Here is a 72,089-nt window from a genome sequence, read left to right as displayed (position 1 = left end):
CATTTTGTCAGCTAGCCACTGTAGATGATAATCTCTTGAGCAGTTATTATGTGTGGGGAGTTATGCCATGCTTAGTATGGTAACTTAATTGTATCCTCACAACAACCACATACCATGGGTACTATTAACTCCCTCATTTGACAGGTGAGAAATCTGAAGCACTATGGGATCCCAGGTTTCTTAGCCATTTTTTAACCCAGGTAGGCTGCCTCTAGAGCTGATTCTCTTCCTGAAACTCCACAGCAAACACGTGCTTATACAGTTCCATGTGCTGCGTATTCACATATATGGCAAAAGGAGTAGCTTGAAATAGCTGTGACGCTCCCTTTCAGGGGCTGCAGACTGCAAGTGCTTGCCAAGTTTCCAGTTGTCAGCCAAACCTGGGTTATGTTCCATGACTGAGAGGCCTCCTTTCCAGCTCATGCTGCTGCATTTTGTGTCATAAACCCTAAAAATAGCTGAGCATATATATAGTTTCACAAAGTGAACAGTTTTGACGTCTTCTCCCCCCCTTATTCCTTACTCATAGGAGATCAAACGCAGTCCCAGAGGCCATAGGAAGATCAGATACTCCATTCTCCTCCTCTTTCTTCTCTCTTTGTAGCTTCTCTTCCACAAAACCTTTCTCCCTCTCCTTCTCAGACAAAAACTTTTGTACGTATCAGTGTGTGCGTGTGTGTGTCTCCATACACTCAGCTTCTGTAGCCAAATTAGTAATTACCAATGAGCAACTATAATGAAATTCTGTCTATAACAATTTGTATATTTATTATTGTCAAAGGAAGTTATGTTCCTTGAAGAAGCTGCAGATATGCATGAAGATAGAAAAATCACTAATAATACCACTGCCAATTTAGAAATGATTATTGTTAACTCATTGACACACACCGGTCTAGAGTCACACTGTGGCTCATGATTAACGTGCATTTTTCTTTTTCTGTTTTTCCTTTTTGCGTTTCAGTTTGAGAACTTTCTATTGACCTGTCTTTAAGTTCCTTGATCCTTTCCTCAGCCATGTCGAGTCTCCTGATGAGCCCATTGAGAGCGTTCTTCATTCCTGTTACTGAGTTTTGATTCCTATCATCTCCTTTTGACTTAGAGTTTGTACCTCTTTACTTATATTATTCATCAGGTTTTTTCATATTATCTACTTTTTCCATTAGAATATCACTTTAAATTCTCTGATTATTCCACCATCTGTGTCATATCTGAGTTTAGTTCTGATGATTGCATTTTCTCCTCCAAGTGTTTTTTCTTGCCTTTTGGCATGTCTTGGCTGGACCTGTTGTTTCAGGTAGTAGGAACTGGGGTAATAGGCATTGTGTGAGGATTGATGTTAATCTGGCTAGGAGTTGGGCTGTGTTTAATGTTTAATGTAGCTACAGGTATCATTGGCTTATATTCCTCAATTGTCTTTGTTTTTGGCTCCCCTCTTGACTTTTGGCTTCCCTAAGTACTCCTACTCGGAAAGTCTATGTTTTGTAACTTCTTTGGCTGTAAAACACTGTTATTATCTTGGAATCCTGTTGGTATGGTGGTAGGGTATATGGAAGAGGTAGTGTTCTATAATCTTCCGATTAAATTTCAGGCTTTTAGGGGGCCCATCTGTTGGGACCTTCGTAAGTCTAGTAATGTAGATTTTATCTCCCCTTCCTTCCTATTCCCTTCCCTAGTTGCAATGTTCTCAATCTATTTCCTTGAAGCCCTGATCCCTGTTGACTATTCTTTTGCTCCTCTCTTAGGTGAGGGGTTGGAATGGAGAGGGATTCCCTCTTCCTGATGGGATAGTTTCAGAATTGAGCTTTGACAAAGTCCTTTACTGTGGAGAGTGAGCCTTCATTATGGAAAAGACTCTTGGCTTATTTCACAATGGTTATTTTCCACTCTTCCTATGTCAGAGCCAAGAGAAGATCTTATCATATTCTCACTGTGAGGTCCTGGTGGAGTTCTTTAAGGAAAATTCACAAAAGTGCGGTGGGGTCCCCTAAGACAGTGGCCCTAGGAGTTTCTCACTCTCAAAGCTAATCAACATTCAACATCCAAAAATTAATAAAAATTATCATGTAATTCTAAACAGTTTGTGGTCCCAGAAGCTTCTTTTCCAGATCTCCATCGCTGTATCTCTCTATATGCACCCAAATCTCCAAATTTAAGTTACCAGTGTGTCCTATGACCACAGTTCCCTGATGGGTCCAAGCAAAAATCATTGATTTTCAGTTCAGCATTTTCTTGTTGTAAGGACAGGAGTAATAACTTTTAAGCTCTTTTCATTTGGAGCTCTATAATGTGTATTTTTCACTTAAAAATATATCCTGAAGATTTCCATGTCACCACATAATCTCCTACAACAACATATTTAATGACTATGCATCATTATATTGTGTAAATTTATATTGTTCATTAACCCTTTCAACTCTCTTTGGGCATTTTTCACTATTCTAATGAAAACCATCATGAACATCTTTGAAGCTAACTAAATATGTTCACATTGATTATTTCCTCAAGATAATTTACTATAAATAAGATTTATAAGCCAAAAATCTACATTTTCAGTCTATTTTTTAAAATTTCCAAATTGCTCTTAAGTTTGTTTATAACTGCTTGTACTCCTAGTCATCAAGAGACTCTGGTTTCTTGCATCCTTACCAGCATTGGATAAAGTGTTTTCTACATTTCCACTTTTGTGTTTTATGTTCTTATATCAATTTACATTTCTCTGATTATTTAGGAATTTGGGTAATTTAATTATATGTTAATATACTTTCTACTATTTTTTGTTTGAAATTGCCTGATTTAATTGTCCATTTATATAAGTTGCTCAAATTTTTTGACTATTCAGAATGTAAAATTTTTTATTAAAACTGTTCAATTCTTTTCTTTTAAATTTTCTTTGCATTTTTTTTTGTCTTTAATATCTGAACATACCCTTTGAATTTGAAGTTAAATCAGAACACAGTTAATAAACAGTGAATAGACTTTAAGAATATTTTGCCATGGGTTATGAAGTGTGCCTGTCTTAGGTTGGCAAAGATGACACTATAGACTCAGCTAAGCCTGGGAAAAGAGTAGCTCTCCTTACCCTAAATCTGAAATTATCCCTGTTTTCTCATTATATCCACATCATGCATAAATCATTGTACAGTAGGTAGCATGCCTTTTATTACAGGGCCTCTACTTTTCAATTTTAAAAGATTTGCTATCTAATAAATATCTGCAGTGTTCACTGTGTTGAGCCACTGAAAGCATTGGGCCTTATACTAGTGTAGTAATAATACAGAATTAAACAACAAAAAGATAAGGTGAAATGTGGTGGAAAGCAAATCAGTTTGGTGGTGGAGATTAAACATATATGCCATGCTTTTACTATTTGGTGAACAATTTAATCTGAAATGAAGTTTAAAGTCTCCCAATAGCTTAAATATGGGTCAGCTACAATAGTAGATATTGATAACTGAAACTGGGGGAGGGCAATGTGTTTTGTATTATCTCTGGCAATAACTGATAAAGAATTAATAAATAAAATTTTATTTTGTTTTCATTTCATTACTCAAATCAGGCCTGTTATTCTGTATATTAGATCTTGCTTATCAAGTGAGAAAGTGAATGAAAGAAAAATGTTCAGATGATGAACCTCCAAACACAGGCAGAGGTTAGCAGCTTTGGTATGTATGAAATGGGCTTTTGTGCGCTTTGGGGTAGATTGTATTACTTGGTTAGGAGCCTATAAATTAAAGCCACTGAATGTAATCAAAATGCTTAATGCCTTTTAGAATGAAGTAAAAAACATTAAATCCAAGAGATATCTTTTTTTTTTAATAAATTTATTTATTTATTTATTTTTGGCTCTGTTGGGTCTTTGTTTCTGTGTGAGGGCTTTCTCTAGTTGCGGCGAGCGGGGGCCACTCTTCATCGCGGTGCGCGGGCCTCTCACTATCGCGGCCTCTCTTGTTGCGCAGCACAGGCTCCAGACACGCAGGTTCAGTAGTTGTGGCTCATGGGCCCAGTTGCTCCGCGGCATGTGGGATCTTCCCAGACCAGGGCTCGAACCCGTGTCCCCTGTATTGGCAGGCAGATTCTCAACCACTGCGCCACCAGGGAAGCCCTAAGAGACATCTTTTATTCTACAATTTATGTCTTAGTTAATACTTAGTGATTACTCTGAATAGTCAAACTATTCTGATTAACATTCAAGTGAAGTTTAAATAGATATGTGTGCAGTATGAAATAAAAGCATTTGCATGCATCTGAGATTATTTCCTCTAGGTAAGTTCCAATAAATTGAATTTATGGATCAAAAAGTATGCAAATTCTCACCTCTTACCCCATTTCCTCACTAGATGATGAACATTTTGAAGTCAGAATTCTGTCTCAATTGTGTGTAAACCCCATTACCTAACAATCTTACAGATGAGGAAACTGAGAGAGTTTAACTAATTTCTCATTTAATGTTTATTGAATAAGTAAATTTGGTAATTAAAAAAAAAAACCTTTGAAACATTGAATAGAAGAAAAAAAAAGAGCTTTCAAAACAGGCCATACAACTTAAGCTATAAATAGTTGTTCAATTTTCTTTAGTTCTTACCCTTACAGTAAAAATATCGATCAATTATTTTTTGTTTTCTTGCATCAATTGTAATTCTGATGTAAAAATGTTTTGAATATTGCTGAAATTAATAATAATATACTACTAAATAAGTATGCCTAAGCACAAATCTTCTTAGAGAAACACACACATCTAAATGCCCAACTAATGGCCACTTTCAAGTGCCATCTCAAATGGCATTTTGAAAAAAATGGAACATTTACTAATTCATCATTGGACGTTTTAACACATCATTCATTTAGTCAACATTTATTGAGAATATTTTACATGCTTTGTATCTATTATGAGAACCACAAAATAATAGAAAACCTGGTCTCTTTCCTCAAATAAATTACTATGCAGTTAGATCTGAAATACAAAAAGTTGAAACGACTGAAGACTGTTATTATAGGTCTAAATATTAATAAATGCAAATAGAAATGTTTCTAATTGAACTCAAATATGCTGACAAGGTGTTGGCTGGAGGAACATATACAGTCAGAAAGTGTTAAGAATGGAAGACTGATTGGAAATTGGAAATTGGCACCTGAGTTTGAGAAGAAATGAGAGCTAACGAACTGGCAAAGCTGTGGGGAGCAGATGTTTTAATTGCAGCATTGTTGTATTTAAAAACAGAAAGATTGTTGAAAGGAGAACAGTTTTATAGGAAGCAGAAGCGTTATTCACCTGATCAAGTGAGAATGAGGTTGATAAAAAGAATGAGAGGACAACTGATTGAACAACTCCAATGGTGACCCAATGAGACTTGAGCCTGGGCGATGGGCATCAACAGAGAAAACAAGGATGCTGTCGTGGTGGTGGGAAGGGCAGCACACTTCTACCTTATGTGAATTGGGGGAGAGAGAAAGAAAGAAGTGGAAATAGATGACCTGACAATAACTCTGTGGGAAAAGAATCAGATAGCCTTATATGGAGATAAGAAAGATATTTTGAGACTGCTGATTCTGGATGATTCAATGTGTGTGTGTATGTGTGTGTGCACAACATTTGTATATTTACTTCCTGGAAGAAATAAAAATAATAGCATTCAGTTAATGACTTGAGCACTGAATGGTCTTTTGAGCTAAAATCTTGAGTCATAAAAAATATCATCCTGCTAAATTTACCCTTTATTTTGACACATGATATGGCTTGGATAATTAACCCTAGCTATTAAATATGTAAAAATGTTTTTCATATAACCAGCATAACTGTGCTTGATGCAATGGAAAATATTATTTAATTCAGAACCACCTAATTTGCATCAAGGACTTATCATTCATTTTTCCCTGCATCTGCACAGAGTTAATCTGAGTTCTGAAGTTATTTGGAACTCTGTGTCCTTGAAAGATAACTGAAAAAAAAGTATGAGAAAGTACCGTATGGAGACAATGAGGCAAAACTCCAAAATTCCGGCTTCCAACCAATGGGGGAGCCTGATTTTAGGAGAACATGCTAGGTAAATCACCTGTATATTCACAATGTTCTCAATAGCCCTAATGGAAAATTCATATAAAAATGCAGCGTCTTCCAGAAATGTCATAGCAAAATTAAGAGATATAAAATGACCAAGTGAACACTTTTAAATTTTTTAAAAATTTAATCAAGACATCTAAATCCTCCTATTTTATTTTTTCCCACATCACTTACTTCTAGCCATCAAGATATCAAACCTCAAACATACTAATTTACTAAAAAGAATTGTTTCTCAATTCTCTTAAACTTACCTTACGAAGTGCAATATTTTCCATTCAAAATACCCAATTTAAAAAAAGCAGCAGAATGGAGCACTGGGGCCCAGATCACACCACCCCAAAATATGCTTCAATTGCACATGAATTATTTTGAATTAAATTTACTTAAGGAAGAGTCAAAGTGAGAGGGATACTCTCACCCTCCTCTCTGTCTCCCTGAAAGCAGAAAATAAATCTCCCATATGAAAGGTGCCCTCCCTGCATCTGGAAGTTTAAGGACACCCTTATCACCAGAGATAGGAAATTTAGGATGAGAAACCTGAATAAATAAATCTTGGTACTTATTTAATTTAGTACACCAAACCCAAACTCTGTTTAGAATCTTCACTAATTAAGCACCCAAAACCCAAGTTCTTTGTTCTGTTAATTCCTCACAAATTTCTTGTTTCTTTGTCTAAAAAGTAAAAAGCTGCCTGCTTTGGCCATTTAGGCCCCATTTTTATGAGACCTCCATGTGCACAAATTCAATTAGTTTCTTTTTCTCCTGTTAGTATGTCTTGTGAATTTTATTATTAGATCAGCCACAAGAACTCAAGAGGGGTAAGGGGGTAACTTCTCCCTCCCTGATGGGAGTTATTTCTAACTGTTTATTGAAAGTAAGAGAAAAGGCTATGGAGTTCTGTAATTGGTTGTGAGTGAGGCCTTGGCCATGAGCATGAAGGTAATAGACAAAGATAATTGTGGGAGGGGATGAAAAAATGATGAGAATGCAAATGGCAGACATGTGAGGAAAAGGAATCTGCATCCGACAGACTGACTCGAAGTTTCAATAACACCTGCCACAGCCAATGAACACCATCCTGTTAACATGATGGCAACCTTGGCACTGCCATCTCAGATCCAGTCAGCCATCTCCAGTACAGTTGTACAGGTAACTTCCTCACAAGTAGATTTTACTTTACGTTATCAGTGCTGACAACAGTAATGGAATATACACACTTTTTCCTTTTAATTTGTGATATTCTCTGGGATTTCTGCTTGCGTGTGTGGATGCTCAAAATGGATGTCTTGTCAAGTCATGCACAAAACTGAACTAATCTTACAAAAATGCTAGCTGTTCCTCTCCTCCAGAGAACACGACACTGGGTAAAAGGACGAGCAAACCGTACTGTCATATTGGGATTGTATTTTCAGGGAATAAATCAATAACAGAGAAACGCAGACTCTTATTGAGGTTGTCTAAAAAAGATAATAGAGTTAAAAAAATATAGTTGACAAGAGTGAAATAATAGTGATGAAATTTATTTCCTTAAGTAGGGAATGAAACTTCATTTCAAATGTCAATGGGAAGAATGAGAAAAAATTATCATTATTTCTACTATACTTGATAATATACATAGAAAATCAGATTATCAGTTGGAAAATGTTGGTGATTAATTAATATGAGTATTCAATAAAATGACTGGGTAAAAAGTGAACAATTGATCTTCATGATTCATGGTTTCAGCATTTGTGAATTCACCTACTCAATAAGATTTTTTTTGTAATCACAAATCAATAAATGCCAAGTTTTTGTGGTCATTCGTGGATATGCACAGAGTGGCAAAAAATTTGAGTCATCCAACATGCACATTCCCAGCTGAGGTTCAACCAGCTGATACTCTGCCTTTTTGTTTCAGTTCTCAAACTGTAAATGTGTCCTTTTTGTCATCTATTTAGTGCCATTTTTGGGGCATTTTTGTACTTTTCTTTGATTAACTGTCTTTTCACTGTTTAAAATGGTTCTGAAGCATAATGCAAAGCTGTTGTCTACTGTTCTTAAGTACAAGAAGACTGTGAAGTGTCTTATGGAGGAAATACATATGCTAGATAAGCTTTATTCAGGCATGAGTTATAGTACTATTAGCTGTGAATTCAATATTAGTGAATCAATAATATATGTTAAATAAAGTGTCTTTAAACAGAGACATATAAAACAAGGCTAAGTGTTGATTGGTTGACAAAGATGTCGTGACCAGAGACTTTCAGGAACCTTACCCTGTATTTCCCCTGGGAGCAATTTTTCAGTATTTGCTAATTCAGTGTTTGTGGTGAATTTATACAATATAACTACTGAATGAATAATGGGAATCATTTGTATACAAAAATAGATCTTATTAAATAACATGTTTGAAAGTGTAATATAAAAATATTCAACTAATATTCAACTAAGATTCAACAAAACTATACTAAATTTAGTAATGAACTTAACTCACTTTGGTAGTATGATGTTCTTTGTTCTTTTGTCCTTTAGAATTTAAGTTGCCTGGGGACAGATAATATCAGATTCTGTTCTACAACCCCAGCTCTAGAATAATGTTTGGCACCTATAAGGAACCTAAGAAGTTGTTGTTATTGTTGCTTTTCCATGGAGATTTTGCCTGCATTTATTTTATTTCTGTTTTATACTGACTGCAGAATTACTGAAAAACTGAATGATAAGATTTAAAAATTGCACAAGAAAAGAGTAGTTATAAGAGCAATGGAAAAATTTTAATAAGAAATATAGATCAATTTAATACACACACATTCTATAAATTAAAATACAACAAAAATTAATACACAAAGAACAGTTTGCAAAACAATAAATAGAAATGCATGTGACTGAAAATGGGTTAAGTTTATTCATATACATAAAGCTCATATGAATAAATGAGAAAACTGCAATCTCAATTAAACAAATGAGAAAAAGTAGACTATTTACACAAAGGGAAATTCAAATAGATAAGAGTAGAAAATTTCAACTTCATTTATATGCTGAAAATTAGAATGGAAACATATCTCAACCTTATAAAGACCATAATGTGATAAACCCACATCCAGAATTATACTCAGTGACTCTAAATCAGGAACAAGACAAGGATGACCACTCTTGCCACTTTTATTCAATATACTACTGGAAGTCCTAGCTAGAGTAATTAGGCAAGAAAAGGAAATAAAAGGCATCAAAACCAGAAAGGAAGAAGAAAAGTTGCCTCTGTTTGTGGATGACTTAATAAATATAGAAAATTCTAAAGATTCCACTAAAAAACTGTTAGAGCTAATAAATGTATTAAGTAAAGTGGCAGGATAAAAAATCAACATACAAAACTAACTTTATTTCTATACACTAACATGAACTATCAGAAAGAGAAATTAAGAAAACAATTCCATTTACAAGAGCATCAAAAACAGTAAAATACTTAAGAATACATTTAACCAAGGAGGAGAAAATCTGATATACTGAAAACTATAAGACATTAATAAAGGAAATTGAAGATGACAGAAATAACTGAAGAGATATTCTATGTTCATGAATTGGAATAATTGTTAAAGTGCCCATACTACCCAAAGTAAACTATGAATTCAATGCAAATCCTGTAAAAATTCCAATGGTATTTTACACAGCAATAGAAAAAACAATCCTAAAATTTGTATGGAACCACAAAAGACCCTGGATAGACAAAGTGTTCTTGAGAAAAAAGAATAAAGCTGGAGGCATCATACTTTCTTATTTCAAACTATAATATATTGTACATATTACAAAGCTATTGTAATAAAAAAGAGTATAATACTGGCATAAAAGCAGACACATAGGAGCTTCCCTGGTGGCGCAGTGGTTGAGAATCTGCCTGCCAATGCAGGGGACACGGGTTCGAGCCCTGTTCTGGGAAGATCCCACATGCCGCGGAGCAACTAGGCCCGTGAGCCACAATTACTGAGCCTGCGCGTCTGGAGCTGTGCTCCGCAACAAGAGAGGCTGCGACAGTGAGAGGCCTGCGCACCGCGATGAAGAGTGGCCCCCACTTGCCGCAACTAGAGAGAAAGCCCTCGCACAGAAATGAAGACCCAACACAGCCAAAAATAAATAAATAAATAAATAAATAAATAAAATTTTACAAAAAAAAAAAAAAAAGCAGACACATAGACCAGTGGAACAGAATTAAGAGATCAGAAATAAACCCATGCTTATATGGTCAACTAATTTTTGACAAAGGAGTTGTGAATATACAATGGGAAATGAATAGTCTCATAAATAAATGGTGTCGGAAAAACTGGATAACCATAGGCAAAAGAGTAAAATTGGACCCATACTTACACTGTACACAAAAATCAACTCAAAATGGATTAAAGACTTGGACATAAGATCTTAAACCATTAAACTCCTAGAAGGAAAAAAAAAAAGGAATAAGCTCATCAGCATTGGTCTTTGCAATGATTTCTTGGGATTTGACACCAAAAGCAAGTATAACAAAAGTAGAAATAAACAAGTGAGACTACCTCAAACTTAAAAGCTTCTGCACAGCAAAGAAAACTATCAATGAAATGGAAAGCCACCTACCACATAGGAGAAAATATTTGCAAATCAAAATATATTAGAACTCATACAACTCAATAGCAAGCAAACCTCAAACAATTGATTAAAAACTGGGCAGAGGTTCTGAAATTTCCCAAAAAGACGTACAAATGAACAACAGGTACATGAAAAAATGCACAACATCACTCATTATCAGGGAAATGTGAATCGAAACCATAATGAGATGTCATCTCAAATCTGTTAGAATGCTTATTACTAAAAAGTCAAGAGATAAATGCTGGTGAGAATGTGAAGGAAAAGGAACCTTTGTGCACTGTTGGTGGGAATGTAAATTAGTACAGCCACTATGGAAAACAGTATGGAGTTTCCTGAAGAAATTTAAAAAATGAACCACCGTATGATCTGACAATCCCACTTTTGGGTATATATGCAAATGGAATGAAAGCATTATCTTGAGGAGATATCTGTACTCTCATGTTCATTGAAGTATTATTCACAATAGCCATAGTATGGAAACAATTTTAAGTGCCCATCGATGGATGAATGAATAAAGAAAATGTGGTTATATATAGACTGGAATGTTATTTAGCCTTAAAAAAAGAAAAAAATCCTGCCACTTGTGACAATATTTGCCTTCCACAAACTTGGAGGGCTTTATGCTAAGTGAAATAAGCCAGATAGAAAAAGACAAATACTGCATGATATCATTTATATGTAGAATAAAAAAAGTCAAACTTACAGTAACAGTAGAGAAGCTGAAACTTGGGAACAAATTCTATTCCAGTAAAGTGTAATGACTATGCAAATCATGTTATAGCCATTTGATGGAAAAGTATGCATCCATTAAAAACAATGTTTATAAATTTTTAAACACATGAGGAAGTGCTTAGGTCAGCATATGTGTTACCAAATCAAACTCAAGTCTGTTCAATTTCTCTCAGCAAAGCTAATCTACTGACAACAGGTTTTGGTGGAGAGAAGTGCAGTGTTTGTTACAAGGCCAACCAAGGAGTACGGGTGGTTAATGCTCAAAAAAGACCGAAACTCCCCAGTGCCTTTCAGGGAAGGGTTTTTAAAGATGGGTGAGGGAGAGGGTTGCAGGGTGCCTGATCAGCTGGATATTCTTCTGATTGGTAGGTGATGAGGTAGCAGGGTAGTATTTAGGGAGTTAATATCATCAACCTTCTGGTTCCAACAGGTCTGGGGTCTACATGCTGGTGGTCAGCATGCAATTAACTTCCTCCACCTGGTGAGGGTTTCAGTATCTGCAAAACAACTCAAGGATATGGCTCAGAATATTATCTATAGACCTTGAAAAGGAACTAAAAGTCCTTAACTTTGTTTAAAGGCCAAACTATCATTATTTCGTCTTGCTTAACTGTTTTCCTTTGTTTCCGCATTTCCTCATTTCTCTGATTAAATTTGCTCTTTGGAACTTGGGGGAGGCTTAGAAGACTAAAGTTTTTCAACAAACAAGAGGCAGGGACTTCCTTGGTGGAGTAGTGGTTAAGAATCCGCATGCCAATGCAGGGGACACGGGTTCGAGCCCTGGTCCAGGAAGATCTCACATACCGTGGAGCAACTAAGCCCCTGTGCCACAACTACTGAGCCTGCGCTCTAGAGCTCACATGCCACAACTACTGAAGCCCATGTGCTTAAAGCCCATGCCCCACAACAAGAGAAGCCACCGCAACGTGAAGCCCATGCACTGCCACGAAGAGTAGCCCCCGCTTGCCGCAACTAGAGAAAGCCCGTGCGCAGCAACAAAGACCCAATGCAGCCAAAAAATAAATTAATTAATTAAAAAAAAAAAAAGAGGCAAATGGAAGACATGCTGGGGGGGGGGGGGGTGGGGGGGTGGGTGTCCCAGTAAGGTCCCGTAAGGTCTTGCCTGGTTACCTATGTATTCTGCAGTACACTAATGATTTGATATAGAAATCAATGTTATGGAGAAAGGTTTCCATTATGAAATAATTTTGAGAAACTCAGGATCAATTGCACACATACAGAAAAGTTTCCTTTTCTGAAGTTTTTCTCAAAGTCTTTTATATGCCATGCATGTTTTTTCATTAACAAAATCACTGACATAAATATCAATAAAGTTATATTCTGAAAGAAAATGAGAGCACACACACACAAACCCCTAAAACTTAAAGTTATAGTAATTATCATTTATATATAATACATATATATAGTAATATATATGGTATATATTTATATATAGTAACTATCATTAGGCAAATTTTTATAGTTTACAAGTACTTTCTTACAAATGGCTTTACTTTTATAATAAACTTTAAAAATAAGAGTTTTTGAGTAGACTATCTGGACTGAAATCTATGCCCAGAGATCTGTGTCCTTTTTGTTGACCTGAAACAAACAGACTGCCAGATATTTCTCCAAAAAAGATGGGTTTATTCAGGATCAGCAGAGAATTGCAATTTGGGTTCTGCAGCCATGGTGAGATTCTTGCAAGTCCTTACAGGACAAGGGAAAGGGAACATTTTTATAGAGAGGAAAAGGAAGTTGGGAGGGCTGTAGTAAACTAAGAGTCCATGGCTTTTCATTGGCTGAGTCCTTGCCAGTAAAGAAGAGGAGTTTTTCTCCTTCCTGTTGGGCTCTGCTATACTTGTAGGGCACAAGAGCTCCCACTTCTGGGCTCCCAACTCTATTTAATTGAGCTTTTCTGTTTAATTTTTTTATACTTTAGCATATTGCTTTGTCTTTTTAAAACTAAATTTCCTTATCTGTAAATTAGGAATCATAATAGTAGTCCATGTCTTATTTTTGGGTAGTTTTACTGATCAAATGAAGACTAAAGCTTTTAGCAGGGAGTAAATAATCTATAAATAGTAGCAATTATTATTATTGCCTCCACATTACCGATAAGATTTATAGAATTGAAGATTCTAACGCCCTTGACCAATAAATAGAACCAAGATTCAAACTTTTACCTTCTGATTTCAAACTCATTGTATTTGCATTGTGCACAGTGCCTTAGAGAATTTGAGGCAAAATGAATTAGAGACAGAAAACTTGAATATAAACAGAGCATTTTGAAATGGCACTGATTATTTTCCACAATTTTGTTCCTTTGAAGTGTTCCCTTCCCTCTACCTGTGGCTAAAGACACCCTTTCTTAAGTAAATTCTTTGAGTGCTACTCTCTCCACTCAGCGTTGTCTTCAGGGCTTGTTTTATCAACAGTAATTACCAGAGGATGGGTTTTCAGGCCACTGAATTAGCCAAGCTATAGAACTTTGTTCTCTCAGGAAGTGTGTTTTTTTCACAAGATGTAAAGGTTTCTTAAAATCTCTGGTTTAAGAGAAGACAGCTAGGTTCTCATCTATGCTTCTGCCTTCAATCTATTGCTTTAACACATTACCCCATTTCCTTCAGTCTCTGGAAAACTCCACTGTGTACTTGTAAGAGAACGAGAATAAAAAAGTAAAATGCCTTGGCATTATCATGAAAATAGTTTCTGTCTTAAGAATCCCTAGTCCAAAGTTTGATAAACACTGATTTAAAATATTTCTAGATATGGTATAGGAAACAGAAAATATATAAACAAGTAAAATAAGTTTGCTTTGTCCAGTTACAGTGAAGTTCACTTCACCAAAAAATTCAGTTTTAACCTCCAAGTATGTACCAGCCACTATTTTAGAAACCATTTGTAAAAAATTAGTTACTTAGATTATCAACTTTTAAGGGTCTAATCATTTCAATAGAAGGAAATCAGATATATTTACAAGTATCTCAAAAGTGTGAGAGAACATATTAAAGGGCAAAAGATGGTCAACAAAATACCAGAAAAGGTCCAAAGGAAAGAAAAATCAAATCAACTTTGGGAGTCTCAAGAGGTTTCCTATTTCTGAGAAATTAGTCGTATTTTGGTACTAGGTATTGATTTTTGAGAATACAGTTTGTGCCAATCACTGTTCTAGGACCTTTTCATATACATATTCATTTAATCCTAATAACAATTCTATGAAGCAGGTGTTATTATCCCTTGCAATAGAAGAGGAAACTTTGGCCCAGAGAGGTTAGCTAACTTGCCGAAGGCCACACAGGTAATATTAAGTGGAGCTAGGCTATAAACTCAACAATGTGGCACAGGTGTCTATTTCTTTAACGAACACAGTCACTGTTTCTTCAGTAGGGATTTTTAAAAACATGTATATATTTGTATGAATGTGTGTTAGCAGAATTCAGTTACAAGAGGTTTGAGGAATGTAGTTAGTTCTACTTGGCTGGATAATCAAAAATTCCAAGTAAAATGGAGGGACATAAGTTATAAAAAGTCATTTCAGATTATACTGTAGGGACTGTGGCCCAACAGAGTAAGGTGTACACATAATTTGATGAGCGATGGAATGATACTGAAGACATTTGGGAAAACTACTGAAGTAATTAACAGTAGGACTCAGAAGCAAATCTGGCAAAACAGATGGATTGGGAGGGGAAAGAACTGGGCAGATGGACATTATTGCTATTGAGATTGTGAGAATGGGTGGTGGCGGTGAGGATGGAGAAAGAAAGCCACAGGGGAAGCTGAACATACACGACCCTGTACTTGATTAGATGTGTAACGTTTCTGTGTGTGTAGGAAAGAGGTGAATTCAGGATGGACCGGTAACAAGAAAAGTCAAAGATAGTGTCCTATATGTTTCTCTGAACCATGGGCTTCTAAGCCCAATTTGATGGTGTCTGATCTCCTTCTGCAGGATTAGTGTTGTCCTAGGTTTGGTTTTGTTATAGTTTGCCATTTTACTTCAAAAGCAGTTCTTGATCACCCCTTATGTGCAAGACATCATACCAGATGCTTTGAGGGAAAGAAAGGTGGATGAAACATACTCTCTTTAAGTAAGTTTACGTTTAGGAATTTACTTGAGTGCAACTTCACGAAGACAGGGTTTTTGGTCTGGTTTCCCAACCTCTATAGTTCTTGCTAGCAAGTGCTCATCAAATATATGAATAAATGGATTAATGAAGAGGCTACATTCAAAGTAAACCAATGAGAGAAGGCGAAAATCGGGAACAGGATGACCAGGAAATGAATGGGGAAATAGCCAGCTCTTGATCTGACATTGGATCGTTGGATGTTATAAGTTAGAGAGACAGTTTTAAAATCCTTTCCCTACAGTGTGGCTTATTATAAAGTATCTAATCTGGTTCCAAGAGTAGCAGACAAGCATGATAGAAGGAACACTTTTAGCGATATTTCTCAAAAGCTTGACCAATTTAATTAACTTAAAAGAATTCAGTGATTCCTTCAATCACTTATTCAAACAAAAAATATATTGATATTCTATGTACTAAAAACTGTGCCCTCTGGTGAAAATATAAAAGATAGGGGCTTCCCTGGTGGCGCAGTGGTTGAGAATCTGCCTGCCGATGCAGGGGACACGGGTTCGAGCCCTGGTCTGGGAAGATCCCACATGCCGCGGAGCAACTACGCCCGTGAGCCACAACTACCGAGCCTGTGCTCTAGAGCCTGTGCTCCGCAACAAGAGAGGCCGCGATAGTGAGAGGCCCGCGCACCGCGATGAAGAGTGGCCCCCGCTTGCCGCAACTGGAGAAAGCCCTCGCACAGAAACGAAGACCCAACACAGCCATAAATAAATAAATAGATAAAATTTAAAACAAAAAACAAAACTTCGTTAAAAAAAAAAAAAAGATAAAGTAGGATAGAAAATTTCTTGTCCTCATGGAATTGATAATCCAGTGAGAGAAAATTAAATAAGGAGGGATACAAGCATATTGTGATATGTAGAAGAAAATAATAGAGTATTATCATGGAGAGTAGGATAATCCTTAATTAAAGTCTATTGGGAAAGTCTCCCTGAGGAGGGGACTTTTGGATGAGAACTGATGGATATCTAGGAGCTAGAAAATGAGAGCAGAGAAAGAGTGTTCTATAGAAGAACATGGGCAAGGGCCTTAGGTAGGGAACAGCTTGATCTCTTTGGCGGTTGGTGGCCCACCTGTTTGACTAGAGCATCATGAACCAGGTGGGGAGCGTCACATGCAGTCATGAGACAGGCTGAGCCACATGATACAGTGTCTTATGGGCCAGGGTAAGGATTTTTAAAGCTGAAAAGAACCCCAGAAGTCATGTAGTTCAACTTACAGTCAAACAAAGAGGACGAGATTCAATACCACCACTGATGAATGACAAATGTGGGCCTTGACAATATAAAGATAAAAGTCATGGTCATATTGTGATGTATTTGAAAAAGAAAAAGAAATTGGGCTTTTTAATTGGTAGAAAATCCATTATGCTATTGATACATTTTTTAAAAAATACAGTTTTACCAAGTCAGTTGATTGGTGCACTTATAGGAGCAAATGATGAAAAGTATTAATAAAAGCCAGGGTCTTAGTTGTGCATTGCCTCATAAACCACGAATTACCATCTCCCCAGAATGTAATGAAGTTTATTTGACAGAGGTTATCATTGCCATTGTATGCAGTAGCTGAGACTGAGTGCAGATTTCCACTTCAGTGGAAATAATGGTCTTTTTCATTTTTATGGAATTTTATTTGTTTAGCTTTTTCCTCAAATATATTACTTAAATTTCAAAGAACAATTTACTGAGATGCTTAAAAACCATGATCTAGATATGCCTGTGCATAATGAATTAGAGAAAGTTATAAATGTTAAAACAATTTTATTTTCAGAGTTATAGTAAGGTAGACTTTAAATGATCAATTTATAGATATAAATAAATACATTAATTAGTAATTAAATTTCTAGTGCTGCAGTGGCATTTTTTTCACACTGTAAAACTTTCCTCCTGTGTTTGGGCCAAAACCAGAGGTAACAATTGTCGAGATAAATTGATCTAAAGGAACAATTAAGAAAAGAACCAGAAAAGCAACTTAGAGGGTGATTTTGGCCCCCCAAAATTATCTGGATTCTTAAAGTTAAAGGTGAATCATCTATAATTCCAAATGCAATCATGTATTAAAGGAAGAACTTTGAAAGATGTGGTGGGGAAGACAGGAAAGACATCTGAACAGTAGCTTACAAATATTTTTAATGTTAACCCACAGAAATTTGTTTTACATTATGGTCCATATATATACAAAGTTTATTATCAGAGTATTTCATATATATATATGTATATATATATATACACACACACACATATATTAGAGTATTACATATATATAACATATAATGTAATGTATATATATGTACAATGATATAGCTAACTGTGTGTACTCTAGTAAGTGTGATGAACTCTAATATTTTCTTCTTATCTGCCTTATTTGGATCTATTCCATTCCATTCCATTAAGAAAAGCTTATTTTGATCAATTAAATGGATGTTATGCCCTAACTAGTGGGATATTAATGCAGAACTTGAAAAATACTGCATGAAAGAAACACCTGGGGCTTGACTATGCCACAGTGTTCCAGAGAAGATAAAAGATTGAAAAAGGAATAGAAAAGACAAGATGGCAACTATACATAATAAAAGAGATTTTGTGCAGGTTTGACAAAGACATTAGGATAAATCTGTGGAATTCTCCTTGTCCTGGGGTTTGATAGCCCACAGGTAAGGAACATTGAGTCCCAGTTCAGTTGCTTTCCAGGGAAATCTTAGCTAAGACAGAAATGGATGGAGAAAAATAAATAGTATTGTTAAAGAGCAGAGGAGTAATGCATGTTTGATTAAGGAAGAACTGAAAGAATTCTTGGTTTCTTCTAAGTTCTTGTGTCTGAGGTAGTCCTAGGAAACAGAGGGTATAACCAGGGGCAAGTGAATTTATACTGAGGAAAGGGTATAGAGCATCAGTTAGTAGCCTGGATGATATAAAGGGGTCCCCTAACCTTGGTTCCTTAGGAATTCTTAAATGTCTAAATTTAGTCTACTTACCTAAAGTTTGTTATATTGTTATACGGTAACTTCTACTAATTAAGCCACTCGACACAAGACCACCGGTTGCATGAAATGCTGGAAAAGTACATTACTTTCAATCTAACAATATTCTATCAAAATAGTTAAAATGAGTTATCTGATATAGTTACGAAAGTATGCATGATTTTTTGGTGCTATCCCGGGGCTCACTGGGGATATTTTTGTGATTACTTGCTTTCTATAAATCTCATTCTTGCATCCCTAGCCAGCACTGAGGTGATCTTGATGTGAGTAGCATGTAGCATACAGCAAGAAGAAGGGTAATCAACTGATGTGCTTGTTAAAGGTCTGATGTAGTGGAAAGAACATAAGTTCCCTTGAGGCATATTTGATCGTGAGGATACCCTTGGACGATGAGGAAATAAACATTGAGAGGATGTCGCTGACCACATTGGAACTTCTATGGTTTAGGAGGTCAGGTTTTGCAGTTGTCCTCTGAGCTACAGTTACCTTTAAGACTCTCTAAAGCAGGGGTCAGCAAACCTATTCTGAAAAGGGCCAGGCAGTTAAGTACTTCTACTCTGTGGCCCATATTGTTTCTGTCTCAACTTCTATTTGGTTATCAATTGTTTCTTTGTCAGAAGAAACAATTGATAACCAAATAGGTGTAGCTGTGTCAAAATTTTTTATTTGCCAAAATAGGCAGGGGGTTGGTTTGGTCTATGGGCTGTAGTTTGCTGACTTCTGCCCTGGAGAGATATTTAAGTGTAGGTAGACCAAAAATATTTTTACATAAAACTGTTTTCATTTTAGTGGTGGGGAGGACTCTTATTTGGTATTAAGATACTCCTTTTAGCCACCCAAAGGGTAAAAACTATAGAAGAGAGAAGCAGAAGCATATGTACAGGCATGTCTTGTTTTATTGCACTTCATTTTATGTTGCATATGTGCATATATTACACTTTTTACAGATTGAAGTTTTGTGGTAACCCTGCATTGAGCAAATCTGTTGGTGCCATTTTCCAACAGAATTTGCTCACTTTGTGTCTCTGTGTTACATTTTGTTAATTCTTGCAATATTTTAAACTTCTTAATTATTATTATATTTGTTATGATAATCAGTAATCTATAATGTAACTATTGTAATTGTTTGGGGGCACCAGGAGACACACCCATATAAGACCACAAACTTAATCAATAAATGTTGTGTGTGATCTGACTGCCCCATCGACCAGCTGTTACCCCATCTCTCTCTCTCTCCTCAGGCCTCCCTATCCCCTGAGACACAACACTATTGAAATTAGGCCAATTAATTAATAACCCTACAGTGGGCTCTGAGTGTTCAAGTGAAAAGAAGAGTTTCATGCCTCCCACTTTAAATACAAAACTAGAAATGATTAAACTTAGTGAGGAAGGCAAGTCAAAAGCTGAGATCGGCCAAAAGATAGGCCTCTTGTGCCAAACAGTCAAGTTGTCAATGCAAAGGAAAAGTATTGAAGGAAATTGAAAGTGCTACTCCAGTGAACACATAAAAGATAATAAAATGAAACGGCCTTATTGCCAATACAGGGAAAGTTTTAGTGGTCTGGATAGAAGATCAAACCAGACACAACATGCCCTTAGGCCAAAGCCTAATCCAGAGCAAGGCTCTAACTCTTTTCAATTCTCTGAAGGCTGAGAGAGGCGAAGAAGCTTCAGGAGAAAAGGTTGAAGCTAACAGAGGTTGGTTCATGAGGTTTAAGGAGAGAAGTCATCTCCTTAACATAAAAGTGCAAGGTGAAGCAGCAAGTGCTGATGTAGAAGCTGCAGCATGTTATCCAAAAGATTTAGCTAAGATAATTCATGAAGGTGGCCACACTAAACAATAGATTTTCAATGTAGATGAAACAGCCTTCTGTTGGAAGAAGATGCCATCTAGGACTTTCATCGCTAGAGAGGAGAAGTCAATGCCGGGCTGTAAAGCTTAAAAGGACAGGCTGACTCTTTTGTTAGGGGTTAATGCAGCTGGTGACTTTACGTTGAAGCCAATGCTCATTTACCATTCCCCAAATCCTAGGCCCTTGAGGATTATGCTGAATCTACTTTGCCTGTGTTCTATAAATGGAACAACAAAGCCTGAATTGCAGCACATTTTTTTGCAGCATGGTTTACTGAATATTTTCAGCCCAGTGTTGAGAAAAAAAGATTCTTTTCAAAATATTACTGCTTATTGACAATGCACCTGGTCACCCAAGAGCACTGATGGAAATGTACAATGAAATTAATATTGTTTTAATGCATATTTATATTAACAATATTAACATTAATATTAACAATATTAATATTGTTTTCATGCATATTTCATGCATATTGTTTTCATGCATTGTTTCATTCATAACATCCATTCTTTAGCCCATGGGTCAAGGAGTAATTTCAACTTTAAAGTCTTATTATTTAAGAAATACATTTCTTAAGGCCATAGCTGCCAAAGATAGTGATTTCTCTGATGGATCTGGGCAAAGTAAATTGAAAACCTCTGGAATTCACTATTCTAGATGCCATGAAGGACATCTGTGATTTGTGGGAAGAAGTCAAAATACCAACATTGACAGGAGTTTGGAAAAAGTTAATTTTAAACCTCATGGATGACTTTAAGGGGTTCTTCCGTGGAAGAAGTAACTGCAGATGTGGTGGAAATAGCAAGAAAATTAGAATTAGAGGTGGAGGCTGAAGATGTGACTGAATTGCTGTAATCATATGATAAAACTTGAACGGATGAGGAGTTGCTTCTCATGGATGAGTACGGAAAGTGGTTCCTCAAGATGGAATCTTTTGCTGTGAAGATTGTTGAAATGACAAGAAAAGATTTAGAATATTACATAAACTTATTTGATAAAGCAGAAGCAGGGTTTGAGAGGTTTGACTCCAATTTTGAAAGAAGTTCTACTTCTTCATTTAAATAACTCACAGCTATCACTTATCTCCTCCCTGCCTTGATTTTCCTCTTCCACCAGCACAGGAAGAGCGGTCTTTGATTTTAATGAGCCTCATCATTTGTGGAAGGCAATGGCTGGTCTACTGACTTGGAAACTTCAACATTTGAATTGTGACTGTGAATTGCTTCTTATATGATGAAGCAGAGCCAATTGGTCTGAGCCAATTCCCTCTCTGAGTATCAGTTTTCTCAAGTGCAAATTGAGATTTATAATATATACCCTGAAGAATTACTGTGTATGTACACTGCCAAACACAGTAGGAAGTTCTAGCAGTTGCACAGTACATTAGGGGTATTATGATTATTTTATTATATTATTATCCTCTGGTACTCTCTGCTTTTCATGTGAAGTTTGAAAAAAGGAATTGTGGATTAGAAGATTGTGGTCAACAACGTGAATTTTGGACCCAGCTCTACAAAATCTGTGAGACTCCAGGCAATTCATCTCTCTTTTTCATACATTTCTTTTCTCTTTAAGAAGATAAGGAGGTTGTTTTAATCATATTACCTGAGTGAGGTTATTGTGAGACCAGAAGCAGCTCAAGACAGAGGAACTGGATTTTTATGGTTCTGGTATTCACAGTTCCCTGGGTAGACACAGCACACCACTCAGAGCCACGCAGGGGAAGCATGGAGTGGGGGTGGGTGTCGGTCACAAGCCACAGGGAGAGGGGGAGATGTGCGAAAGTACCTTTATTGTGTTTTCTGTGGGAAGGAAAAGCGGAGGAAGGGTGAGCAGGTTTCAGATTGGCTAATAAAAATCTCAGCAGGCTCTGAGTCATAGGAACTATTTCTGTTCCTGCCTGGTCCTGGCGCCATTAGGATGGGTGTATAGTGGCCTAGAGTGTGAAAGCCCCGTAAGGGATATGGGTGGCGGTGTGGGCTTAAGCAGCTGCTTAAGAAGGGGGAACTGACTGGCCTCTAGCCCAGGGCCTCAAAACTGGATCAAGATAGCACAAAACACCTGTTATTACAGAGGTTAAAATAGGTGAGCTTAATATTCTTTGCAAGCTTAATTTCTTATTGGGGGCACAATGATTTCCTTGCTTGGTAATTCTTGGGCCAGAATATACATGCCACATTCATATAAGCAGGGATGCTATGGTCTTCCCTTGAATGCATAAGCCTGTGCTCCCACTCCCAGACTTGTCAACAGAAGGCACTAGAGATTCTTTCCTCTGGCAAGACATCCAGTCAGGAGACAATGTTATTTTCCAGTTTACAATAAGGTCAAGTTTCTCATTTTCTTCTATGCCCTATGGACCTGTTTTCCAGGTGGACTTTCTATTGATTTGCTCAGTAAGAACAGAAACTGGACTCAAATACTCAAAGGACTTTATACACTGATTACAAAATAATTGATATGTCAACTCATTCCTGACACTGCAGTTGCCTTTAGGGTGGAAGGTAGCAAACAGTAAGCAGTGCACAGCATCACAAAATATCATTCTGGATCACAAAATCAAGACTACCCTGATCCAGTTCAAAGGTTGACAGAATGCAATTAATGGCAAATTGAATTCAGCCTGGGGTGAAAGAGCAAAGTTCAAAAAAGAGCAGTAGCTAAGATATTTGGCCAATTTACATTAGGTGTTGGTATTTTGCGAGCAATGTGCTAATTTAAAGACTGAAATATGTAAGATAGTTTACTTTTTTAAGTTGACAAAGTAATCTTATCATGAAATAGGAAAGGCATATTAAAACAGAACAGAGGCAGAGCTCTTTTAAAGTTTCTAATCGCTATAATTATAGGCTCCAAACTATAGATTATCTTTGTAATTTTGACCAAAAAAACTCAGAAGGCTGAAAGGTCAAAAATTTCAGAAGGCTGAAAATAAGAAAGTAGTTTATTTGGGATTTTAAGAATTGCAATTTGGAAGGCACTGATTTGAGCGGAAACTCAGATGTGCTCCAAGGGAAGTAGAAAATCGTGAGGGTGTATAAAGAAAACAGACAAAGACATTCCAGAAAAGTACGTGGGTTGTTTTACAGAACTGTGATTGGTACCAGCAGGCATTCAGTTACTCACCAGCAGCAGATTGGTTGATAAGCTGCAGTTTCTATGGAGTAAAGAAAATTGAGCTCCAGGTGGTCTGTGGATGGCCAGGTCAAAAGTTTAAATAGCATCCGTGTGTGGACTTCTGCAAGTTCTACTTGGCTAATGGCCTCACGGCTCCATTTTAAGTCTCTTTGACATCAGTGACTCCATTTTGTTGTTTGTAGTCCACAATATTTAGGACCATGCCACTCACTAACCCTCTTGTTTATTTTTTCCATAGTACCTTTTTTTTTGTTTTACCAATAAAACTTTATTAGAATTTTGGGTTAAAACAACAGCTTTATTGAGGTATCTTTGACATGTAAAAATTGTGTATGTTTAAGGAATATAACTTGATGCTTTGAAACATATATATTATGAAAAGATCACTATAATCATAACATACTAAGTAAATAACATATCCATTACCTCTACACAGTTACCAGTGTGTGTATGTGTGTGTGTTGAGATTTAATATAAGATCTATCCTCTTCCCAAATTTCAAGTATGGAATGATATGTTGCTAACCATTTCGCCATGTTGTACATTAGATTTCTATAATTTATTAATCTTGCATAACTGCAACTTTGTAACATTTGACCACTATCATCCATTTCCTCTTAATTCTAGCCCCCAGCAACCACCATTTTACTCTTTGCTTCTATGAGTTTGGCTACTTTAGATTCCACATATAAGTTAGATAATGCAGTATTTCTCTTTCTGTGTCTGGCTTATTTTGCTTAGGGTACTGTCCTGCAGCTCCACCATGTTGTGGTAGATGGCAGGATTTTCTTCATTCATAAGGGCTCAATAGTATTCCATTGTGGATACATAGATAGGTAGGTAGACAGATATATTTTCTTTATCCATTCCTCCATAGATAGATGCCTAGACTGTTTCCACATATTGACTGTTGTGAATAATGCGGCAGTGAACATAGGAGTGCAGATATCTTTTCGAGATGGTGATTTCATTCTCTTTATATATATACCCTGAAATGTGTTTGATGTGTTATTTTTTTGAGGAATTTCCATACGGTTTTCCATAATGACTGTACTAAACTACATTCCTACAAACAGTGTACAAGGGTTTCCTTTTCTCCACATTCTCTCCAGCATTTATTGTTTGTAGCTTTTTTCATGATGGCCATTCTGACTGGTGTGAGGTGATACCTCATTGTAGTTTTGATTTGCATTTCTCTAATGATTAGTGATGTTGAGCATCCTTTCATGTGTTTGTTGGCAATCTGTATATCTTCTTTGGAGAAATGTCTATTTAGGTCTTCTGCCCATTTTTGGATTGGGTTGGTTTTTTTTTTTTTTTTGATATTGAGCAGCCTGAGCTGCTTGTAAATTTTGGAGATTAGTCCTTTGTCAGTTGCTTCATTTGCAAATATTTTCTCCCATTCTGAGGGTTGTCTTTTCATCTTGTTTATGGTTTCCTTTGCTGTGCAAAAGCTTTTAAGTTTCATTAGGTCCATTTGTTTATTTTTGTTTTTATTTCCATTTCTCTAGGAGGTGAGTCAAAAAGGATCTTGCTGTGATTTATGTCATACCATATTCTGCCTATGTTTTCCTCTAAGAGTTTTATAGTGTCTGGCCTTACATTTAGGTCTTTAATCCATTTTGAGTTTAATTTTGTGTGTGGTGTTAGGGAGTGTTCTAATTTCATTCTTTTACATGTAGCTGTCCGGTTTTCCCAGCACCATTTATCAAAGAGGCTGTCTTTTGTCCATTGTATATTCTTGCCTCCTTTATCAAAAATAAGGTGACCATATGTGCGTGGGTTTACCTCTGGGCTTTCTATCCTGTTCCATTGATCTATATTTCTGTTTCTGTGCCAGTACCATACTCTCTTGATTACTGTAGTTTTGTAGTATAGTGTGAAGTCCAGGAGCCTGATTCCTCCAGCTCCGTTTTTCTTTCTCAAGATTGCTTTGGCTATTCGGGGTCTTTTGTGTTTCCATACAAATTGTGAAATTTTTGTTCTAGTTCTGTGAAAAATGCCATTGGTAGTTTGATAGGGATTGCGTTGAATCTGTAGATTGCCCTGCATAGTGTAGTCATTTTCACAATGTTGTTTCTTCCAATCCAAGAACATGGTATATCACTCCATCTGTTTGTATCATCTTTAATTTCTTTCATCAGTGTCTTATAGTTTTCTGCATACAGGTCTTTTGTCTCCTTAGGTAGGTTTATTCCTAGGTATTTTATTCTTTTTGTTGCAGTGGTAAATGGGAGTGTTTTCTTAATTTCTCTTTCAGATTTTTCATCATTAGTGTATAGGAATGCAAGATTATTGGACCAATGGCACTATAAAACTCTTAGAGGAAAACATAGGCAGAACACTCTATGCCATAAATCACAGCAAGATCCTTTTTGACCCATCTCTTAGAGAAATGGAAATGAAAACAAAAATAAACAAATGGACCTAATGAAACTTAAAAGCTTTTGCACAGCAAAGGAAACCATAATCAAGATGAAAAGACAACTGTCAGAATGGGAGAAAATATTTGCAAATTAAGCAACTGACAAAGGATTAATCTCCAAAATATACAAGCAGCTCATGCAGCTCAATATCAAAAAAACAGACAACCCAGTCCAAAAGTGGGCAGAAGACCTAAATAGACATTTTTCCAGAGAAGATATACAGATTGCCAACAAACACATGAAAGGATGCTCAACATCACTAATCATTAGAGAAATGTAAATCCAAACCTATCTCCTCACACCAGTCAGAATGACCATCATCAAAAATCTAGAAACAATAAATGCTGGAGAGGGTGTGGAGAAAAGGGAACCCTCTTGCACTGTTGGAATGTAATAATTCAGCCACTATGGAGAACAGTATGGAGGTTCCTTAAAAAACTAAAAATAGAACTACTATATGACCCATCAATCCCACTAGTGTGCATATACCCTGAGAAAACCATAATTCAAAATGAGACATGTAACACAATGTTCATTGCAGCACTTTTTACAATAGCCAGGACATGGAAGCAACCTAAGTGTCCATCAACAGATGAATGGATAAAGAAGATGTGGAACATATATACAATGGAATATTACCCAGCCATAAAAAGAAACGAAATTGAGTTATTTGTAGTGAGGTGGATGTAGAGTCTGTCATACAGAGTGAAGTAAGCCAAAAAGGTAAAAGCAAATACCGTATGCTAATACATATATATGGAATATTAAAAAAAAATGTTTTTCATGAACCTAGGGGCAAGACAGGAATGAAGACACAGGCGTAGAGAATGGACTTGAGGACAAGAGGAGGGGGAGGGGAAGCTGGGAGAAGTGAGAGAGTAGCACTGACATATACACGCTACGAAATGTAAAATAGATAGCTAGTGGGAAGCAGCCGCATAGCACAGGGAGATCAGCTCAGTGTTGGGTAACCACCTAGAGATGTGGGATAGGGAGAGTGGGAGGGAGACACAAGAGAGAGGGGATATGGGGATATATGTATACGTATAGCTGATTTACTTTGTTATACAGCTGAAACTAACACAACATTTTAAAGCAATTATACTCCAATAAATTAAAAAAGGAAAAAAAGAAACTATGTGTTTATTTTAATAGTGACTGATGTGCCACCTGTAAAAAAAATCATGTATTTAACAGCATCTGGATCGCACTATAGCTCTTTCAATTACATTACCATAGAAACCATCTTAACGAAATGGTGTTCAAAAGATGCTTATGACCGCCGAGGAGATTCATGCCTATGTATCAGAATCCCAGTGGGATATTTGCAATACCCTGGTGTTTGGAGATAGCTAAGACTTTTCTGGGACATCCCATAATCTTATCACTGTATATTTCATTACCTTTGTAAAGATAAATTTTCAATGGGCCAAGGAAAGTTAACATATATTTTAACATGCTCCGTGCTTTTATCATATCTGTATATGTGGTTAAACCACATACTGAAATTCAGAAAATATCTCTTAAAGAGATAGCAAAGATGTTTCTCAGGGACAAAATACAATTTGAACATTAAAAGCTGTGAAATAAAAAAAAAACATATTAAAGTTGAGTTACTTGTTTTGCTGAAAAATAAGTTCGTAGGCCATAAAGATGTTACATGGGATATTATGATGTTTGATATGGAGCTAAGTAAAACCCACAGATGGTGTTACTGTCAGAAGATTGGCAAGCTAAGAAAAAAAAATCCAAATCCATATGAAGTGTCTATTCCAGTGAGGACAAGTTACTACCTCATTCATGAAACAAGAAGTGTCTAGCATAATTAATCTTCCATGAGTTGGCTGAAGGATCCCCTTAGGTTTTGTTACTTATAAGAGGACCAGGGTCAGACACAGCCACTGGCCAATTGAATATTCAACCTTAATAGTAGCCAGGTGAGTATTAGAAAGGGAAAATCAATGTCACTGAGCCCAAGCATGACATCTGTTCCTACCAACATGCACTCCTTGCTAATAAGCTTAATGAATAATTATTGGGTTGGCTGCACAATGAGGCAGATTGACATCCACAGGGCAGATCATTATATACACTTGATTATGAGAGTTTTATTTGCAGTGGAGACATTTCTGGCAAACACTCACATTAGATAAAAATATTCTTACATTTAAGACTCATTCTATCTACATAACCTGTCCTCAAACATCCTTGTCGTCCATCCTCTAATCTTGTTCTTTCTAAGTTATTGATTGTTCATGGAAATTGTAACCATTATCCAGGAATCAATGAACCACAAGAATAACTGTTGGAATTTCTGCTTATCATTAATATTTCCTGTCTCCAATGCCCTTCAGGGTCACATGAGTGGGACTGTTTCTCCAAAAACCTACTTCCATCAAGTGTCAGTGTGTACTACTGAGTAATATGGGAAACAGGCTCAAATGTTCTCTTCTGAATCATCTGGTTGTGGAGAACTTCACGAGATTGAGCTGCAGGTTGAGGCAAGCATGGCAAGGGAAGGGCAGAGCCGACATTTACAGGAGAAACTTGCTTATGGAACTCACTTGTGTACCTACCTACACAGTCTCATATACACAAAATCCATCTGCTGTGCTGCTGTTGACCCCAAATTTTATGGCTTGATCAGATGATCATGTCATGAAAGGCAGTTCAGGCTCATGGTTACCTTTACTCTTAGAGTTAGGCATTCCATTTTTATTGGAGCTCAGAAGCAAGGCAAAAATTGCCTCTCAGGAGGAGACTATTCACCTTCAAACTTTGGAGACATCTGCTATAAATTTCCTACTGAGGTTTGTAAGAGTCATTACTCAGCATCACAACATGCCATAGATATTTCAGGAACATTGCGTCTGTGGTTTAGTCATACCAGTCAAATCAGAGAGCCTTCTTTTGTTTAGGGCCCAGTCAAAACTGGCAGCCTTTGGGTCATTCAGAAAATGGGTTGCAATAGCACATCCAAATGGATTTTTTGTTACCGTGAAAGTCCAAAGAGTTTCACCAAATATTATGTCTCCTACTATTCCTTGCAGTGTGCAAGACAAATGCTTTCTGGAGCATTTATCTAAAGCTTTAATTACATCACTTCATATTCTCTCAGGCCACCTTTTGCTCCTGGTATTGCTCTGGCAACCAGTTGCAGCAAACCCCCCCTTGCCTCAGCTGCATTGCACAAACGGACCTTGCTTCTTGTCTCTGGGCCCTTCTGATGCATTGGCATGGGAAACCCGCAAAACCTCGTTCGGTATTTATGCATGGACAATCTGGAAGTGTAGAGGAAATAATGTCCCATGGGCAGCCTATAGCTAATTAGGACTGGGCAATGCTAGATATATGCTCAAGCAGACAAGTTTGAGGCATATTTTACCGCTCCACAGAGAGTCCAAAGTTACTATACATTTCTTACTTCCTATCCTGGGCCAACTCTGACGATGTGGTATGGGGCCCTGTGGAAACCCATTCAGGTATCATGCATTCACAATTTAGAATTACAAACTTTGACCAATGGCAGATGGAGCTGATGAATAAATCATCCTCTTGCCTTCTCTTAGGTGGACAGTTCTGAGGTGCATTCTCTACAATTTGGAAGGTCCATGTGGAATTGACAAAACAATAAACTGGCTCTCCCTCTTTTCCTGTTTTACTCTCCTCATTTCCTCACTTCTGTTTCTTGGGATCACTTTCCAAATAAACTACTTGCATGTATCCAGCTCTGCTTTTTGGAGAGCACAGGCAAAGAAAAAGGGGATCTCCAAACGTGTCTCGGGTCTCTGAGCCATTAGCTTTACTTGAGTGGCAAATGCCATTTATCTCCTGCTTTTGGACATCTGTCTTACAAAGACGTCTAGAGCTCCATTTTCCATTTCACCATTTTATCTGAGCACAGAGTAATCACTTAAGTAGATTCAGGATTATGCCTTGGAGACAGTGAGGTAATAAAGGTTCCCATAGACTGAACGGTGGCTCAGTTATGATGAGCTGGCAGAGCCCTGCTGTGGGATGCGGGATGTGTGCAGCTGTCCATGTGAAAGCAAGTCACTTCTGGAGTTGCCTGATAATTGTGATAGAAATTTTAAAAAAGCCAGATCAATAAATACACTAAGGTATTTGGAGTTGTGGTGATTTGCTCCAGGAAAGAGTCTCCATCTGGAACAGCAGCTGCAATTACATTCACCACCTGATTAAACTTATGCTAATCATATGTCATTTCCAAGACTCTCCTGTCTACAGAGAACAGTCAAGTTAAATGGTGATATGTTAGGAATCATCACTCTTGCTTTTTCCAGTCTTTGGTGGTGATTCCCCCAGAGAGGTGGTACTGATTTTGGTTTATTATTTTGGTAGGGAGGGGGAGCTGAAGAGGCCTTTCCTTTTGTTTATTGAAGTATAGTTGATTTACAATGATGTGTTAGTTTCAGGTGTACAGCAAAGTGATTTACATATATATTCATATATACTCATTAATATCCATGTATATTCATATATCATATTTATGTATTATATATAATTCATATATATAATAATTCATATATAATATAAAATTCACATAATTATAAATATATATTATATTACATATAATTGATATTATATATTAATTATATATCATATATTAAAAATATAAGTGATTCATATATATCTATGTATATTCATATATTCATATATGAATATATATTATATATTATATATCATATTATGATAATATGATATATAATATATTATATATTATATGTAATTCATATATATGATAATTCATATATAATTCTTATATACTATATAATAATTCACATAATCTGTATTATATAATATATATGTATTACATATATTATATTCATGTATAATATAGGAATTATAATATATTACATGAATATATGCTATATATTCATATATATTCATATATGAATATATGAATATTATATGAATATGGATTATAATTCATATATATTCATATAATACATTATAATTCATATAATTATAAATACATATAATAAATTTAGTATATAATATATATTTAGTATATATTTAATATATAATTATATAACTTATAATTATATATTAAATATATATCATATATTATATAAATATTACATAAGATATATTATTATATATTAAAAATATGAGTGATTCATATATATTCATACATATGTCATATATTTTATATAATTCATATATAATAATTCATATACAGTTCATATATAATATATGAATTCACCTCATTATAAATATATATATTTACATATTATATAAATATTGCATAAGACATATAATTTAATATATTATCTATTATATATGAATCATGATATATATGAATTACGATATTTCACAATTATTATAATTATATTATAATTATGACATGTCATAATTCATATATATAATTCATATATAATAATTTATAGTATATGAACTATAATTAATTATATATGAATTATTATGTATTATATGAATTATATATTAATATATTCATATATATTTCATATAATACATAATAATATAATTCATATAAGAATATAATTCACATTATAATAATTCATATAATTATAACTATATGATATATATTTAATACATATATTAAATATATATTATATATTATATAAATTATATATTATATAAATTACATGTTTTTATATATGAAGTATATAATTATATATATTTAATATACACATTTAATGTATAATTCATATAATTCATATATATTCATATATATTCATATACAATATATATTCTTTATATAATATATTCTTATATATTCATATATATAGTGTATATATATTCTTTTTCAGGTTCTTTTCCCATATAGGTTATTACAGAAATTTGAGTAGATTTCCCTGTGCTGTACAGTAGGTCCTTGTTGTTTATCTATTTTATATATAGTAGTATGTTTATGTTAATCCCAAACTCCTAATGTATCTCTCCCCTCCTTTCCCCTCAAGAGGACTTTCTTAGCTACCACTAGCATGATAGCCTTTATTCCATTAGTGACTGGTATTTCTTAAATTTATCTGTTTATACTACATTCTTAGAAACTATGGTTATCGCAAGACAGGCATGGGATCCCACGGGACCCCAAATAAGATGGAATTTGATCAATCTCCATTTTACACTTGAGGTAAGGAGATTTTCTACCTGAATACCCATTCAAACCTGCTTCAACCATGCTGTTTTCTGCTAGAAGCTGACCATATCGTGCTCAAATTCCTAGCCTTTCTGCAGTTATGACTATGTGACATATTTCTGGCTAATGGGAATCAGAAGTACTGGAGAGCACTTTAGTTCCTGAGAAAAACCTGGCAAAGTCTCGTGAAGAAAATACTTGACATTTTCTTTGCCACCTTATTTTTCTTGCCAAAATGTAGTGCCCAGAAGTACAGCACTCTGATCTGCCACCTTCTAATCTTCTTTGTACATTAAAAAATGAGTTTGGTAGGCGTTTCTCATACTCGTGATTCACATAGCTGAACAGATAGACCACACAACTCATAGGAGCCTCTACTCTGAACAGTAACCATGGAGACCAAGCACCTCGGGATAATATAGGTATTTCCTTTTCCCCTTTTCACAGTTACCCCACTATCAGGACAGAAGTTTCATTGAAAAAGATGAGGAGAAAAATTTACCATATAGACTACGATATTATTGCAAGTCTTTTTTCTCTTGGTATAGTCAAGGGACTCTCAGTCTTGAACTGACTCAGATCTGGGATTAGGCAAGGTGCTATGACTCTAATGTTATGATATTAATGTTACTTCTCTGTCATCAGATTTAGAATGTATTTGCTTATGCAAAGCACATAGACCTTAGTTCACTTTGCATCTACCTGAACCTATACATTTATCCTCAATAATGATTTCAGTAATCTCTATAGATGTTACCATTTTAATGACCGCTCTACCCTGCTGTGTATTATAGTAAGTATGCCCAATTCTGTTAAGTAACACAACTTGGCCTCTGCCAGTCCAGATTCCTTCAGTATCTTTGAAATTAAGGAGCCCATTTTAATGTCCAGCAATTCTATCAATATTCTTGTCATACAAGAGTTAGCCACTGCAACACTTATCAAAGGTTTAGAACACTTCCAGATCCAATGTGTCTTTCAGTATTATGGCAAAAGATTATCTTCTGGTTACAAGTGATACCAATTTGGTTATAAATCAGTATTCTAGTTTTCAAAATCACAGTAAATTTCACGTAACATATTTACATGCCTTTTTGTTTCTCCATAAGCTTTTGGATTCCTTTATCTATGATATAAAAAGGAATTTCTTGTATGTCAAAATTGTTTGGTCTAGTACACTATGAAGTACATATTTCAGTAAAACCATAGAGGAGGTTAAAACTACTTCCATCTATCTCAGCTAGCATATTGAATCCAAAATGTCTGGTAAATACATCTATCTCACTAAATTCAGTCAGATATAACACTGTTTCTCTCTGTTTAGCACCCTTGGAACCCATTCTCATACATTTTCTCCAAGTCTTCAGTGACGTGGATTAGCAACGTATTGAATTTTGCTTGCTTTACATCCCAGAGCCTATAAACAAGGATAACTTGGGAAGGGGCATGGAGATATTGGACTGCTTTTGTGTGGCACAACATTGATATTCATTCTCCCCTTCCACATTAATCTCAGAACCCACTTTTAATAGGAACAATCACATGCCCTAACTAAAATAGTACCTTTCCCTTTGCACCTGGGTTTGTCACATGATCAAGTCCTGCCAATGAGAAGCATAAAGAAGTTGCATGGCCTTCCTGAGAAGTTCCTTAAAAACTGGCGTTCACTCTTCTTCATCCTCTTCTTCTCTTGTTGACTAGGAATTAGAACTAGGACAATGTAACAGTTCACTAAAGGTGGGGAATAGAAAAGTAATTGGACCCTGGGGTGTTGGTGACCATGGAGGACCCTTTCCAAGTTTGGATTACCTGTTTTTGGACTACTTTTAAGTGAGATGGAAAATAGTTCTATTAGGTTTTAAATACTGTTAGTATCTTTTCCTGATAATGCAGCTAGACTTAATCCTGTTTCATGTTGCCAGGTAAATGTTTTGGTAGGGTTGTTAATGGGTCTTCAAGCAAGACTGAAACAACCATTAACTGCCAGGAGACCAGGAGATGGTTCTGTAGGCAAAGGAGGCTCAGCCAGACTGGAGAGTATTTATCACTCAAAGCTAGTGCTTTTCAATAGGGGTGCTAAGTATAATTTAGGTGAGAAAATTTTTCTTTGTGCAGGGTTTTCCCATATATTTTTTTTTTTTTTTGGCTGGAACACTATTTTTATTACAACACATTTATACATCTGCAGGAAGAAGAAAAAAGTTTTTACCCTCTGTTAAACAGAATGGCTTACCCCCCCCCCACCCCGCCCACATCACTTGATTATGATTATGGTTCAACAGATGCATTTTTCAAAGGATCATTTACTCATTAAGCCTCAAAGGAATTCTGTAGCCATTCCTGGTTACTTAATAAATTCAAAATATGTAAATGCATGTTTCGTCTCTCTTTTGTGATGCTTTTACTACTCCATACTTCAAACTTACCCTTTCCCGTACTGTCTGAATTAGTGACGTCCTGCTAAACACCTAGTAAATGGCCATACATAATACAGACACGCAGAACAAGGAAAAACATACACAATGTAGAGGTTTAAAAATTAAAGTAAATTAAAACGCTAAACAATGGAAATACTATGCACCAATTTCAAAGTGTCCTCTGAGGAGGCCTGGATTCACAGACAGCCTAGGAACAGGCTGGAAGTACAGGTGGACCATTGAAACAGGGCAGCGCTGTGTTCATCTGTTCTGTATACTGGCCAACTGGAGGAGGTATCTTTTGAAGAAAGGGTTCCTCCGTAAAACAGTGTGAAAACCATCTCTGTGCAAACTTCAGAAAGCTACGTATGTCAGCAGACGTATAGCTGCCAGCCTCTGTCCGCAGTCCTGTAGTAGGGATAGTGTTTCGTGATGTGCGTATAAATTCCATTTAGGGTGAGCTGTTTATCAGGAGCCATCGTAATTGGTTGTACGATTAATTGTGCATAGGAATAAGGTGGCTTTGAATCATCCTTTGGGCTGTCTCCACCTGAAGCTTCCTTCTCACTTTCTGGCTGTGAGTTGTCGGCCATTAAATTGAGGTCGGATGGTATCACACGGCCCATTTTGTACCCTGAAGACCCTCCTCCCCCGGGGGCTGGATGGACCGGAGTTCGCAGCCCTGATGGTTCCTGTGGGGGAGGGGAGGGGGCTGATGAGGTGGGCCGTGGCGTCTGGAATGCTGATGGTCAGCGGCGAGATGTGAGCCTGCACGGGCTTCACGGGGGATTCGGGCGCTTCCTGTTTCTCCCTCTCCCTCGCTGGACAGGGCCGTGAACGTGATCTTGATGTTTGTGCTCGGGAACCTGCACGTGCACACGCGCGGCAGCTGCAGTGGCGGCGCCCCGCGCCTTTGGAACACGCCGTCCACGCACACGCCCTTCTTGCCGAGGCAGCGCACGTAGAAGTCGCCGCCCGCGTCGGGCCCGGGCTGCGCCGACGGCTCCGGGGCCGCCCCGCCATGGTCGCCGCCGCCGCCGCCGCCGCCCGGGGGCGTGAAGATCTCGAGGTGGCGCCGCGAGACGAAGCTCGAGTGGTCCATGCGCACGTCCACCGAGCCCTGCGAAGAGTTGCGCCCCATGGTCACCGAGCGCTTCTTCATCAGGTACTGAAACTCGCGGCCCTCGAGGCGCGCCACGGCCCAGCCGCCCGGCGGGGACCCGCCGCCCGCGCCCCGGCGCCGCCGCCCGCGGGAGGCCCGTCCGTGCCCGGGAGCGCCGCGCCCGCTGCCGCCATGGGCCTGCCAGGGCCCGGGCCGCCTTCCGCCGCCGCCGCCGCCGCCGCGGAGCTGAGGCTCCCATATTTTTTAGAGCGTTTAAAATCACTCATACCCAGGTGATAAATGCCAGTAGCGTCCCCAAGTCAAAGTACCTGCACATGTTTACGGAAACGCTCTGGGACTGGTGGCGCCTCCAGCTGAGAACTACTGCTGTAAACCATGTGTATCTTTCCATCAGTCCTGGTTCCAGTTCTTGGTGCCCTCTTCATTTTTCACATTTACATAAGGGATTTGGCAGAATTACAATTCAACTGGTGGTGTAAGTTTTCAAGCCACAGGATTGTATGTTAACTTTTATTTATTCCGCTTTCAACCCTGTGGCTACAAGAGACAACAAATTCATTTAGCACAGCATAGAAAAACCTTGGTTTTCTGACTCTGCCTGAAAAAAAAAAATTAGAACTTTGAATTTGTCATTTTATTTCTGGAGCATCCCAGCGCAATTAGAGGCCATCGAGCCATCTCGTAGCCCTCATGCTCGTCATATTGTTTTACAGAAATGGATATTGGGTCCTTCAAAGTCTTGCCATCAAATGGGCACTTAATGCCAGGTGACCACAGGTGAGAGTAAATACGTTATCTGTTGGGCCAGAGAATGTTTACAGTTTAGAAGTTATAATCTTACCACCTCAGAACCAATCGAACAAGAAAAGTAACGCCAGATTTATTCTTTTAAGTATCCGTTGTCCGCAACTAGTGCCAGCTTCTGAATCGGTGTTCTTAGTCGCAACAAACAGAACTCACTCGAGATTGTCTCTGATAAAAAGTAATGACTGAGGGCACGGGGTGGCGGGGGGGAAGGGGAAGCTGGGATGAAGTGAGAGAGTAACACTGACATATATACACTACCAAATGTAAAATGGATGGCTAGTGGGAAGCAACTGCATAGCACAAGGAGATCAACTCGATGCTTTGTTGCCGACCTTAGAGGGATGGGATAGGGAGAGTGGGAGGGAGGCTCAAGAGGGAGGGGATATGGGGATATACGTATGCATATAGCTGATTCACTTTGTTATACAGCAGAAACTAACACAACACTGTAAAGCAATTATACTCCAATAAAGAGGTGGGAAAAAAAATAATGACCGAGAATCAGTCTTAGAGAATATGAAGAGAGGAACAATTCCTCAATTATACCACAGAGGTTGCTTCAGCAAAGAAACCCCATGGAGGCAGCTTAGCCCAGTACAGATACATTCATTAGCGAGTCCAATGACGCTGGGAACGGGACTCAAAAGCTTCACCATCACCATTCCTAAAAATAGATTCCATTGGGTGCCCACTTCAGTTGATTTCCTTTTGAGCTGGCCTCACGTGGGTGTGTTTGATAAAATAATTTTTGCATTATGACCACATGTTTTTTCAGAATCCTTTTTTCAAGCCTATGCTTGGGGTAGATGACTGCTATTCAACATCTTCACGATCTTTGCTAGCTAGTTAGTGACAGTGCTTATTTTCATGTTTTAACTGCTTTATTATCTTTTAAAAAATATGTAATACTTTGATTACTGTGTAAGTTGAGAAATTTTCATATATCAATGTCTCATTTGTATATTTTCCATGTGGATTTTTGTGCCTTTTTTCCCCACCAAAATTTCACTTGTAGTGTTTCCTGAATTTTTAATTAAAATTTGCATATTTATTGAGTCTATAAACTATTCTTGTCATATTTGCTATAATTATATTGCCAGCTCTTCGTGTTTCCTAATTTATTTTCCATTTTTATTTTTCTTTATGATATTTTCCATCGATTTTATCCTGAGCACAGGATGTTATTCTATTAAATGATCAGTTCTTTTTCAAGGTCCCCATTATTGTCATGGATGATTCCTTTAATGTGCTCTTGAATTTTATTTCTTAATAATTTAGAATTCTTGTGTTATGGTCTAAAATGAACTTGGTCTCTGGGGTGGCTTGGTATGCTGTTTTTACCCTGCTTGGATATCAGAAATCTGCTGGTAACTTGACTTGGGTGACTTCTATCTTCTTTTTAATGCTCTGGAGCAGTTATTTATTTATTAAACATTTTCTATAACATTCTAAGTGCATTTGGTTCAGATATTCTTTGTGAAGATAATTTTTTGTGCATTTTCATGTTTTAACCATTACTATTGGAGTCAAATTTGGTACCATAATTTTAATAGAAAATCAAACAAATAGAAATTTAAATATTTTTTTAGTGGAGAGCAGTAATTCTCAAACTTTAATGTGAATAAGTATCACTTGATAGATATGCAGATTCCTGGCTACTTCTCCAAACATTCTGATCCATTCATTAGCTCTAATTCTGAGCGACCTAAACTTTTGCATCTTTAATATTACAGGTAATTCTTAAATTAGAAGAGTTGAAAACTATGTCTTGAGAAATATGGGGATAAATTTCACATATTCTCTTATAATTGCTATCTCCTTGTATAGGTTATTGTATCTTTTATCTCATTCCTAATTTTGTTTTCTTGTGTTTATCTTTTCTCTTATTTAGAGTTACCAGGAATTATTGCTAACTTTTCATAAGTACAATTTATTGTATTCATTTTTATTTGTACTACATTCTATAATTTACTGATTTCCTTTGTGGTTCTTATTATATTATCCTTTATATAAATTTGTTTTGTTTTTCTCAGTTATTGAGTTGGGTATTCAGTATACTTGTTTTATTTCTGCTTAAAAATGAAAATATTGAAGGTCATGTTTTTGAGTATGCTGTTTTCATCTCCCATGAGATCTAACGTGGTATTCTAATTTTAGTTATTTTGTAAAATTCTGGGATCATAGTTTTGAATTTTATTTAATACAGTGGCATTTAATAGTTTTTCCCTAAGCTTCAATTGCTTATTAGCCCTTTGTTAATGGTCCTGATTTATTGCATTATGGAAAAATATTCTAGTTCATATGATTTATTTTTTCAGGAAATTACTGGTGTTGCCCCATGGCTTAATATGCCATTCATTCTTTCTAGTGGCTACTTGAAAAGAAAAGTTTTAGTTTTTTTAAATAAATTTCCAAGTTTACTATATTATTTACATTCTTTATATCTTTGTTTGTCATATGCATATTATGCAAAGTTTTTTAAGGTATAGTTAAATCTCTCACAAAACTGTTTCAATTAACATCTTATTTGCTTCCTATGAGTTTTTACTGTATATAATTTGAATAATTTTTATTTGGTTGTAAACTTTCTTAAATATTATACTATAAATTCTACCTTTTCATGGCATACAAGCATTCTTAAAATCCATTAAATTATTGAACTTGGTTTCTCTTGAATTCTACTTTGTCTAAAATGGTTTTCCTACTTCTACTTTCTTTATGTTGATATGTGTTTGATAAATCTCTGCCCACCATTTTATTTCTAACATTTATTGGTTATTTTATTGTAGTTGTGTCTCTTACAAGCAAGAGGTTAGAAATGAAATTGCTTGTTAAAACTACCTCTTACTTTGGTTTTATAACTTAAAATATATCTTACCTATATTATTTCGGTAATTAAATTATTTTTACTTCATTATGTAGAACAAAAATTTAGTGGACTAATTTCCTATTCTCCTCTCTCAGTTTTTTTTGTTTTGTTTTGTTTTTTGCTTTTTGGTGTGAAAATGTAATCTCATTTTATTTTTTAATTTTTAAAAAAAATTTTATTGAGATATAGTTGATTTACTATGTTGTGTTAGTTTCAGGTATACAGCAAAGTGATTCAGTTATATATATACACATATATGTATGTATATTTCTTTTTTAGATTCTTTTCCATTATAGATTTTGTTTTGTTTTTTCTTGTTTGTTTGTTTTCCATTATAGTTTATTACAAGATATTGAGTATAGTTCCCTGTGCTATACAGTAGGTCCTTTCTCATTTTTCTATAGTATATAACATGACCTGCTTTTTAAAAAAATCATAAATTACCACTTTTAAATCATCATTTTTACATTGCATATCTTACTGTGGGCAATATTGTTTTATCTTTTTAAGCACTTCTCCGTCTTAAAGAGCAGCCTCTTACTCTAGGCAACTGCTTCCTTCTACACGCCAAACACGTCTTTCCAATGGGGATGCCGTTTGTAGTGTTCTGTCTGGATAATCAGAGTTGATTTGCATAGCAGTTGGCCCCTGATTAAAGATAGGCTAACCTGAGTCCTTCCTCAGAAAGTGTTGGAGCAGAATTGTGTCAAAAGATAAAGTAAATGATCTTTTACATTTCATATATAAAATGTATTCTTGTGGTAAACAAGTGGGTTATCAATCATGGGAAGAGCGAAAACCTTATGTTTCCAGACTGTCGAAGAAGATGCCAGTCTCAGGGAAGAAATATGACAAGCAGAGAGAAGCAGAGACAGAGATGAAAAGGTGGTCCTGTTGGTGTTTGGACCCCCAGCTCCTGATGTCCCTGACCTCCAGCTGTTTTTCTGACCTTCCTGAGGTTGTGTTGGCCATCCAGTCAATTCTCTAGACTGAACAGGAAAAGAGTGCTTCTGATCAGGGTCAGCAGAGGTTGAACAGTCCTCTACATCCTTAAAAAAAAAAAAAAGAAAAAAACCTCACAAATAACCTGTTGGTTAAAACCTTATATGCCCAAACCCAATAACAGACAGGAAGCAAAGCAAAAAGATATATTCTACTTTCTGTTAAACAAGCACACTTTTCTAACAACATAGGGCACTTTGGTCAAAAGTGGGCTTTTCAGTCTTTTCCATTGGCTTCATAGAGGAAATTTATTCTAGGTTTTTGAGAAATATTATGAGAGTATTATTGTTGCTTTTTTCCTTTTTTTTTTTTTTTTTAACCCTTTCTATGTAGTTAGCATATATTAAAGGTAATCTGAGAGAGGACATTTTAAATCAAATACTATCACATGCATCACATCTTGTTTGTTTGTTCATTCATATAGTTGCTTCAGCCTGCAATCGCCTTATCCCATTCTCCATGTATATTTAGGCAAAGCATATACAGTTTAATTGCTTCTCCATTTATTGCACTGTGTAAAGAATCACCCAAGTGAAATGTTATTATTTTACTTCTTAAAAAGCTGATGGATTGAAGAAGTTTAGTTAGGATTCATATGAAAACATACTAAGAAAACTGATTAGGTGAACAGAATTTGTTCATCCCTTAATTGCATTGAAAACATTTCTGAAAATAAGGAAGAGCAGCTCTGACCTTAAGGAAGTCCTACCAGAAGTGCCAGGGTAGTTTTATTTGAAACGCAACCTTTTCCAAAATTGATTCATTGTAGTTCATCACCATTTGATGTAAATGATGCAGTTTCACTAAGCACAAAGCACTGTGTCATTTACATTCAGAAAAATGTGCCATATTGTAAAAAACTTGAAGCCGTGATTGACATAGATCTGAGTTCTATTATTAACTGCTTGTATAATAGCTATAGCTTAATAACAAAAAATAAAGATGAAAGAAAAGTAACATCTGATTTATTGCAGTGTGGTAAATGGGAGGTACAATCTCTAAGAGGAAGACATCACAGGTAAGTTATTTGGGCAACTTTGATAATTAATTTCCAAAATCATGTAGCTCTTGAAAATTGCTAAAAATATAATATCTTAGTAAAACATTACATAAAATTCATATCTGCATAATTTTTACTTATTTTCTGTGATTTTGAAAAGTGAAGACACAACTTATAGGAAAGTTAATTTATAAGGCCACAACGATTATTAGGACCCAATTGGGGAAATTGTTTATTTTACTATTTTGGCTTTCTAAGCCAAGTGTCCTTAACTTGTGTTAACTCATTTAAGAGGTCCTTGAATTTGACAGGGAAGAAATGCATCTTTATTTTCACTCATATCTAATTGAAATTTAGGTTTCTTCCTTTATTATTTAGGCGGCACACTTCAATAAGATTAGCAGTATCTATGATTTTGTTACCGACAGAAAGTATAAGTATTTTTATAACATAAAACTCAAAATACTGTTACACTTAAAACTACTTCAAAGTTATAGTAAACTACTTACTATATTTGGTTATTTAATGCATTTATAAAGCAGCACATATGTTACTATACCACAAATTCATTTTCTAATAATATTTTAATGCCTGAATCTCAAAGTAAAAAGTTTTATTTATTTATAATTCTATGTATTTTTATGCATTTAAAGACATTAAAAGAAATGGTCCATGAATAATAACAAACAGAATGTTAAGAATCTTTTTTGAAAACTCATGAAAGTGAAAAAGTAAGGAAAAGAAAGAATAGTAGAATATAAGTTTTTCCAGGACCATTTCATTATTCTTCCAATATTTCATAAAAAGGGAATGAAATTAACATTTTGAAAGAAAAAATATATTATGGGGGCAACTATATTTCCTGGTTTGCCTGGGATAGTCCTAGATTTCCTAGGGTGATTATTAAAGCATTCCTTTTCACACTCCAAAGTGTCTTGGACTGATGATAAATGATACCAGCATGCTACATATTATGTACTCAAACTCACTAGAGAGAAGGTTTGGCATTGATTTAATTTAGAGGATTAATAAATGGAATGTTTTCCCTTAATTTTTTTTCCAAGATCTTCCATTTCTTACATGCAAAAAAGCAACCGAATAATAAGATTTATTACCTTTGACACTCAAAATACTGGAAAACAAAGGCAGAATCTCAGTAAATGTCTGTTTAATTAAGAGCTGTCTTAGGTAGAAAAGGAATATTCACTGATTTATTCTGTCTTGCCTCCATCTCTAGTTTAAAGTAACACACACAACAACCATAATCTAAAATCTAGAATAATCATAAAAAGGCCATGCAGATAGGGTATGGCCTATTATTCACAGTGGGGTCTTATTCAGACATCTGAGAAACAAGCAGGCACTACTGACTTCTTAGCATAGATTTCACTTAAGAAAAAATGAGAAATGAGTCCTAAAATACATATGAAAAAATGAGTACTGTATATGAAGGAAAAAAATTAGAGTAAAGGTACAGAATAGGATAGCAAGAGTTCATGATATAAATAACAACTTTATCATGCTAATGGATTATTAGACAACTTCCATGGAAAGCATAATAAACAATTTATGCAACAATGGTAACATTTCATTGCCAAGAAAAAGAAACATACAATGGCAGAGATTGGCAAGAGTTGACACAAATAAGTGGGACACCCCAGTGTGCTTTTTTCCCTAACCATTAGAGTGCCCTGCCTTAATGCTTGCAGGAAGAGAATTTACATGTACAATCTACTGCCTGGCTTGCCTTCAGGAAGTACATATACACCTTTGACAAGTAAATTGTAGACGCCTCTTTCCACACTTTGTTGCCTTACAATAATTTTTTGTTCTCTCATTTTGGCTTTAATCAAGACTGGATTATTCTTGTTTTGTTTCTTCTTATTTAGATATCTGCCAGCAAAGATGTTTGCTCTGTGGCCTTATTCCCTGCATCTATTTCCATGGAAATACCTAAAACTTCCAAGTGAAAATCTATATACCATGATTGCTTTAAAATTGAGATGTCTATTCCAAAGTGAAATTTCCTTTGTGGGGAACTGTAAACAATTCTACAAAAGAAATTAGCATTATGTTATGAAATGGACTTAAAAAGCAGAGTTGTCCTTTTAAAATAAATTGTCTTAGAAAGCAAAAGTGTATTTTAAAAAATCAAAAGCAGCCACGACAGAGTGTAAATAAAATATTCTATAAAATGTAATCTGGGATATTTTGATGAAATGTTGAGGAAGATAGTAGAAACATGCCTTTGAGTGACACTAGTGGTAAGCAGTTGAATTTTTGTTTTGTATTCTGTATTCAAATAATTAAACCCTTGAGAAACAAGTAAAGCCAAAGTGCATCACCAACAGAATAAACTTAAAATACACACCCACGCAATGAAATTTGCCTCAAAATATTTGTACAGTTCACTGTTGCATCCCCGGAATTGAACATCCATCCCCAAAACATTAGCACATAAAGTTTTCCTCAAGTTATATTTTCTAGGGCACCCAGATGAAGACATTATGTTTCTACAGTTGTGATGAGACCATCACTAGTATTTTTGATTTCTGTCTTTAAGAATCATTCAATATTTCATTTGCCCTCAGCCAGGATTGCAGGCAATTGAGACTGTTTTCATGATGAGGTAACTCAAACAACTATTTCTGAGGAATCAAATTAACTGATGGCCTTACCTGTATGATGTTTGGTCTTTCTGAAGTTTCTGGAGTCTTCCAACAAGTTTTACTACCAGATTAGGAGGAACCCTAGGGAAGTGTTTGGGTTCTAAATGTATTATGACCTTACCTCCAGCAAATCTGTTTTCCCTTGATAATCAAGATCAATAACCCTCTATTTTGTGACTTTGTCCTACAACAACAGGAAGAGCTTGAACCGGACAAATGGAAGCAATAGCCTCCAATTCACTGAGACCATTGTAGAGTTCCCTGACGGAAGAACTTATCCTTGTGTTCTAAAACCTCCTGGGTGAACCTGAAGACAGAGAGCTGGACACAAAGACATAACTGGAAACATTAACTTGTGAGGGATTCACTAGGTATGAGAGTGAGATGTGTGAAACGTACTTCTATTCTTTGTTTCCTGTATTCCAGGTCTGGTTCAGAGAATATACACATTTCACATAGGACGGCACCGAAATTTTATAAGATGTTATCTTCTATCTTATTTCCATTCAGACTATTTCAACCTTCTGTAAGGTCAAGTGATTTGGGGTGATAAGGTACACGGTAAGGCAGTAAATTCTGTGAGTGTTAGGCTATTGCCTTAATTTGTCTGCATGAAATTAGTTCTTTGATAAGAAACGATGTTGTGAATAAGGCATTCAGGAAACCCAGAGATGGGGTTAATGGAAGAAGCATGTCAGAAATGGAAGGAAAACCTAAATTCAGAGTAAATATTTGGTACAGTTGGGGAAAATTATTCTTCCTTTCATGATGTAAAAGGTCTAATGTTTAAATTCACAATCAGATAGCTGGCTAGATCCCTGGGGAATAATAACTTTACTTTTGGTCTTTTTCACTGGTGCTGGAAAATTGGATACTGAGTAGAGGCTGGAACCAGTGGACCCTGGAGTGGGGAAATATTTGTTGCTACATAGTCTCTGACCTTGCTCTCAAGGTCATGGCATCCTTTGGCCAAGCAGTAAGAAGGCTTGGGAAAGAGGTGACTGAAGACCACCAGTGTATTGAGAGTCCCCACTGCACTGGGAGCCTTTTGGTGAACATTCACATGGTGCATAATATTATCACACTCTGAATCCATTCCAAAAGTTCCATTCACATGCTTCTTTCTAAAACATCCTAGAAACCTACTCCTACATACCGGTTTTTCCAAGCTCTTCTCTGTCCAAACAATTGTCCCCCACTTACTAGTACACATCCTGATCTTTGTCTTTTCCAGCCTTCTTCTCTTTTGCCAAAAGAATTAGATGCCATATAACTCAGCTTGGGAGCAGGGCTGAAATGCCACAACTCTTGTATTCCTATTTCCAGCATACTATGAAAGGTCTTCAGGAAGGCTTTTGGTTCTTGTTGACGGCGTGTTCCTCTATCTGCAGTTGTGTCTTGAGGGAGGGGTGGACATATGGCAGGGCTAAACACAGTGGGAGCATGAACTGCTCATGAAAGGAACACACTTGTGCTTTCAGATCCTGTGCACAGTAGTAGTTTCTTTTTTTAAAAAAAATTATTTATTTATTTACTTTTGGCTGCATTGGGTCTTCGTTGGGTTGCGCGGGCTTCTCACTGCAGTGGCTTCTCTTGTTGCGGAGCACGGGCTCTAGGCTCGAGGGCTTTAGTAGTTGTGGCTCTTGGGCTCTAGAGCACAGGCTCAGTTGTAGCACACGGGCTTAGTTGCTCCCCGGCATGTGGGATCTTCCCGGACCAGGGCTCGAACCCGTGTCCCCCACATTGGCAGGCGGATTCTTAACCACTGCACCACCCGGGAAGCCCCAGTAGTATTTTCTGATTTAGTTTGAGGAACATGCCTGCTTTCTCTGGTTTATAACATCTGATAACACCCAGTTCATGATAGGCAACTCAAATTACTGGGTTACCTAGTTCTATAATCAGGTATTCAATCTCTACTAGGGTTTAGCAGCAAACCGATAATTATTTCTCTAAGGGAAAATAATTACTTGTTAATGACTTGTTACCTGGATTTATGCCAAAACATAGGATTCTCTATGCCATGGCTCACCACAAACACCACATAACGTCCAAGTATGACACAGGTACTTTGAGTAACACTGAATTCCCTAGTCATAAGGTCCCCGTGAAAAAGCTACAGACACACAGCCCAAATCAGTTAAAATATCTACTCTTTCCTATTTTTCTCTCAATACTGGTAGCATTTTGAGCTACTCAATAAATGAATCAGAGCAACACACCTCAAACAATTTTTCTTGCAAAATACAAAAGGATGTATCATACGTTTTGTCTCATTCTTTGTGGTAAAGAGTATGAGGTACAGCAAATTATCATTCATTTTGAAAGGAATATCCTGTAATTTCCAGGCTTCTAAATTCCCCCAGAACTCTACTGAGGAATCAGGCCCCCGGATTTTAATAAGAATCATTTCTCACCCTCTGGCAATAGGAGCATACAGACCTGGCATCTGGCAGACCTGCTGTTTTCTATTCATCGGGTTCTATCAGCCTTATGCAATCAAGGTTTCAGAGCAGCATACAGATTTGGGAGGAAGATAAAAGGTCTTGAGGGGTACAGAGCCAACAAAGCAAGTTAATGAAGATATAATATTACTCCTATTAAGTTAACGCAAAAAAATCCTGGTTTTTGCTGACTTGTGAGATGGAGAAGAAATACATATGTATAAATATATATAAAATATTTAAATATATAAATTGTAAAATGATAACAGATATGATGAGAAATAACATCAGCAATTGGAATCGCTAGCTAATTGAGTTTATGATAATCCACTCATTCTCTAAGATAGGTAGATCTGCTCAAGACAATGGGCACATTAAGTCATGATGTGGTTGGAATCATCACCTGTATATCTCTTGCCTTCACTGGTGGCACTAATCTCCAGGACTCACCCAGGCATGTGATATTGCTAATTATTTTACTCTTTTGAGATAAAGTATGTGATGGTTAATTTTATGTGTCAACTTGACTGGGCATAGGATACCCAGATAGCTGGTAAGACATTATTTCTAGGTATGACTGTGAGGGTGTTTCTGGAAGAGATTAGCCTCTGATTGAGTAGACTGAGTAAAGAAGATCCACCCTCACCAGTGTGGGTGGACACCAAACAATCCACTGAGGCCCCAAATAGAACAAGAGTTGAAGGAAGTGTGAATTTCTTCTCTCTTCTTGAGCTGGGACATCAATCTTTTCCTGTTTTCAGACATCAGACCTCCTGGTTCTTGGGACTTAGGACTCCAGAACTTATTCTATACACCCACCCCACCTGGGTTCTCAGGCCTTCAGACTTGTATTGAGTTATACCATCAGCTTTCCTGGTTCTCCAACTTACAGACAGCGGACTGTAGAACTTCTCATTTTCCATATGTGAGTCAATTCCTATAATAAATCTCCTTATATCTGTATGTATGTATGTATATATATATATATGTATGTATGTATGTATGTATGTATGTATGTATGTATCTATCTATCTATCTATCTATCTATCTATCTATCTATCTATCTAATATCTATCTCCTGTTGTTTCTGTTCCTCTAGAGAATCCTGACAAATAAAGGGGTGAGGATCAGGACCTTCCACTTGGCTCTTTCAACCATATTAACCACAGGACACAGAGTTACTGTGACATTCTCTTAGTTGCTGATTACATTTACTCTCCTCTTAATTTGGGAACCAGAGTAACAACCACTTGTTTAGTCAAAAAGCCAATGGGCCACATGAACACTTTTAATTTAAGTACTCATTCAGCATCTGATTTCAGTAAGCTACCACTTGGACCGAAGGACTAAAGTGTTCTAGATTCCTAAGGATTAGTATTAGTATAGAGACAGTAATAATCCAAATCGTCCATGAAATATATGGATTTTTCCATTTTTGGGTGCATGAGTGCTCTTGTAAACGTCTATCGGACCTTTTGAGGAGAGTCAGGATAAAATTTGTAGCTCATGATTCTGTTCTTACAACAAAATCCGTCTCTAATCGTGTCCACTATTTCATGTCTACTGTCCTGTTCTCTATGCTCCACTAAGAGTTCAAATATGCTGGGACAAAATTATTGTCAGATCATCAAAGTTTTAATAAAGTTGCCTAATACCAATATGATTTTTCATCTCATTACTAAGAAATCGATCATGTTTGAATTCTAAAGGATAAGCAGGAATTCACATCAATGTGATTCTTTCATTTAACGGCTACCAAAACAGAATTAATGAAATGTAATTTCAAAATGGAATGACGAAAATCCAAAATTTCTTTTAGATAGTCATAATACACAAAAAAGATTTAAAAAATCTATTCAGTGTATTGACAGGTCAATAAAACAAGCAGCTTTTAATGCTGACTTACCAATTATCTCTAATAGTGTTGTACCTTTTGCTTCCATCACTTGTTTAATTTCTGAGCAGGGCTTCCATTGGTGATTCTTAATTGGAAAAAAAACCCTCACTTATGAAGACATCAATTAATTAAATATATATACTTTTTTATTTTAGCAGTTTAGACACTGCAAGCATCTGTTTACCACATTGCTCAAATGCTTAAAAGAAAAACCTGCCTTTCAATAGTTTATGCTAGATAAGATTGTTTTTGATGTTTAAAGGTGATAAGATGTGATTCTAAAATTTTCTAGGCATGCAATTTCATTAGAAGGCAACATGTTATAAAGAAAGAGAATAAGTTTTTATATCAGAGAGTCCAACTTTGGCATAGTGGATCTGCCACTGGCTTTCTTTTTTTAAACACAGACAAGAGATTTAACTTCTCTGAGCTTTAATTTATGAATCTTCAATTAGAAATAGAAATACCTATCTTGCAGGTTCAGCAATAAAGTATAAAAGGCATGTGGCCAGAGTTTGGTGCATAGTTATTAAGGTAGTTATTGATTATATGATTTAAAATAGACAAATTATGAGATCATGGTTTCATAAAGATGTATTCTGCCTGAACACCTTTAAAAAGACAAGCAGTAGGTATCATTGACATATATCTTTGTCAAGTATTGTGGCAGCAATATCTCCCTTTCCATGTCCTACCTTCTTTTCAATCACCCTTTATGAATGACTGTGCAGAGTCACACTGAAGCTTAATTAATACTGAGCTTTGGGGGCCCCTCAGCAGTTGTTGAATATGTGGGAAGAGGGGCCCAGGAGGCCAGGGCCAGGGACTTGCACACCGTCTTTAATTAGCAGATCAGTGTTTTTAACCATTTAAAATTTTGGTCTTTGGAGTAAGATTTACTCTGAAGGAAGAATTCTATGCTGCCCATATTTTGAAAACCACTAGCCTAGACCACTTCGTCTTGGCCTTTTGAGGATAACAGATGTTGGTTAAAACCACAGACAAGAGCCATATGGATGTCACTTCCTGTTTCTCCATTAAATATCTTCTCCATCTTTATATAGCGGTTGGACATTTAATAGAGTCTGACCTGAGCGCAAAGCCATGGTGAATGTGTCTTGTGCTTTTTGTCCCTGGAAAAGGAAATTTATGTTTTGTTCTAGTGTTTCCCCTTATATTAAAATGAAGTAAATTACTCTAATGTCATCATTCAAAATATAAATATAATGTTTATTTTGAAATGTATATGTTCCCTTTTACAATCCCCAAAGCTTCTTATCTCCATTTCCTTTCTCCATGAGTTTAAATAATAATAGCTGCTGATTATACAACATCCCAAATTTGTTTCAACATTCCCTGATCTCTTCCGAAAAATGCCTACTTTGTCGAGCATTTTATTGCTACTCTTCCACACTGTTTAGGTTTATATTTTTCTTCCATTTAGCATTTTACAAAATGGATTTGGTCATTTTTGGTTTTCTGGAAATGAGCAGGTCTGGGCTAAAATAAGAGGTCTGGGACTTCAGGGAAGGGGACGCAGGGCTCTCGCAGCCGCCACCCCATGAGGAGAGGTTTCTTGAATCCTCTGGGAGGCTGAGCCTCTGGCAGCAGCAGCCTTGACCACCTGCCCCGCTGCCCTCCTCGTGGGACACCTCCGCGCCATCTCAGCTTTGGGAAACACCTCTACCTCCTGCGAGGTCTCCGGCTCGGGGGAAACTGCACTGGCCAGACAATAGCAACACAACTTTCCCAGGGCCCTGATTTTCAGCACGGATAATTGTTTTTTTTCAGAGAAGATGGTGCCTATGAGTTCAATCCTGACTTCCTGGAGAAAACTCATGAATGGAACCAGAAAAGAGCAAGAAAAGCAGTGAGGAAGGGCATACCCCCCCATCATCACTGATATTACTGCTATTATTACTGACGATGCCAACCTCCAAGGAAATACCAACGAAAGAATCTTTTCAGGTTGTAAACGGACATGGTAGTTTTCAGGCCAGAGATGAAGAAATATTTATAGAGTCCCAAGAGAGACAATACACCGAATGAAAGGTATGAACATGAGGTTACTTTTTCCGGTGTGCTGCATGCTGGAAAAACCAAGCAGAGCCAACAGAAAGCAGGACAGGAATAATGCATCTCCTTCCGAGGGTGCAGGGTGTGGAACACCTACGCAGAGTTCCCAAACCGGAGGGCCCCTGGGGGCTTCACTAATGAGAGCTCCTTTAACACAAGGGATGGTTGTCACCATGGGTACTGGACAGTCACAATTTTCCTAAATCAGTTTTTCCTTCAGTTTTTAGTCTTTACCCTTCATTCAGTTGTAGTCAGAGCTCTCATTCCAGTGTAAATTGTCAAACCTGAAAGTTTTTGAGCAGAAGTCATTACATTCCTCTTCAACAAGCATTTGTTAAAGTGATCCTGTGTGCATGGCCCGATGATGCTGGGAATTCTACCCACTTGATTAAACAAAGTCCCTTTCTCTAGGGAAAGAATTAATTTGAAACTGAAACCTGAGAACATACCCAAGAACCTAATCAGCCACATGGGTTCATTAATGAACTGAAGTGTTTATATAAAGCTTCAGTACCACTGTCTTTGAAGCAATCTATTTTTTCAGGAAATTTCATCTCCCTCAGGAAGTTGGAAAGGTGGGGGAGAAGTAGGAGGCAGGAAGAACTTTAGTGCCATTGATACTTTGATCATCCATGTACCCAAAAAATGTGAGATGTGTGGCTGTAATGATGATAGTGATTTTCCTTTAAAATGAATATGCCAGAAAGTACACAACCTAAGGGAACATTGTCCTTCAAAATAGACACTTTGGGAAACTGTTCCTCTATTTTAGCAATGTATCATTGTTAGAAATGTCTGATAAAATCCTTCTTAATAGCTATACAAGCTACTGAGGAAAATCAGTGTCACTATGTAAAGTCACATTGTGTGTTTTAACTACCACTTTATGGAACAGGGTTAAACCTGAATAACTTTTGCCTGTTGAGCTAATAGTGTAAACAAAACAAGCCTGGCTTTATAAAAACACCAATTTTTGAGAGGAATAATTAAGCAGTTTTTAAAATTATGCCTATCAACGTGTATAATCAGTTGGCAGCCCCAAAGTTTTGGGAGTACAAGGAATGAAGTATCCCAGGATGCAGATCCTATGGAGATATGGAACAGTCATGCTCATCTTAAGAGAAGCAGTCTTGGTGTTTTATATGGCATTACGACAAATTTCTACCACAACTCTTACACTAATACTGAATTTATGAATCCAAATTAAATTTTAACATTTTGGAATCAGATTAATTTGGTGTGAAACCATGATAGATACGATCATGTAGGATGCCTGCTTTATTTCTTGGCCGACAGCTTCTTTCTAATGTTTCGTGAAGTATTATTTTAAGTGTCGTATATAATGGTGCTTTTATGGTTATTAAAATTATATATGGTATTGCTTTAAAAAAAATAAAGTAAGACGTCTAGAGTCCTTAGAGATATTCCTGGAAGCAATTGAGTTGTTGAGTCCCTGCTACCTGGATTTGGGGTGCTTCTACTCAGTTAGGGGTATAGTAGATGCATATAGTTTGGGGCTGTCTTTATAAATCTTTATTGCATAAACATTCTTGGAAACAACTCTTCCTTTCCCTTGTACTCTGCACTTATCCTTAAGGACACTGCTTGGCCTAGCTGTAGCTATTGTGCCTTTCAATACCACCTTTCGGAAGCATCGAGATCTTTTCTCATCTATGATGGCTTTCTGTCCAAAAAGGTCTCTGAGGTCTCAGCAACTTCCTTTTATACAGCATTTGCAGTATTCACTAACAACAACAACAAAATATCCCAGTACAAAATAACAACAAGAACAAAAGTCCAAAACCTTTCATTCTAACGGGCACTTACTCTATTCAGATCACAATTGAACATTGTTTTAAATCAAATCAAGGTTAAATTTTAATCTCTTCAGTAGCCATTAAAAACCTGCAAAACTATCATAAAATGCTACCAGAAATTTTTCCTATGGATGTGTAACCTAAGAGAAAAACTTGATACCCATAAATACCTCTCAGAGCAAAGATATTCATTCTCATATGTCTTATCTTGGAAAAAACAGAAACAAAAAACAATAACAATGACAAATCTAAGTCTCTAGTATTGAGTAATGTATAAGCTTACCATGGAATTATTTCTGAATGGAATATTGTGAGTTCCTATAAAATTATGATAACTGTATTTGTATTAACGTGAAAAAGATTTATGCTTCCATGTTAAGTGAAAACAAAACCGAACAAAAACAGGATGAAAGTATCAATACATGTGGGATTGTGACTACATAAAAATGCAAAAATTCATAGCAAAAATCTAAAATGTCAATCCCAGTCTCCTAATTTATCCCTCCCCACCTTATCCCCTGGTAGCCATAAGTTTGTTTTCTACATCTGTGACTCTGCTTCTGTTTTGTAAATAAGTTCATTTGTACCCTTGTTTTTAGATTCCACATATAAGTGATATCATATGATATTTGTCTGTGTCTGACTTTTTCACTTAGTATGACAATCTCTAGGTCCATCCATGTTGCTGCAGATGACATTATTTTGTTCTTTTTTATAGCTGAGTAATATTCCACTGTATATATGTACCATATCTTCTTTATCCATTCCTCTGTTGATGGACATTTAGGTTGCTTTCATGTCCTAGTATTGTAAATAGTGCTGCAGTGAACATTGGGGTGCATGTATCTTTTTGAATAATGGTTTTCTCTGGGCATATGCCTAGGAGTGGGATTGCTGGGTCATATGGTAGTTCTATTTTTAGTTTTGTTTTTTAGGGAGCTTCAATACTGCTCTTCACTACCATATATTAAATAGATAACTAATAAGAACCTACTGTATAGCAAGGGAACTCTACTCAGTACTCTGTAATGGTCTATATGGGTAAAGAATCTAAAAAAAGAGAGGATATATGTATTTGTATAGCTGATTCACTTTGCTGTACACCTGAAAGTAACACATTGTGAATCAACTATACTCCAATAAACATTTTTAAAAATCTAAAATGATATGCTCTACATTTTATTATGATTGAGGAATGAGGGATTTAGATAACTTTCTTCTTTATTTTCTGTGCCTTTAGGTTCATTAATTCAAAGAAATGTCTAGAAAGAGATTCATTATAAGGTATGGAGGCTGAGAAATCCCAAGATGTGCCATCTGCAAGATGGGGATCCAGGAAAGCCAGTGATGTAGTTTGAAGGCCTGAGAGCTGAAAAGCTGTGTGGATTCCAGTCTGAGTCTGAAGGAAGGGTAGGAAAAGATGTATGTCTCAGTTCAAGTGATCAGGCAGAGAATGGATTCAACTTTTCTCTGCATTTCTGCTGTGTTTAGGACCTCAGTGGATGGGATGATGACCTTCCACATTGGGGAAGACAATCTGTTTTACTCAGTCGACCGAAAAAAATGCCAGTCTCTTCTAGAAACACCCTCACAGATACACCAAGAAAAAGTGTTTAACCAGATATCTGGCCATCACATGATGCAGCCAAGTTCATACATAAAATTAACTATTACACATATAATCTCAATCTCTGAATGGATAATCTCAATCTCTGAATGGATAACTTTCATCATGGAATTTTTTTCTTTATAATAATAAACATTCTTGAACACAATGATCAGTCCAAGAATTAAAATAACACCAAAAGTTTAAATGTGCCTATAGCTTATTTCCCTATGTCCCCCAAAAGACATGCACCATGCTTAATTTTATACGTATCACATTTGCTTTTTCTGCCTTTTATTATCATTATGCATTTTTAAATACCTAATAATTATATAATTTAGTTTTACCTATTTCACTCCATAATAAGCTCCTTATGCCATGTATAATCTTCTGGGACAGTTTTGTTTTGTTTTGTTTTGTTTACTCAGTATTATATCGTTAGCCATTCCTAGTGTTCACAAGCGTTCTTACCTCTTTCCCTAGCTTTCTCATAGTTGGTTAGGGCCATAGGATAAATTCTGACGAAGATATTCGAGGGAGTAGTGTGTGTAACTTGTGGGCTACAATAATTGTTGATAAACAACCACCTCCAATGCTCTCTTTTTATGGTATTGTGATCTTGGAGGAGCCCTGCTGTTGAGCTGGTGTGAGGTCAATGGGTCAAAGCAGCCTGAATCTCTGAGCTACTTCAGAAAGGCCAAGCTCTTGAGGATCATCTAGACAAGTGATTAGCAACCATTGTCCATGAACCAAATCCAGCCCACTACCTGATTTTGGAGACAGAGTTTTATTGGAACACAGCCAGGCCTGTTCACTAATGTATTGTCTACGGCTACTTTCATGCTATGATGACAGAGGTGAGTAGTTGCAATAGAGACCCTACGGCTCATAAAGCCTAAAATATTTACCATCTAGTGCCTGACAAGAAAGTTTGCTGATTCCTGCTCTAGACTGACGGCGGTATTAGAGTGAGAAATATTAAATCTTTCCTCTGCTTAGTCATCAAGCTCATCATATATTATTTTTGCAGCAGCATAATGTGTCTTATACTAACTACTATACTAATATTCATCCACATTGTAGAATATGGCTGGAGCTCATTCATTTTTAGTGCTATTCAATACTTTTTGTGATTATAGCACAACTTACGTAACCATGCCTCTGCTCACGGACATTTGCAAATTTTGTTTTTTGGTTTTTTTCTTGCTACCAAAAACATTGCTTCAAAGTTTTCAATTTCCTGTAATGGCAAAATAGCTCCTATTGGACCAAGCTTCCCACAGATAACAACTTTAAACTCTGGACACAATATAAAAAACAACCATTTGGGGGCATGGGAGAATGGCCAAAAGCAGAGAGATACTTGCTGGGTCACCACTTGGAAGAAGGAAACTGTACCGTATGAGCTTTTATGCCTTTTAGACTAAGGCCCAAGTATGTGCTATGCTAGGTGGGTAGCACAGACATAAAAAACTTCCATTGTTCCAGGCTTGAAAAACCAGAGGTTAGAATTTGGGAAAATTATGGCAACTGAAAAACAAGGACAGAAATCATGGAAAGGAGAGAGACAAAGAGGGAAGACTAAAATTACTTGTATAATCTCTACTCAAATCTCTGTGTGACCCCCGAACTTCACAGGTACTAGAAAGATTTCAAGCATTGCAGTTAGGCTAAAAGATCTGAGGTGAAATTTCAGTAGCCACTCACCACAGGGAAGACTATTTGCAATTTGAATTTGAGTGAAGACAAGATAACTCCCTGCAAAAAGTTTTTCTTTGGAGGAACATAACAAAGTCTATAGTGTCTACAATATCTAATTCACAAGACTCCAGACAAAGTATAACATACCCTGCCATATAAAAAGAAATAGGAAACTATTATTTATACTCAAGAGAAAAGACAAACAATAGAAACTGAACCTGGGATAAGATGGTGGAATTAGTTGACAAGGATTATTAAAGCAGCTGTTGTATGACCATGGGTATGAAGGAAAATTTGCCCCTAACGAATGAGAGAGAAATCTCAGACTATGAATAGAAACTTTAAATAGGAAACAAATGGAAATTCTAGAACAGAAAATGCCATATCTGAAATAAATATCTGGATGGGCCTAATAGCAGATTAGTGATGACCAAAAAGGCCAATAAACTTCAGGACACATGAATAAAAATAGCCAATGCAGATAGAGAAATTTAAAAATATTCAGAATCCTGTGGGCCAATTTCAGAAATTTTAAATGTATGTAACTAGAGTCTCTAAATTAAATGAGAGAAAAAAAAAATCAGCGAGAAAAAATATTTGAAATAATAATGCCTTCCAAATTGCTAAATTTGGCGAAAAACGTACCTGTAAATTCAAGAAGCTCAGCTAACCTTAAGCTGAATATGTATAAGCAACCACACCCAAGGAAATCATAGTGAGACCACTGAAAGCAAAAGATGAAGAAAAATATTGGAAGTGACAATTAAAAAGTGGGCAAAAGATCTGAACAGACATCTCACGGAAGAAGATATACAAGTGGAAAACAAGCATATGAAAAAATGCTCACTATCATATGTTATTAGGGAATTATAAACTAAAATGACAATGAGATACTACTACACCCCTGTTAGAAAGGCTAAACCCAAAGCACAAATAACGCTAAATGCTGGCGAGGATGCAGAGCAACAGGAACTTTAGCTTGTTGGTGGTGGGAATGCAAAATGGTACAGCCACTTTCAAAGATAGCTCGGTGGTTTCTTACTAAACCAAACATACTTTTACCACAGGATCCTGCAGTCACACTCCTTGATATTTACCTAGATGAGTTGAAAACTTTTTTCTACAGAAAAATCTGTATACAAATGGATATAGCAGCTCTATTCATAATTGCCAAAACATAAAGGCAAAAGAGATGTCCTTTAGTAAGTAAACGAATAAATAAACCCAGACAATGGACTATTATTCAGCGATAAAAAGAAATGAGCTATCAAGTCAGGAAAAGACACAGAGGAATCTCAAGTATATATTGCTAACAAAAGAAGCTAGTCTGAGAAAGCTATACACTGTATGATTCTAACAATATGACATTCTGGTAAAGGCAAAACTGTGGAGACAGCAGAAAGATCACTGGTTGCTAGGGATTCAGGGAGAGGGAGGGACTTATGAACAGGTGTCACACAGGAGGTTCTTAGGATAGTAAAACTATTCTGTATGGTACTATAATAGCAAGTGCTTATTATATATTTATCAAAAGCCATTGCATATACAGCACAGAGACAACTCTAATGTAATGAGAATTTGATCAGAATTGCACTAAATTTAGAGAATAATTTGGGGATAATTGACCTGGTCATGATTACAAGGATGTTTCAAAGTGTTATTTTGTAAGTACCAAACAGGAATATTGTTGAAAGACATGTGTCATGTTTATGAAATTCTTCAGATAGTTTTATTAGTAGTGGTAATACAAGTAATACTTCACTAAATTAATATTAGCACTCATTTTTACTAGGTATTCTTGAAAGCATATATCATGTCCCATTCTCTGTCTTCACTTTTATTAAAATGTATGATTATATAATTCTAGAAAGATTTTTTTTCTGTTTTGATTATCTGGCTTTAAGTTCAATCCATGTTAGTTTATTGAGATGATTAGAAGTTTCTTTGTAAAATTAGATAAAGGGAAATATATTTCATTAGTGAGGTCAGGACAATATTTTGGATTTGAGTTTTCATCCCTAAATGAACAATTAACCAAATAGTTACAACTTTGCATTTTATTTATCCCCAAATTGTTTTAGCCCAAGGACCTTTGGTTTTGGAGCTTTGCTTCAATTTTCTCACAGCTGTATACCAGTAATTTTCGAATGAAAAAGCATAGAGTATAACAACACATTTTTATATTAATATGCCCATAATATTCTTGCACATTTCAGAAACTTAATTAAAATAATAAAAAGAAACCTTAACTATGCAGCAATGAGTTGAAATATAGTTACGTGTAATAGAAAGTTTTATGCTAGAGAACTGAAAAGGAAGTTAATATGTCTCATTCATATTCTAACTATTATTGCACAGTGTCAGTTAATTACTGTAGAGGTGGGTAGGTGTTCTGCTCAATCTCCTAGTGTACTTTGGCTTTGCCCTCTCCTTGTTCATTTTTTTGGTCTATTTGGAAAGGCAGTGCAGATTTTAGAATCTTCATTGAAATTTGACTCTTTGTTTTGATCTTCTTTTTACAGAGAAGATGTAAGAGCCCTGAGGAACTGTTAAATAACAGTAAGGTGCAATTAAGAGGATTCTGATTAACTGGGTAACACCGTTTGTTCAGAGCAGAAAGAAAAGGTGGATAAAATATGAAAAATGAAAATGCTGACATTTGTTCTTTCAAAATAGAAATGACTTACTTTTATATAGTTTTCTTCAACATGATGAAATAGTTACTGGATCTGGAAGAACTGATGCAATCTCACGGACTTCAGTTAGAAATGGGTACCTCTTTTACATTAATTGGTTGCTGTTGAATGTAGAGGAAAACAAGACCTTGAACTAGGCATTTCTAAAGAGGTCCTTTTGATTTCTGGTTTTGTATTTTAGTGTTGGCATATATATTGATATTATCCAATGGATGTTCATGTAAAGGATGGATATGTCTAATCCTTAGCAAAGAATCATACTGATATATTTTCTCTATTTCCAGCGAAGAAGGATTTACATTCTTTCTCCTTAATCTATTCCATTGCTTTGCATACTTCAGAAACTGTCTGTATAACAAGCCAGGCCCATAACAAGCACTTGTTCCCTCAAACAAGTTCTCATCAAACCTTAATCTAAACACACATTCCTTTATGAAGATGATTATGGCCAAAATATGCCAAATCTTCAGAAAGTATCACTCATATAATGTCTTCATGTAGCTCATAAATTGCTAAAAGAGGGTAAACAAAGAGTAGAGTTGGTTCTCAGGTGATGGTGATGTTGCTTTTTATTTTTTTTAAATAAGTGATTTTTTTTTTTTATTAATTAATTTATTTATTTATGGCTGTGTTGGGTCTTCGTTTCTGCGCGAGGGCTTTCTCCATTTGCGGCGAGCGGGGGCCTCTCACTATCGTGGCCTCTCTTGTTGCGGAGCAGGGGCTCCAGACGCGCAGGCTCAGTAATTGTGGCTCACGGGCCCAGCCGCTCCGTGGCATGTGGGATCTTCCCAGACCAGGGCTCGAACCCGTGTCCCCTGCATTGGCAGGTGGATTCTCAACCACTGCGCCATCAGGGAAGCCCGGTGATGTTGCTTTTACTTATATGTTCTCATTTATTCTCTGCCAGAATGTTTATGTGCTGCTGTGTAGTCCCAGGCATATGCCATCTGTTCCTATTGTCAGGGCCAGTAAGCTTTGGAGATGAGAGGGTGCTTCATTCTTGATTTCTGAAGAGATTAGTTAGCTACACACAGAGAAGCATTCTGTTTTTTGGCTACTTCCTATACTCTCAAATCATATAGATTCTCCTGCAAATATGGGCAATGTGTTACATGGGAGATTAGATAAAAGAGTATGAAGCCAGTGGCCATCTAGTATAATCACATTACTTTAACAGTTAAGGACATGGTCTTTAATCAAACACACTGGACTAAAATTTTGGCTCAGCTATTTACTAGCTCCATGACCTTGGGCAAGTTAATAACGCACTTTAAGCTGTAGTATCCTCATTTGTGAATACTAGAGATAACAAAAGTACTTCTCTATGATGTTTGTTTATGAAGTAATGCATGCAAAACTCTTATCAAAGTCCCTAGCTTATTGTAGGCAGTCAATCTTCATTAGCTATTATTATTATGTGCTTTACTAAGTACAATAGCAATTTTAATCTTTTATTACTGACCTCAACTATACTGCAAAATAAAATTGAAACATATAAAGTATATTGTGCTTTATTGTGGATTGAAGTAAAGATAAGTGATAGTATATTGTCGAGCTCATATGATGTTATCCACGGCTGATTTGGGTGTAATATCTAGTAATAATTATAATTATTAATAATATAATTAATATATCTATAATTATATAAAATTAATAATATAATTAATATATTAATATAATATAATTAATATATAACACAATATAATTAATGCTATTCAGTAATAATAATATCTAGTGTAATTCTCTGACATGATCCAGATTTCTTTCCCTCAGCCTAAGATACTTCAGTAGACATAGACATTTTTTAAAAGACGTGTAAGTTTACGTGGTGCGTACACTTTGTTTCGCGTGTTTTAGTTGAAGTAAAATATCCACCATTATTTGATTTCAGAATAAGCATAGTTTCAAAGTATTGGCAACAACTGGCAGTATTGGAGAAAATATCAGAGAACACATGGAGGACTATGTCGTGACAATTGTGAAAATCATTTGGAGACGATACAATTTTAATGAATGATTTTTGGCTAAAGAACATCCGATGTCATTTATTCAAATAAATGCTAAAAGTCAACCTGCACGTACATAAACAAAATAAATTAACCATTTTGAGAAATTTTAACTGAAGTCAGTTAGCCGACAGAAATCCACCAGAGGTGGACTCCGCTACCCCTTCCTCAGTAAAAAGAGATTGTCTCTTTTCTAGATAATTATTTTATTTTTGTAAATCACATTCCCTTTTTAGATATGTTTTTAGATATTTTATTACCTTTTAACTTTCTCTCCTAGACATTCTAAGAATTTTCCTGCAAGGAGTTCCAAGAGTGTTCTGTACCAAGATGTACTTTATAAAGTTAGCAGTGCCTTACAAAATGTTTACTGTGTTCACATGATCATTTTCCCAAATGTAGTGTTTTCTGTTATTCTTGGTCAATGCCTCATAGTTACTGCAATCCAGATATACTTAACTAAGTGGTACAGATTTTGTAATATAAAAATTTTTGCAGAAAATGTATTTAGCTTATAATCTTTGCATTTGGCTCAGTTATATTTTCTGGTACTACCCACTCTTCCTGTACATCCTTCTAGTATTATTTGCCATTCATATTAGTAGATTGTGATATAAAATAATAGGTTATGTAAGATTTTCTTTAGTATATAATGTGTTTCAAATACAACTGAGGCCTAAAGCACAGCATGAATAATACAGACTTTTCCATTAAGGATCAAGGATTTCACAGTGCAGTGATGGAGACAGAGATGAACAATCGATCCGAATTAGCATCGTGAGGAATATGCTAAGATGGTGGCAGAAGGCACCATGAGGCTAGGGAGGGCTGCATTTAACTGTGGTTAGTATTCCAGTCTCCAAGCATGGGAATCAGTCAGATCTTGTAATAAATTGCAGCTTCTGAGGTGTCCATCAGAAGGCAACAGGCAGCCCTCTAGGAGGGAGACATCATGTTAATGAGGCTTTGCCTTATTTTGGTTCTTCAAGTCTATCAGGTTCATGCCTTCCTTAGGTCTCCAGCTGATACTATTGCCTCTACTAGGAATCATATTTTGTAAGGTTATTATCACGGCCAATTCTTTCCTGCCATTCAGGTCAGAGCTCAAATGTCACCTTTTCAGGTGGGTCTTCCCCAATCTTTTTTGAGTTGTCTCATTTATTTTCTTTATGGTATTTCTCAATCTTGATCATTGTTTTCTTACTGATCGTCTTTCTGTCCACTCTCATGTGCCCCTCCCATTTCAACACAAATGTCATGAGGATAAAGCTCTTGCCTTATTCCCTGCTCTGTCCTCAGCAGCGAGGGGCAGTACTGGATCACTAGAGTTGCTCAAAAACTATGGATGAGTACATGAATGATAATGAGTGAATAAAAGCATTGGAGATCAAGTTAGAAAGTCTTTATTTTAGGGTAGTCCTTCACCCACTGAAAGGATTGAAGAGTAACAGACATAGAAGGGACTTGCAGTGAGGGTGACTAATGATGAACTGCCAGTGTAGAATTCCTTCAAATTCTTCCTTTTGGGACTGTTAGAGTGTGGCGAGGGCCTGGACCTATAGGCAAGGATTCAATAAATCTTCAAGGAACACAGGAGCCGAAGGGTGAAAAAAATCAATTCATTGTTTTACCTACCCCTTAAAAAAGAGTAAAAAGCTTCAGGCAAAAGCTTCACTGACATCTGAGTTAGCTGAAAATTAGCTTTCCAAAACAAGTGTACTCATAATTGACCTATTAGACAGAAGTAACTGGTTGTTTCAATTAACTGGCACTGTCTTTGCCTTTGTACATCACCAGCACAATGATAGTATTCTATCACAAACATCATGTTTTAATAGAATTAAAATCTGGACAGTAGGAGACATGAACATAATCTCTTTTTGGCCTTTCACACAGATTGGGTTAAGGTCCTGGGTCCTTGCAATGCCAGTTTATTATTAGGCTAGTTTATTCTGGGGATAATGCCCAGTAGTGTGCTTCTAAAGAGACATTAATATTTTAACCTTTTTTTTTTTTCCGGCCACACCATCTGGCTTGTGGGATCTTAGTTCCCTGACCGGGAATCGAACCCATGCCGACTGCAGTGAAAGCGTGGAGCCCTAACCACTGGACGGCCAGGGAATTTATTTGTCATAGTGAGTGAAGTAAGTCAGACAGAGAAAGAAAAAGATATTGCTTGTATGCAGAATCTAAAAAAAGATACAAATGAACTTATTTACAAAACGGAAACAGACTCTCAGACTTAGAGAACTTGTTACGGGGTGGGGGGAGGGGAAGGGGGGGCAAGGGATAGTTAGGGAGTTTGTGACTGACATGTACACAGTGCTATATTTAAAATGGATAACCAACAAGGACCTACTGCATAGCACAGGGAACTCTGCTCAATACTATGTAACAACCTAAATGGGAAAAGAATTTGAATAAAAAGATACATATATATGTATAACTGAATCATTTTGCTGTACACCTGAAACAAACACAACATTGTTTATCAACTATACTTCAATATAAGATAAAAAGTTAAAATAAAAAATAAATTCAGGCTTCCCTGGTGGTGCAGTGGTTGGGAGTCTGCCTGCTAATGCAGGGGACACGGGTTCGCGCCCTGGTCTGGGAAGATCCCACATGCCGCGGAGCGACTGGGCCCGTGAGCCACAACTACTGAGCTGCTCGTCTGGGGCCTGTGCTCCGCAACAAGAGAGGCCACGATAGTGAGAGGCCCGCGCACCGCGATGAAGAGTGGCCCCCGCTTGCCGCAACTAGAGAAAGCCCTAGCACAGAAACGAAGACCCAACATAGCAATCAATCAATCAATAAATAAATCTTTAAAAACATAAATAAAACATAAATAAATAAATAAATTCAAAAAATAAATAAACATAACCATAACACAGGGAACTCTACTCAATATTCTGTAATAACCTATATGGGTAAAGCATCTGAAAAAGAATGAATGTATGTATATGTATAACTGAATCACTTTGCTGTACACCTGAAACTAACACAACACTGTAAATCAACGATACTCCAATAAAATTTTTTTAAAAAACATAAAAAATAAAGAGACATTGATAGACAACATCACACTATTATAGAGTTTATTCCAGAATTTCAAGGTTTAATACAAAGGCTTCAGCTAAAATTTGTTTACATATAATAAAACAATTTAAATTTCAGTAAGCTAGGAACACAAGCAAAACATCTCACTCTGCTAAAAGGCAGAACCAAAAAACTACACTAAGCTTCACATGCGATAGTCAAAATAGAAATATTCTCACCAAAGTCTGTAAAAATGAGATGAGGGTACCCATTGTCATTGCTATTAGTCAATATTTCAGTGGAGACAAACTATACAAAGAGAAAATTTTTAAAGCATGTAACTATTTGAAGTGACTATTATTGTCTACTTATACAATCTAAGCAAATGAATAAAAATTTTAAACTAATAAGAGAATCTATTAAGATAACTAAATAAAGATCAACATATAAATAAGTAGAACTTTTCTGTGTAAATATATGACAGAATTTATACACGAATAAAATAAAATAATCTCATTTACTGCTGTAAGAAAACCAATAAAACACATAGGAATGATCCTACGAAACGGTCATGAAAAAAACTATAAAACTTTTCTGAGTGACACATCCAAATCAATTAATCAGTCCTCAATAAATAGGCTTAATATTAAATGTCAATCTCATGAACTTAATGCCATTTCTATCAAGATCCAAGGAGAATCTTTATAAAATTTGACTAATTTTCAAATCAGTTTGGATGGAAAAATTTCAAAATAATTTCAATATTTTGAAAAGCAAAAACCAAAATCAGGAACAGTCTGTAGGGGTCTGTATGACCATATATATATAAACATACTTAAAAGCCATAGTAATTTAAAATATTGTATTCGCACATAAAGACAAGTAGAGAACCATAACTTTAAAAAATGTTCAGAAAGAAATATTAATACCTAACATTTAATTTGTGAAATAGGTGGCATTGTAAATTATGCTTGTAAGATGGGTCAGGGAAAATAAATGATATTGTGAAAATAGGTTATCATCGGGGGGGGGGGAACAAACAGGTTAAATCATTACCTTGCTCCCTTCTGAAACATAATTCTAGATAAATTAAAGAACAGAATATAAAATAATGAAAAGCAAAAGAAAACAAAATTAAAGAAAATATAACTGACTTCAAAAATCATCTTAAAATGAGAAATGCCTTTCTGATTAAGATACATAACTTGGAAGACATAAAAGAGTAGACTGACAGATCAGATGGCATGTAAATCAAACACTTGAGTGCAATAGGACACCACATGCAAAGTTAAAAGACAAATAACAGAGTAGAGGAAAATAAATGCAATACATTTAACTGAAAAGGGTTCCTGTGCAGAGTACATGCAGACTGAGAAGAAAAGCAGACCAACTGAAAAATGTGAAAAGGTTGTCATCACGTTTTCACAAAAGAAACATGATGGAAAACAAACGTGTAAATGTCATATAATTTTTCTCTTATTCAGAGGTTTCTATTTTTACTAGGATGAAAATAAAGTTGCCTTGGATACTAATCTAAGATCTGTCTTAAGGAAACCCTGCACCTAGTTTTTCTAATACAATTGTATGTATGAGACTTTTCTGCTATAGATTAATTTTAGCAGAATATGAAAATTAAATTTTAGGGCTATTCTTTTTCTGTAATGGTGTGTTCATTGGACTGACTGCCCTAAAAATACACAAAGGTAATCATTTATGTAGTCAGTGAGTGATTAAAAAAATAGTAGTAGTAGTTAACTTGATTAGTCTGTCTTTCAGCCACAATCTGACATTTAGATATTGGTATTGGAATAGTTGACTCTCTTAGCCACTTTCATTCAACAAATAATACTTATGTGCCAGGTAATTGTTTACTAGAAGTGTAAAAAATAGACAAAAATTTCTCTGTCTAGAGATCTACTTGCTTTTCCAACTTCCTGTACATCAACATCTGTAAAGCAGTAAGTTAGACGTAGCTCTTCCTGCCTACTCTTGGCTCTCATGAAATTTTGTACATTGTTCTATTATAGTACTTATTATATTAAATGTATTTGAACACTTACAGCTCTTTTCCACTTTTAAAATGTTTACCTCATTTGTTCCCTGTACCGAATACTGTGCCCAGATTCTGCATGGTATAGCTTCTGTAGTCATCTGTCTTGCTCTTCAATCTTGGGGCAGTGGTTTGCCCTGTGTCTTCCCCTCCCATGTGGAACCAAGATTTGTTGTTTTTTTAGTTTCTTCAGCTTTTCCTTTTTATTAGGACAGAGTGGCAACTTTCAAGCTTACATGCAAAGCTGGAAACTAGAGTCCTTGCCATGCTACATTTTAAGAGTAATATCTCTGCTCATCATAGATATATTTCTGAGTTTGTTCACTGTTTTGACATAGTATACATATAAAGAGATTTCTAGAGAATTGGGCACCTCATCACATTGTTTTTTAAATTAAAAAAACCTATGACTTTCCAACATGCAAAGAAAATCTTGATTATTAAGATTGAAATCCATATTAAAATATACTTTAAAAGTTAAAAGAATATTCTTGCTAATTACCTTGCAAAGCAGATATGTTATTGGTTTTATAATTAATTATAGGTATTATAGATACTTGATTTTATTTCCAGAATCCAGAAGAATGTAATTAAAAAAATAAAAACCTAACCCTACAGATGAAAAAACATACTGGCCATTTCAGTACTCTCTCAGGAATGATGAGAGATGATGAAAATTCCAAGGTAGCCTCTTGGTGATTCTTAACTCCATTTGTAAAACTTTCATTCACATGCTACATAAGAACATCCATAATGGCAGGAACAGATCGGATCAGACTTCACAAAAATATTTGTGGGGTGATTTTCTGAAAAATTTAATGAGTGACTGAATCTTGCCTTACCTTTAATTTACATAAACTGTAGCTTTGCTGTACAAGTAGAACAACTGTTAACTTCTACATGATGTTCAATTTAACCATTGAATAGTTATAAATGGATGTCATTTGTGCAATTCACAGGCTTGGGATATGTTTTAGAAACTGTTTTTAAAATTTCTTGTTGGATAGAAGCTCTCTCTTAGAGAAAGGCTAATGGTCTAACTGTTACACAAAAGCTTATGCTCTATCATTCAAGAAACACTTATCAAGCACCTTCTATGTGTTTGACATTAAAGAATGTAGATACAGTATGTAGCAAGATAAACCCATTTCCTGCTCATGTAGAATATATTGCCTCATGTATAGAAACCATTAACCATGAAAGGCATCCAAAGTAAATGTTAAAATGCTGTCTAGAAAACATAATCAGATATAGTTTGCCTAAAAATCTAAGTGCACCTTTCAGATTAATAATTCTAGGTTTTCCTAACAATATTCATGAACAGTTGTTCTTAGTTAAATGTAAGACTCAAGAAAGCATTGAATGTTCTACTAAAGAATGAACATACGGTTTCCTAACCAGGAGTGTACTTCAGAATTATCTGGGGATATTTTAGAAATACCTGTGCCTTGGCTCACTCTTAGAGATTTGTCTTCCTTAAACATCTCTGTATTAAGTTGGTTTCCCTCGTGGTTCTTAACTAGCTAAGAGCTGTGTGATATTAAAAATTCTTATTAGAGAGCCTATATGCCTCATCAATCGCAATAATTTGAAGGAAAATAAGACAAAGAGAGACATGTAGTGATTAACTACATTAAGCAATAAGAAGAGAACAAGCAACACCCAGGGTCCCGAGTGAAAGAAGCTTTGTTATTGGTTAGTGATGATCTCCGTGTGGAACTTAGAAGGAGTTGACTCCTGAGATAAGTGGGCTAGTAGAACAGAGAGAAGGATACTTCTATTTGTTCCATGGGTTTGGAAAATTTGAGAAAATGACTAACGGATTCTTTTAGGCATCTTATGATTTCCAAACTGAGTGCACTTGAATAGTTTCATTTTGATTATGAAGGTCCTAGAAAAGAAAAGAAAAAATAGAGTGACCACTAAGGACCAGTGACAATCTGAAAAATGCTAGGGAAAATACTATCTCCAGGTAAGCTTTGCTAAGCATCTAACCAAAATAAGAAATGAGCCCTTAACAAATGATTCCATCCAACTGAAATCCCTTCCTGGGGTTTGTACTTAACTCTTTTAAGTTAACAACTTCTTACAAAATATATTGACTAAGCATGTGCTTGTATTAACTATACAGTTATTTGTGCCTTTATGAATGTTAGAATAAAATGTTTCTACAAAGGTACATATACCTTGAATGTTATATTTACCAATATTGCTGCTTACTAAAATAAAACACATTAATAAGGAATTTGTCCATGTGAATGTGCCAATTTGATTTCTGCTGTCATTAGGAGTGCAGGTGGTGAGAGGTCTGAGAGCCCAAATCATTCTTCTTTCTGTTTTGACTAGAAATAATAAATGGATCCTTAATTAGTATGCAAGGAAATATGTTTTAGTCTGTAATACAAATGCATTATGTTTACTAGGTTAATTATATTATTACCAAGGAAATCATAAAGCTTTGTGTAGAAAATGTGTTCAGAGTGAATCAGTGAGTGAAACAAAAGAGGATTTGGATTTAGACTGGAAAAGTGTTTGGGTTATTTTATGTCTTGCATATCTATCCACTCTTATCAGTTCTTTTGTCTCTTTATTTGTGACACCTTTAGAGGGAAAAAAAGACTTGAGTTGTCAGCAACCTCCTATCTCTAACTTCTAGGAATTCTTTAAAAAGAGGAATTCTTTCTATTGCTACCCCTCTATGTTAAACTTCAATTAGCATTTTTCTTCAATAATTTTTCTTTTCATGTCAATTTTTGAAGGAGGAGGTGAATAGGAGTTCATATTTGGAAAAACAGAAGACGTGAGAATACAAAGCTAGTATTTAGATTTGGGTCCAGAGAGTTGGCAAGAAAGTTGATAAAGAGAAGAATTCAAAATAATCAGTGGACAGTTTGAGGAAAGCTCAGATGCGTTCTCTACAAAAAAGAAAAGGAACTCAAAGGAAGAAGGAAATCACTTCTATATCGACAAACCCTCACTTTCTCCACAAATTGCCAGTGGGATCCAGTTTACTTTTGATCTAGCTTTACATGTTCCTGAGGTAAAACTCAGGCCATTGATCCACAAGCTATGCATATATCAGAGCTTTTTTCGATATATAATGTGCTGTATTGGAAATATACAACCCAAATCTATGAAGAAATGTTTTATTGTTTTTGTCAAAGAATCCTTCCTCTGCTGTAATAATCAATTCTTCAGATTAGTTTTGTAGATCAAGGAATAAAACTTCCAAGAAGTTCTTCTCAAGCTTAAAATTCTAGAGCAAAGTTTTGTTTAAAAAATTCTATATAAGCCTAAACATTTCTTTTTAACTATTGCGAGAAGGGAAAGACTGATTAGAAAATGAACCTTTTGATTATGCTAGTATTTTCTATTAATGATTCTTTTATTGGTATATTTTATAGATATCCAATGGGAGATTGACAAGATTAATACTTTTCATGGGGACTGGGAGATCGAAACTGCTTTCATAATAATAAGGTTTTATTTGCTTTTTGCACTGTTCTGACATTTTTGCTGATGGTACAGAAGCAATGGTGGACAAAACAGTAAATGTCTTGGCCGAGAATCAAAGCAGTGGTATGGAACTGTTGCAGTGGTCCTTGTTTACTTTACTATCATGCACTCATAGTTAAAAATTTAAAATACATGGATAGTTTCACTTGAGTGTCCTTAATGGAAATGGAGAATTTATTAATTTCATAAAATCTCTAACTTTGAGTACATCATGCTTTACTAGTCTGTGAGACAAAATGGGAAATTTGAGTAAACCATTTCTGTTGGTTTCCAAAGTAGGTTGGTTGCCTCAAAATAAAGTGCATTTGGGCAATTGTTTGGTTCTAAGTTGAAATAGCAGCTATTTTTTTTTAATGGGACAACAGTTTTACATGAAAGAATGAATGATAGACAAACATACAGACTTGAGCATTAGGCAAACTTTTTTTGAAAATGACAGGTGAGCTCATCATTTCAAGAGCAAAAAAAATGACAGTATTTGTTGTTAAAATTTGAGTTGTAAGCAAAAATAAGAATTTTGAAAACTTCTATCTACCATTATGAGCTTGACAGTGTCCCAATACTTAAAGAATTTTCTGATATCTGTGGTAGTATTAACAGACGTAAGTTTTTTAAATCATATGATGAAACATGTCAACATTTGGACAATTTGTATAATTTACTGCATTAATATTTTTCAAATGACCAATGCTTGACATTACAAAACCATGCATGGATAAATATCCATTTAAAGTGCCAGATGGAGGAGACGTTCAAGATGGTGGAGGAGTAAGACGTGGAGATCACCTTCCTCCCCACAAATACATCAGAAATACATCTACATGTGGAACAACTCCTACAGAACACCCACTGAACGCTGGCAGAAGACCTCAGACTTCCCAAAAGGCAAGAAACCCCCCCACGTACCTGGTTAGGGCAAAAGAAAAAAGAAATAACAGAGACAAAAGAATAGGGATGGGACCTGCACCAGTGGGAGGGAGCTGTGAAGGAGGAAAGGTTTCCACACACTAGGAAGCCCCTTCTCGGGTGGAGACTGCGGGTGGCGGAGGGGGGAAGCTTCGGAGCCACGGAGGAGAGCGCAGCCACAGGGGTGCGGAGGGCAAAACGGAGAGACTCCCGCACAGAGGCTTGGCACCGAGCAGCACTCACCAGCCCGAGAGGCTTCTCTGCTCAGCAGCCGGGGTGGGCGGGGGCTGGGAGCTGAGGCTCGGGCTTCGGTCGGATCGCAGGGAGAGGACTGGGGTTGGTGGTGTGAACATGGCCTGAAGGGGTTAGTGCACCACAGCTGGCCGGGAGGGAGTCCGGGAAAAACTCTGCAGCTGCCGAAGAGGCAAGAGATTTTTTTCTTGCCTCTTTGCTTCCTGGTGCGCGAGGAGAGGGATTCAGAGCGCCGCCTAAACGAGCTCCAGAGATGGGCGTGAGCCGCGGCTATCAGCGCGGACCCCAGAGACGGGCAGGAGACGCTAAGGCTGCTGCTGCTGCCACCGAGAAGCCTGTGTGCAAGCACAGGTCACTCTCCACACCTCCCTCCCGGGAGCCTGTGCAGCCCACCATGGCCAGGGTCCCGTGATCCAGCGACAACTTCCCCGGGAGAACGCACGGCGCGCCTCAAGCTGTTGCAACATTATGCCGGCCTCTGCCCCTGCAGGCTCGCCCCGCATCTGTACCCCTCCTTACCCCCCAGCCTGAGTGAGCCAGAGCCCCATAATAGCTGCTACTTTAATTCCGTCCTGTCTGGGTGGGGAACAGACGCCCACAGGCGACCTACACACAGAAGTGGGGCTAAATCCAAAGCTGAACCCCAGGAGCTGTGTGAAAAAAGAAGAGAAAGGGAAGTCTCTCCCAGCAGCCTCAGGAGCAGCGGATTAAATCTCCACAATCAACTTGATGTACCCTGAATCTCTGGAATACCTGAATAGACAATATTCATCCCAAAATTGAGGCGGTGGACTTTGGGAGCAACTCTAGACTTGGGGTTTGCTTTCTGTCTAAATTGTTTTTGGTTTTATGTTTATCTTAGTTTAGTATTTAGAATTTATTATCATTGGTAGATTTGTTTATTGATTTGGTTGCTCTCTTCCTTATTTTTAATATATATATAGATACATATACATTTTTCCTTTTTCTCTTTTTCTGAATGTGTATGCTTCTTTGTGTGATTTTGTCTGTATAGTTTTGCTTTTACCATTTGTCCTAGGGTTCTCTGTCCATTTTTGTTTGTTCGTTTGTTTTTGTATAGTCTTTATTGCTGGTTATCATTGGTGAATTTGTTTTTTTGGTTTGGTTGCTCTCTTCTTTCTTTTTTCTTTTTCTTTTTTTATTACTCAAAAATTTTTTTTTACTTTTAATAATTTTTAAAATTTTTATTTTAATAAATTTATTTTATTTTAATTATTTTTTTCTCTCTCTCTTTCTTTCTTTTTTTCTCCCTTTCCTTCTGAGCCGTCTGGCTGACAGGGTCTTGGCGCACTGGCTGGGTGTCAGGCCTGTGCCTCTGAGGTGGGAGAGCTGAGTTCAGGACATTGGTCCACCAGAGACCTCCCGGCTCCATGTAATATCAAAGGGCGAAAGCTCTTCAGAGATCTCCATCTCAATGCTAAGACCCAGCTCCACACAATGAACAGCAATCTACAGTGCTGGACACCCTATGCCAAACAACTAGCAAGACAGGAACCCAGTCCCACCCATTAGCAGAGAGGCTGCTGAAAATCATACTAAGTTCACAGACACCCCAAAACACACCACTGTATGCAGTCCTGCCCACCAGAAAGACAAGATCAAGCCACATCTACCAGAACATAGGAACCAGTCCCCTCCACCAGGAAGCCTACACAACCCACTGAACCAACCTTAGTCACTGGGGGCAGACACCAAAAACAGCGGGAACTATGAACCTGCAGCCTGCAAAAAGGAGACCCCAAACACAGTAAGTTAAGCAAAATGAGAAGACAGAGAAACATACAGCAGATGAAGGAGCAAGGTAAAAACCCACCAGACCAAACAAATGAAGAGGAAATAGGCAGTGTACCTGAAAAAGAATTCAGAGTAATGATAGTAAAGATGATCCAAAATCTTGGAAATTGAATGGAGAAAATACAAGAAACATTTAACAAGGACCTAGAAGAACTAAAGAGCAAACAAACAATGATGAACAACACAATCAATGAAATTAAAAATTCTCTAGAAGGAATTGATAGGAGAATAACTGAGGCAGAAGAATGGCCAAGTGACCTGGAAGATAAAATAGTGGAAATAAGTACCAGAGAGCAGAATAAAGAAAAAAGAAGGAAAAGAATTGAGGACAGTCT

General features: G+C 36.4%; 2 pseudogenes; one reads left to right on the top strand and one right to left on the bottom strand.

Moving 5' to 3' along the window:
* Positions 1-34,629: 34,629 nt before the first annotated feature.
* LOC137769172 (forkhead box protein K2 pseudogene) lies at positions 34,630-35,824 on the bottom strand (annotated as a pseudogene).
* A 477-nt stretch (positions 35,825-36,301) lies between these two features.
* On the top strand, positions 36,302-50,624 carry LOC137769171 (NEDD4-binding protein 2-like 1 pseudogene; annotated as a pseudogene).
* Positions 50,625-72,089: the final 21,465 nt, after the last annotated feature.

The sequence above is a fragment of the Eschrichtius robustus genome, chromosome 9 (genome assembly GCF_028021215.1).
Source record: "Eschrichtius robustus isolate mEscRob2 chromosome 9, mEscRob2.pri, whole genome shotgun sequence".
Classification (NCBI taxonomy): domain Eukaryota; kingdom Metazoa; phylum Chordata; class Mammalia; order Artiodactyla; family Eschrichtiidae; genus Eschrichtius; species Eschrichtius robustus.
Note: the sequence above shows the minus strand (reverse complement) of the source record. Positions and strands in the feature narration are given on the sequence as shown.